A 54,858-nucleotide genomic window follows, 5' to 3' on the forward strand; every position below is an offset into this window, starting at 1 on the left:
ATAGGTGTCTGTATTTAAAAGTTAATCTCACGTTCACCCTATTTCATACCTAACATGAAGTGCTAACCGCCTCAGCCCAAAAATATCTATTGTAGTGAGTATTCTGCCAACATTGCTCAAACGTTCTATAATGCTTCTATTTTTTTCTTTCCACTACCCCATTTCTGAAGGTTTCTGGGTGCAAAAAAAAATTGTGCGATCAATTCCCTTTCTTTACAAAAGTTTCAAAATCTTTCATTTCCTCAAATTCTCCTCCAGATCATTTGTAAGAAGACTAATTTTACACCCTTAATTTCCGTTGAATTCCAAGTCAAAATTTTCGAAATTCCTTCAAATTGATTCACTCTTTATGAAATGAAACTACCCAATGAAATCTTGGAGTAATCATCCACTATAACCAAATCCATTACCTCTTCCTCCTAGACTTACAGTGCCAACGGTCCAAAAAAAAAAAGATCCATGTTATAATATTTCCAAGGTTTAACTAGTCCCTAAGATCCCTTTATTGGACTGAAAAGAGGAATATCCATTTAGCAGGTGTTGTACTATATTCAACTAATCCATAATTATTAAACATTTTAACCATTATATGAAAAGTTATATACTCCCCTTAACAGGGGGGAGGGGTCTTATCTTTAATAATTGATACCAGATTACCCATCTTGTTTTAATCTTCTTCTTATCAAATGATTTTATAATATTTAGCATGGATAATTGAATTTAGAATTTGTATAAAGTTGTATTCTCACTAAAAACTCCTCAGACCTGGTTTCACATAGTTCTTTTCTACGCATGGGTAATTCCTATCCATTACATCAACCCGAGGATGCTTGTATTTTAATATTTAGATAATGTCAACTTTATAAAATGTAATTTATGGTTCCTTCCAAGATTCACGGATTTTTTTGTATTATAAATTTATTACTATATGTTATCTTCTCTCCTTAATTCATCCTATAATTATTTGTTTTTTACAGATATTCTTTATCAAGATTGGGGTGTGGAGCTATAGGATTGATTTTTAAAATCTCTCATCTATTTTATTCAATTCATTCCTTTCACTATTTTCATCAAGTAAACTAGTTCATGTGGTTGTCATCTATTTAAAAGGCATATCTCTTTCCTATAAGTTGATTTTCCATATTCTTTCATTACTAATGTTCTATTCCCAATTCTTTTAGACTAAGAATTTCATGCTTCGATACACAGCATGATCTATTTCAATTTTCCTATATGCATATGCATGTTTTGTTTCAGAAATTAAACAACTAATTATTAATTCATAACGTAATACATACCTCTTCTGTTATCTTGATTGGATCAAAGATCTACTCTTGCCATTGCAAAACATGAATGTTGTTGACTTCTTCTTCCTTTTCAGTCTCTGTGCTCTCTGAAATGAATCTAAGCTTGAGTCTCCCAAAAAACTCTTTGAAACTCTTTTGCCCTTCTTATAATGTTTTCCTATACCTTCTCCTTGCTAGAGTGCTTTTATTTGCACAATCAGTCTTGATATGACTGTTCCTTGCATTCATAACAAATCACTCATTTAAAACTGCCATTTCTTTAAATACCTCTATTCCATTGCTTGGTTCTCTCTTCCCTTCAGAAAGCTTTCTGAATTGTCTAATTCATAATCAATATTCTCTTCATCCTTAAGTTGTGAGTTGTTCACTCTAGCTCTTCCACTTTTAGTCCTATATTTTCTCCTTTCATGGTTCACCATTGCATCCAATCCTTTCTTTTGACTAACCCCTTGCTCCTCGTATCCTTAAAATAATGCAATGATGTTGTTGTAACATTAAAATCGTTTTTTTATCTAGTCCAAAATTAGTAAGATAGATAAAATGTTGAAAATTTTTTATAAACCTACAATCTCCAATTCATTTTAATTCATATTTCATTCAATCATATCTCAATAATCACAATTAGAGTTATCAATCAAGCGGTAGCAATTATCTTAAATAAAGCCAATTATTTCTAGCATTACGTAAATAGTTCCCTATACTCACATGTTCGCAATACATTTACATTAGTCTTATGTCTAATTTGTGTTGAGATCTCCTGCTGTATACCATACTTAGGAAACTGAAAATTCATTTGCTTTCGCATAGTCACATTAATTTCTTATCATTCATAATCTATTGCATGTAACACAATAATTAGCAGATTCTTGAATGCTTCCTTAAACCCTAATTTTATTTCCCGTCAGAATGTTATACAACAGTTCCGTATCCCCTTGTTTATAGATTCCTTTCCAACTTTTGCAAGTGGAGAGAAAGGCGAGAAAAGCAGAGAGGAGAGAAAATAAAAAAAACTTAGCACAACAATGTATTATAGTTCTTATGATTCTTTAAAGCAACTAATTCCTAATAAAAAAATGACTATTATCACAACAGGTCTTAGCATCTTATGATTGACTGCTAAGTTCAGACCAATTCTTCAATGTCCATATAGATCCCAAAAATCACAAAAAAGTTTCCTACCCTAACTCCATTATAACACTCATATCGAATATCAAAGATTTTGGTGTAGAATTACTTAAAACCTTCCTTAGACTACGATTCTCACTATCACCTGTGATTTTCAATCTTCTGAAGTGAATGATATTGTAATGACAGTAAAGTAGACAGCATGGGCAGGTTCGTTTCTATACACACAAAACTCTATATGATAACAACTAATGTTCTATGAACCCTTACTTATTAAACAAGTTGGTATGTCTCCTCTAGTATAAACCTCGTTTACTACCCTCTGTCATAGGTGAGTGTGGAAACTCTTGATGTTGTTCCCAAAATTCCCAGTCTATGACACGTTATTAAACCTGTTTTTCTCAGATAGCACTAGTTCTAATAACTAATATGATTTTGAAAACCATAACTCTGATCATCCATCATTTAGATTGAAACCTCTACCTTTCTGTGTTAGAATAGTTCTTACCTTCTTGATCCATTGCTAACGCGTATCTCTTGATCGTTCAAATTCTCAAACTGTCTATCCAAGAAAGGCTTCTGACATGTTAGGCTAATCGGACTGTCCCGAAAATTGCAATAATCGTGCTTCAGTACCTTAAGTTGAAAAAATTGTTTCTACTCTCAAGACTCTTCTTTCCTACTTGTATGTGCATAATCTTAATCGAAATTTTTAAACTCTCCATTCAGATGAGTTTTCTTCACCTGTATAAACAAATGTCTCTACATACTCCTACTATTCACAATACCTCACATAAACTACAAAATCAGAGAGGCAGTGAAAAATGCAATTAAAAAGACAGTGTATTATAGTCTAGGATCGAGTGCTAATTAGTCAACTTCAGCCGCAAGTGCACCCTAAAAGTTTAGACTTCGTAAATATCTCTCTGTAACTTAATTACCAATAGTGTTTGCCTAACCCTTGCACCACAGCAAGGCGGGAGAAAGCCGTTTAACATAAATCTTTACTCTTATCACCCCATACTAACAGCCCAGATCACCTGCCCCACCCACACGCACGAATCTTATTAACCATTTCAGATTCGTTTAATCCCAGACGCAACTGCAGTGCAAATATCGTCCTATTTATGTTAGCAGCTTTACTTCTCTTTTAGTTTGTACATAATTGGCAGTAAGAATCAATTAATCGATCATTATTTCAACACTTTTCCTAGTGTGTTCATTGCAGAAGCAAAAACCCTATATCTTATCAATATCAAAATCTCACCATCTACTTGTAGATTGTGACGCAGGAAAACACTACTTCGTACCTTTGGTCTCTAACACTCTCTAACTGCTCAGTTCCATTGAGTTCGCCCTCATGTTATACAAACGACGGTAATATGAACCCCCACCTATCTCCCCTTTCCACACTCATCCTAGTGTGCCGAAGAAGGATGAACACCTTTAGATCACATATGTTTAACGACTCCTTCTTATATTGGTTTAGCCAAAGAGACAACAACACACATTCCCCCTTTCACCTCTCCTATTTTAGATGGGAACAGAAACCTCTGCATCTTTATTTGACAACGTTTCATCTGCCTTTTTATGTACGTAATCAATCTTTGCATTCAGAACCCATTCAGTCATTTCCATACTTCACTACCTAGTCTACAAACGGTGTTATTACCCTAACTGCATAGCGGAGAGTGGCTGGGAGGTTGTGTTGTTTATGTCACGGAACCGTCTAGTCAATCTAGACTACCCGATCATCCTCTATCACAACTTCTATCCTTAGATATTTCAAGACTGTAAGAAGGCAAGAGAACCGGATCTCATGTTGACAACCTCTCACAAGATAGACTCTAGAGGGAAAAGAAGTGATAAGAAAAATACCGTAAAAATCCAAAAGGTAGTAATCTTCAATCACGTAAGTAAGTTAAATCATTACCAATTTCAGAGTGACACAAGTTAAAGCCTTCAACGTTCTTAGTAAGGTCGTAGTAATTATTAAAAGCCTTTCTTTGACCTGCTCACCTTTCTCTCTTCCACTCTCTCCTTACTCTTCTTCCAATATGATCTATCTGTTAATATCAATGAGCCAATACAAGACTAAGATAACCACAACCGTGATTCTGGCTGCTCTTAATATTATATATATAAAAGACAATGAAACTGCCCAAATATAATTATAGTTTTCAATTCCTACGTATGTCATCTGTTCGATTCTGGATCGTCCTGGAAACATTAACCTATTAAGAGTCTAAAATATCACGATAATATAACTAGGTATAACTATGTTCAATACCTCACATCTCATATCGTCACTTACGAACTATGTTAACGTCGACTAAAAGCTCTATCATTATCACACTGCCTATAGGATCCGGTTGCCCTCAAAATATTCGTATCAGTGTAAACCTAGATAAAATTACCATTCCCACTTAATATATAAACTCAGGATTGAGGTTCACCGGGGTGCGAAGTTATGCGATTTACAAAGAATTTGATCCCCCACCTTTGTTATAAGATTTAATCCGGAAATAAACTAATGAGAATAAATTTTATTAAAAAGTTTTCAACCACAAATTTTTAAATACAAATTAAGTGCCAAAAAATAAAAAAAAGGACACTTGATTATAGTTCAGTTTCTCTAAACTCCCCAAAGAGCACCCCTGAGTATTGCACTAAACCAATAGTCTTCCTTTTGCCAACCACAGCAAGGCGGAGAAGCCTTACAAACACTCTTTCACCACTATCCCGCGTACAAGATTGACTTTTGTCCAGAATGAAAGACAAGAAACTCTCGTTCCTTTTCAGCTAACCTATCTCGCTTCATCAAACTAAAGATGGGCATGTCATCCAAGGAGACGAATACATCATCTTTTATATTACCATTCGCCTCCCTATACCAAATCTCTAGCATACAGAGAGCTCATCCCCATATCTGAACCATAATTTTTCGTCTTTGAACCAAAACCAGTGAATGTGAGAAATCCCGAACTTCATCTCGGCAGAGAACCTTCATCATTTCACACTCATCTAATAGTTAAAAATAATTCCTGTGAGCAGGATTAGTAACATCCCAGATCAGATCTTTCTACTCGTGCCACCTGAGCTCTGTCATAGTTCCGATTGTACTCCTATGAGGTTAATTAGAAGTGACTAGACCGTCCCGTACAAACTATTCGTCCCAAAGTCCCACTATCCAATTCACAAATAATTATCCCCTCTAGAGTTTACCGACCTCTAGTGTGGAAAGAGAACCTCTGTGTATTATTTTTCACTACACACACTCATTTATTCTAGATTTCTACTGGCTACTCAGAGTATACCACAATCCACTTCGAATCTTATCCAAATAAATTAATTTTAAGCTTTCCATCCCCGCCTTGGAGTATTTCCTGAAAAATTTATATTAACACTAAAATATATCAAAAACACAATCTTCCAAAAAGTGTTAGGAGATATATAAAACAATAATATCTTGAAATCACAAAATTCTAATACCAAGCTATGTAAGAAAATGAATACGATGTGCGCAAGCAAATCAGCAGACTACTTCTCTATGAAAATTCCAAAGTCTCAACCAATTGTCACCAATAAATACATATCCTAAGTGCTAGGAACCAAGAACAAAGAAGCACACACAAAGAGTTATAGCTGCTCTTTCTGTATCACACTTTTTTAACCCTACGTACATATCTACCCTCGGAAGGGCACCCTCCCTATATGGGTGCACACTACACAACAGTCTCTTCTCCTTTCTCCCAACTCATAGTCGAAGTGTCAGAACACCCTACCTCAAGAGAAATCCTTCTTTTCCTTCCACGGCCAGATAACCGATGCTGGCAACGACAGAAAATGACCAACTCCTATCTATAGGGACCTCCTTCTCCCTTCACAAGAACAGATAAAGAGAACCTCGTAGAAGGAATTTAAAGTGACTGAAAGAACTGAAATACAGCGTACGATTCTCCCAACAAGCTTATATCTCTACAGAATACACAAGAGAACCCATGAGTGAAGAAGCAATTTCTCTAACCACGACACAGATTTAGCATAAAGCGCTTCACACCTTTATAAGTTTATAAATACTCCTCCCACTAAGCGTCCCCCCTCGAACAATGATTCCTCTCTCTCCCTCTCCTCTACTCTTTCTCCCCTTTACCTCTCTCTCCTTCTCTAAATGCATAGAGTGTCTTCTAGGGATATCAAACACAAATCGAAGCAAAAAAAATTAGTTCAAAGGATGTCCGCAAGGATACATACCCTTAAATAGAGCAGCTTCCAACAAATAGCTCAATAAAATTTACCTGCCTTGAACTCGTTAAAGATCACGATTATTTCATCAATCCAAGTAACGAAAATTAAAATACTATCGTACACTTAGTAAAACTGCCCCCATATAGATGTAACATTATATGACCTAATCGTTTATGCCCAATCCGTAAATTCCGTACTAGGGATTCATCCTCTACGATTTGTGGAATCTCCTGACATTTCATATTTAAATGCACACATCAATGATTGTCAAATGATCTAATGTACCCATGATTTCACGAGTCTGAAAATTCTATCTCCAAAATTCTCCCGGTTTCAGCTCCCTATCGTCCCGCCGTCGTCAACCATCTATTGTGACCTCGCATGCACCCACTCACTCAACCAATGTTAACAAACACTCTCACTGACATAGCCCAGGCTTTCCCAAATTCCTTACCAAACCCACTATAGAAGTACGCCTACCCTGCCATTATCCACCTACGCGATTTCAATGACTCTTTTTATGCGGAAAACTCTGATGAATAGAAAAAAGTACCTAGTCTCCTATATAACTCTCCCAAGATCTAATCTGATCGCATCTCTATATGTCAAATCTCAGCTCGCAGGATGAATTTTATAAATTGTCTTGTCTGATTAAGTGTCAAATCATTAGTACCCTATCATCACTCTCACCTAAAAGATCGCACCCTCTAACGAGAAGATTTCTCGTAACGCTAAATCTTCCCAAATAAGACCATTCCATGATTCGTCACCCCGAGTGCAGGTGCTCCTGAAAAACTATCAAATTTCTTCATAATACGCGTATCCTGTTTCCCACGACAATATAAGTTCTCATACAAATCAGAAGAAAACATTGTCTTAAGCTTTCACCTATCCAGGACGAAAATCACGCTCCGTGACGGGTTTGAGCCCTTCCAGTTGATTACCTTAAACCCAGAGTTCTCCAAATGCAAGCATCTCCAAGGAATCTTCATAGTCTGACTCTCCAGGTATTCCTTCTGAGTATCATAACCACCCTACACACACTATCTTTCATGATCCGTCATTGGCACAAAACAGTTCATGACGCTATGTGATCGGAATCCCGACTTATCAATCATCATTAATTCCTTTCCTTAATTACCAAAATCGAATTCAGACTCGGGCCGATAATTGTATCAAATCATCAATTAGGATGATGTAACAAGATCATCTCTAGCGAACGATTTTTGCCAAAATTAAAGGAATGCTATTAAAACAGTATTCATCTACGTTTGCTGATATTTTTATCTCTATTTTATCCTCTCTTCTTCCACCCTCCATCCTCCTAGGCACTTACGAAAGTAATTTTCACCACCCGGCCCATATTGCTCCGACTGGAAATAAAACCTCATGAATAATCACCGCATCCATCATTCTGTTCTAACTCATTCATTGTAGTTCGCATTTGATCAAACGCTTCAACGATCTACTCATTTTATCGATCCTCACACGTGATTGACTCACAACATTATGACCTTCGAGTCCTCATTTTTACGTTAATTAAGGAATAGGAACTTAATGATCGAATCTAATACGGGCGAGATCACATCTCATAATATCACCATACGATCAGTGATAAGTCTCATCGGATGTACAGAATTCTCTGACACGTCCTAAAATTTCTGAGATCACTTGTCCTGCCGATTAGGCATCCATATCTATCGATCTCACAACAATCTCCCGATGCCATCGTTAGACAATTTCTTCTTGATTGAACATAATTTCTGGATACATCATAAGTGAAAAAAATTTGATCCTGACTTCATTCGAATCGCTACTTTTGAGATAGTGACCAAAACTCTTTCCTTTTAGAAGCCATATGTTTAGTACTGTAATGTCCTATGACCTTATGTAAGACCTAATCAGACAGACATCAAACTCACAAATCATAACCATGGTGACTATATGTTAGTAATTCACCTGGAATGATTAAAACAACTTATTCTTATATTTGTCATAACCCACGACAGATACCTAGGACTCTGATATACGAGCATCTATAATTAGCACCTAATTCAGTAACAAACTATGCAACATTATAAGAATCGATCCTCGGACATAATGTCGGCCCAACTTGCAAAATTAATGAGCATAGTTCTCTTAAAACCACATACTATTTACAGCACTGATTCAACATTTGAAAATACTTATAGTGCCCGTGACTTGACAGCTGAAAGCTTAAGGAAGAATAAGAGAGAATAATAATATATTATCAAATGAGGTTATGATATATCTATATATGTGGAGCTGTGAGGGAATATCATTAAGGCTGCTCATAAGCACGTTCCACTTCTCTTCCACTTAGGCTCTTATCCTTGAAAGGGTTGTGAGAGGTAAGCTCATATTGATTAATCGATTCTCTTACCTGCTCGTTTATAATCTATATATATTGTTTCTTCTTGCCGCTATTCAAAAATAAGTTTTATATCTCTACTCTATCTTGTGGTTATCAAAAGAGAGTGACTTTGGTAGTCCAATTACCCAGGTGCCTCCGGGAGTATCTTATAGTGATTCAACTATCTATATATATCTCTCTCTCTGCTTCTCACGCTTATTTTTCTTATGTATCTATGTTTATCTCTTGTATGAGAAGTTGCTATTTTGCATGTTTATCTATCTATCATATATCTTTATTATTTTTTATATAATAATAATAAATATATATATATCCAACACTAATATTTTCTATTATGACAACATTTCTGTAGAAATTTTAATCCTAATCGATGAAGACTTCAAATTATTATTAAATATTATCCAAGGTTTGAAATGAAGTAGTGACTGTTAATTGAGTGAAAAAAATCATCAACATACACGAGCTCTTAGAAATTTTAGAATTGATCGTACGGACGAACCTAGTTCTTACGGTGATTGACTAGTGATTTGGTCAGAGTGATCCTCTATAGATAATGGATGAAAACAAGGGCGTAGGAGTGAAAATTTCTAAGTCCCTAATCGTGTCCTAGGAATAATAATATTTCTCTCTCTATTAATAACGTCCCTCCTATCTATCTCTTCAGGTTGTCCAGAATCTATTATATATATATACTCGGAATAAAGCTCTCTGTAGATTCTATAGAGGAATTAAGTAATTTCTTCCTGCCTGAATGAAAAACTCTCTGTATGAATCGTACAAGTAACATAAAATTAATTCATTCCTGGACAAAATACTCGATACAATGAATTATCCCAGGACAAAACCTGTTCGTCCAGGATGAACTTGAACCGAACTTGTATTTCAGTTGTTACTCCTGAGGAATTTTTGAAAGCGCCGCTATGCAGATATATCTCTTTCTACGAATCTAACAATTCGTTTACGGGAACGATAGCTTGTACGAACATAGTTCATACCAATATACATTAGGATCATTTTTTGACCTCTTTAAGTTAATAATCTCCAGACGATCCACAATCGTACATGATGATCACTACGTACCGGAATGAACTTTAATTTTTGGGCATTTTTCTTGCTTTATATAATATAATTCAAATTAGACAAGCCACCCAATCTTTTTGGCTCATTGATCTTAGCAATGGAAAGAAGAGGTAAGAAGAGTGAAAGAGAAGCAAAGATTCAAAAGAAAAGGATTTCCAATTTACATTGTGTTCAAAGGTAAGATTTCCTTACTTGTATTTGAGTATTCACTCCTTTTTCTTTCTTCCTTCTAGATTTCTTGTGAAAGGTACGTCCATATAATTCCGGTCATCTTGCCTGACTATGAGAGTTGTGAAAGGGATGAGGCTTCTCTGCCCACACTAGAGAGTATGGAAAAGACGAAGGGTCTTTTAGCCATACTAGGAGAGTGTAAAAAATTTGAAGTTCTCGCCCTACCACTAGAGTGTGATAAACAAGTTCTCGCCCCACATCTAAGAGATGTTGAAAATACAAAGGTCTCTTCCCACACTAGAGAGTTGTGAAAAGAAGAAGTTCTCTGCCCACCACTAGCAGATGTGAAAGACGAAGTTCCTCTGCCCACTACTAGTAGGGAGTGTAAATGATGAAGTTTCTCTGCCACACACAGAGATATGTAAAAAGATGATGATCTCTGCCAACACTAGAAAAGGTGTTAAAAGACGACCGTTCTCTCCGCACGGAGTCGTAAAGAGTGTTTGTAAAGCTCTCCGCCTTGCGTGGTGCAAAAGGGAAACAACTATTTGATTCCAATACTCAGAAGGGTTCCTCTGTGAGTTTAAACTAACCACTATAAATCACGTGTCTTTTTTATTTTTTCTGCATCTAATTTTGTATTTTAATTGGGTAAAAACTTTATTTATAAAAATTCCATTAAAGTTTATATTCGAATTAAATTAATCAAAAGTGGGAAAAATTTTTTAAATCCAATTCGCCCCCCCCTCCCCTCTGGTTTAAAATAAAGGTTTGAACCATAATTAGTTTAACAACCATATTCACCTAGAAATTCAACAATGGTATCATAGCTTGTTCAAAATCCAAAGGTTTAAAACTAGTTTCTAATTAAACGTATATGGCTACATTTGAGGGAAAACGAAATATCACCTGAGTTTACTCTATTACTAGATTCCCTCCACTTGTTTATAAATATACTTTTTTATTTTTGTGAAAACACGCATAGATTTTCACTTTCTTACAGTCACTTAATTATCGTATGTGAATCTAGTCTAGAAGTTATACAAAACCCAACTTATTAGTAATGATTAGTTAAAACACCTTTGTAAGATTGACTATAGAAATGTGACTTAGCTCAACTAAATCTAAATGGTTTAAATAGCTCTTTTTGCTTTAAAATCTAAAACTTACATGTAGTTTCCACTTGCAAAATGAAAGACATATGGATAGACTTGTTTAACATATGAGGGACTAAATGAGTTAAGCAATCAAGACTAATATCTGTTACAGATTATGAATATTTTCCTATGAAACCAAATGAAATCCATACTTCTAAATGTACACAAGATTCAACACATATTATCACTATTCGCATAATTGCACTTAGTAAGGAATTTTAACGTAATTCTAAATGTTAATAAGAAATTCTTCGTTGTTTACATATTGCTATGATCTAAAATTTACTTGCAATTACAGAGTTTAAAATTAACATTTATTCTATACAATCTTTCTTACTTCCTCATTGCTTACGAGCAAAAGTTTAGTCAAAAGAAAGATTAATGCATCTGAACCTGAAAGGAGAAGAATATAGCCACTAAAGTGAAAAGAGTCTGAAAGTGAACAACTCACATTAAGATGAAGACATATTGCATTAATATTAGACAAATTACAGAAGCTTCTTAAGAAGAACAAGAAAGGAGACCCAGCAATGGAATAGAGTAAGTTTTAAACAAAATGCAAGGTTTCTAATGAAGTATTTGTTAGAATGCAGGAACAGGTTCATATCAAGACTTGATTGCCCAAAAACCTCAAAAGCCACTCCTAGCAAGGAAAGGTATAGGAAATAAACCAATTATAAGAAGCCAAGAAGAAGTTCAAAGAGCTTTTGGCAACTAGCTTTTAGATCATCAGACTAAAAGGAAAGAATCACCAATCTTGGGTTTGTATTGCAATAGTCTTGATCAATAATATCAAGAAAGATATTTGACTTAACGTATGATTAATTGTTCAAGTTTCTGAACACTGGCATGATGCCATATAAGAAAATAAAAAGAATGCATCTATAATCTAGAATTGGAAAACTTTAAGAAAGAATAGAAATCCTAGAAAAATCATGCTTAATATGATGACCAACCACAATGAAATTACTGATGATATGAGAATCTGAATAAAAATCATGAGATTTTAATTCACCTATAACTAATCCTTGAAAAAATTTAAAAAATTTTAAGGAGATCATAGAGAAACATATTAGAATCAATTAATTAAAAAAAATCGAATCTTGAAAACATAAATTATTATATAACTGACAATTAAAGCTCTCAGAGGATTATAGATACCCCCTAAACTTGAAATTTTACAAATCCTAAATTTATCCTAAATATTATAAATCTCTTAGAAGATAAAAATGTTAGATAGCACAGGAAAACTTTCAGAATGTTAAATGTTAAAATATCGGATTATTATACACTATAGTACACACCTACATGAAATCATTCCTCTTTTTCAGTCCAATAAAGATCTTAGACTAGTTAAAACCTTTTGATATCTATATGATCTTTTGACCATTTGGCACTGTAAGATCTAGAGGAAAAGGTATATGAGATTTGTGTTATAGTGATGATTACTCAATATTCACTTGGGTTAGATTTCCATTCATAAGAGGAATCATTTGAGAATTTAGAAAATTTTCGACTTGATTCAAAAAATTAGCGGTGTAAAATTATTTCTATACAAAATGATCATATAGGAGAATTTGAGAATGAAAATTTGAAAACCTTTTTAAAAGAAAGGAATTATCACAACTTATTTTTGCACCCCAAACCCCTCAACAAAATGGGTTAGTCGGGAAAAGCAAAAAATAGACATTAATAGAAACCTCTCTGATCAAGTTGCAAATACTCAACTACATATATATTTTTGGGCTGAGCTCAGTTAGCACTTCATTTACGTTATGAATAGGTTAACGTGAGTATTCTAATTTAATAAGACACCCTATGAATTGCTAAAAGGGAAACACCTATTGTCAATTTGCATGGTTTTTCTGTCTCAAGATGTTTTATTCATAATAATGAAAATCTGCCTTAGAAAAAAATTTGAATCCAAAATCAGATAAAAATTTTTTTGTGGAATATTCAATGGTGAAGAATCTTATAGGGTATTCAACAAAAAACTTTTCATTGAAGAACCACACATTATATATGTATGAATCTAGAAATTTTAAAAGAGTCCCAAATATTATTGAAGATAGATTTGAGAAACTCCTAAAAATTGATAGATTTAAATTGGAAGGAAAATGTGGAAAAGAATTGGAGATAAAAACTCTTTACTAGAGATTGAGATTTTCTAAAAAATCACCCAAGAATGATTATATGTGAACTAGAGAGTGTTAAACTCTAGCGGATTAATCAAGGAATGTCAATCATCAGCCTGTATTCAACTATAGAACCCGAGAATATTCATCAGACACTTTCTGATGATTTTATTATAATCTATGCAAAAGAGTTAATCAATTTGCTAAAAAATAAGGGTTGAAATTACCTTCAAGGACAAAAGATCAAAGCATGTGGAACTAATTGGTATTAAAAATAAAATATTACTCAAGTGATAGTCATTAGAAATAAGCTCTAATTAGTTGCTAAGGGTATAATCAATTGAAAGTATGATATGATTTTGAAAAGAACTTTTCCCATGTAGCAGCACTTGAACAATTGAGTTGCTAGCCTTAGGCCTATTTTAAAGGTTATTTCAACATTGTTTCAAATGGAATGTGAAAAGTTCCTTTTTAAATGATATTGAAGAAATATTTTTTTGTAGAACAACCTCCAGTTTAAAAAATTCTAAAATAACCAAACTCATGTTTTCAAATGGAAAAGCATATATAGATAAAAGCACACCCTAGGCTTAGTATGAAGTTTAAGCACCTCACTGTGAAAGATCTTAAAAGGAAGTATTGATACCAATTCGTTTTAATAGATAATTTGGAAATATATTACTCACATGTTTAAAATTTATGTGGATGATTATCATTTTTGATTCTTTAAATAAAAATCTTTGTGAGATTTTTCTTAAAACAATGATACTTGTGAATTTTAGAGAGTCTAATGGAGACTTTAAAAATTACTTTCTAGCTTTAGCATTAAGCAACTTGAGAATAATTTCTTAGTCAAACAAATATGTAAGACATCCTCAAAAAATATTGAAATGGATATGCTTAAAACCTTAGTACACCAAATGAAGTTCCTCAGTTCAGTTGGAGATAGAACCTAAGAAAATCCTGTTGATCAAAAGAAATTTAGAGATTTAATTGGAATCTATTACTACTTTTTAGCAGACCAATATCATGTCAGTATTTGCCTTTTGTGGCTAGAGATTTCCAATCTGATCTAAAAGAATCACATTTTGACAGTTAGTGAAAAGGATTTTAAGATACTACTAGAACTTCAAACTTAGGAATTGGTTATCCAAAGTTTAGCTCTCATTTGAAAATTATTGTAATTAGACTCTTATTCAGCTTAGGTGGATAGGAAAAGCACTTCTGAAACAATCAATTCATGAAAATAATTATTTCATGTCTAAGAAACAATAAATCCGGGTGGCCACTATCTACTGCAGCAAGCAGAATAACATGCACTAGGAAGTTTGTGCACAATACTTAGTTAAAACACAATGATGATTTAGATTAAAACTATTAGCACTATATACAAATTATTGTGATTAATTTACTATGCTATTGCATTTCAAAAAATCCTATCAACATTTCAAAACCAAACACATTGACATAAGGCATCATTCATAAGGGATCATTATCCAAGAGAATTGAACTTAACCATGTTTCAATAGAAAATCAACATTGCAGACATTTTTACAAACCTTTAGTCATTGATACTTTCAGTACATAAGAAACTAACTAGGATGATTGATTTAAATGCTTAGATAGAAATGTTTCTACAAAATGATATTTTGTTTTTGTTTTTTTTTGTATATTGTATTTTTTTTTGTTTTTGTTTGTTTTGTATTTATGTTTTTTGGTGTTATTTAAGTGTGACTTGTTTATTTTTATTCATTTTTATTTGTGTGTGAAATGAAAATTTTGTGTCATCATCGTCCGGACAAAATTTTTTTTCTTACGAATGGTGTTAAAATGACAAATCTGCTGATTCGAACCATCTTAAAGCAGTTTTTAATTAGTTCATCTGTACGATTGTCACGATCATCGGGATGAAATATTTTTCAAACAGGACGATTGAATGCAGCATTGAATAGATAAATAACCATTTTTATTATGAACTTTGTCCGTACAAACCTTTGGTTCGATCCAGACGAACATATTGTCGATTCTGGCGGGAAAATTTCACTGCCATTAAAATGAGTTAAATTTCTGATCTCCGTATGAACACTTTTGTTTTCTGTACGATCGTCTTGGTCAAAAGCCATACAAAGGACCTGCTCTAAATTGTGTGTTTACAAAAAGTCATTATTTTTTAAACTCATTCGTCGTCCATATGAAATATTTTCTGTACGGGACAAATGAATTCGTACTGACGAACGAAAATTTCGTCTAGTACAAACAGTCGTCTTCTTAAATTAACGGCAATTTTTATTGAACAGCACTTATTACATCTCTTTCAAAAACTTTCCACTCTTTCAAATCTCTCAATGGCAAGTTCTACAAGCACCAAATGAACTTGGCTAATGGTCCTCAAGAAATAACATCCGGAAAACTTCCTTTCTGAGACCAATGAAGAATCATTACTAGGTTTGTGTCTGCAAAAATCACCCCATCTAGAGTTTCCTACATGATCAATTACATTAAGTAATGCACTTATTTACCTCCACTAATTTGGTTGATCCTCACCAGTACACTTCTACAATAGAGAAACCTTTCACTATTTCTTGGAAACATGTCATTCAACTCCGACCATTCTGTATCAGTTCTATTGTTCAAAAAAAAGTTAAATCACAAGATGATTTGTATTTTTCTAAACTGAGAGCTTAAGACTAAGACCACACTTTAACACCAAGTTTTATTGGACTAAGTTAATGTGTATTAGAGATAGGAGAATTAAAGATCATTTGCCCAAAAAGTTTCAACCTAGTGCGTGATGCCCGTATTCATCGAAGTTGTTAAGAACTTCCATTATACCTAAAGCTGTGATAGAGTCAACATCACTCCTCTTTCTTTCTACTGTTACCTACTATATATGACTAGACAACTTATAGATGAACCCAACCCTAATTGACTACATTTATGGTCTCTCTAAATGGTCATGTTGATCATAAAAAGAAAAGAAGAACATACCTTAGGACAATCTAATTGCTTATATTGTAAAAGAAGTATAATTTAATCATCTTGAAACAAGACTTTTGAAGAACCCTCTACTACACAACGACGCATCTTTTTAGCAATCTATCAATAAGGGAGAGCCCACAGAACTCAATGTAATTCTACAGAAACAAAGAAGAAAGTTGGACCTTCACTGCTGTTAACCAAATATCATGATTTGTTCAAGATTTGAAAATTAGCACGGCTCATTTTGATCAAAGGTATTATCAAAAAATTAAACTCACTACTTAGCAACAAGATTTTCCAGCACAATAGGCATATGATTAGTTGGAACAAATAATAATCCATTAATTCCCAATATGTTCACGATTAGTAGTTCTTCAAACTTCTTGGTGCAGACCACTCCTCCTCCAGATCAAAGATCCATCAGGATATGATAGTTTAGTGTTTGTTCAGTGTTTGTTTAGTGTTTGTTCAGTGTTTGTTCAGTTTTTGTTATGTGTTTCATTGTAGTTCATGTGTTAGTGATTTTCTTTAGTTTGTTGTATTTTGCCTTCTCTTAGTTGTATTATTAGTATTGATATCTTGAAATTCAAATTGTAATAGATTCATTCGATATCAATATATGTTTCAATGTTTTATCATTTAATGTTTTAGAAATGTGTTACACTTTATGACATTCATTTTTTTAAATCCTAATAGTGCTTTATTTAATTTGTAAATTAAAATTAATTTCATTAGAAAATATAATTTTTCTAAATTTAAGAGATGCTTATAACTTGATATTATTAGAGCTTTCAATTCCATGTCTCTTATTTAGACTACATTATTTTTATTATTATTATTATTGAACTTTCAATTAGTATTTATGCACTTAGAAAAATTTGAAATTTTAGATTATTGATTTTGGAAAGAATTCAATTACTCTTGAAAATTGTACAAATGTACAAAAATCAAAAGAAATATGCAAAAAATTTGCAATGACAACAAGAGGCACAAAATAAGCCCAAAGTAAAAGATGCACAAAAAATGTGCCATAAAAATTGGAAAAGATGCACAAAAATGTGCCATAAAAATTGAAAAAGATGCGCAAAGCGCTGCATGTGGTAATTACTTCTTTCCAGACTCTTTTAATCTCTTAATTCAAATTGATCTAATATTCATTTATAATTTATATTGAAATTTGAAATAATAATTTTTTTATTCATGCTTAGTGCAATGATTTTCTTTATCTTCATGTCTAAATTGACACATGGCTTTGATAAATTCTTTTTATTCTCTATGTTATATTACTTCTTAAATTATATGAAATCTTATATTTTTCTAATGTTTTGATTTTATTTGATACTTATTTCAATCACTTTCAAGATTAAAATATCAAATGAATTTCATACTTCTGCTTACATTTCTAACATTCTTTTCTTCTTCACTTTTTGACGTTGTCAAAAAGGGGGAGAAATTGTTTATTTCGTATGTTTTCATAGTGTTTGATTTTCGTATGTGTGTTTGATTTTTTATTGTTTTGTCTTTTGTGTTGTTTTGTGTTGTATAAAAAATTTTTAAAAACAAAATTTTTTTTAAGTAATTCAAATGCCTCCTTATTTTCATGAGTTCATTAATTCAGGGGTAGTTTAGGAGATACTTAGAACTTGAAATCCTACAAACAATAATTATTTTGCCATCATCAAAAAGGGGGAGATTGTAGAGAGAGTTGCTATTTGCATGTTTTACATTCTTGCAACTTGTATTGTTTTGATGATTTCAAATATTATTATTTTATATATCTCCTAACACTTTTTAAAAGATTTGTTTTTGCTCTAGTGTGTACTAACATTTCAGGAAAATCAACTCCAAGCGATGAAGACTTCAAATTATTCATTTATAAATTACAAGTTTTGAAATGAGAGGGAGTGGTTGTAATTGAGTGAAAAATCACAACACACACTCTTAGGGGACAATTTTTGTGAATTGATCGTACGGGACAAACCTGGTTCGTACGGGACGATCATGTCAATTAACCCTCAGAGGAGCAATGGATCGAACAGGAGAGTAGAAAATTTTCTATGTCCTAATCATCCAGGATGAATTTAATATTTATCCCAGGATGAACGTCTCGGGATTCTCACCTTGCACTATTCATCCAGATGAAAATTATGATTCGTACAGGGACGAAGCTCTCTATATGAGATCGTACATGACGAAATTAATTTTCGTCCCTGGATGAAACTCTTTGTATGCGATCGTACAGGACGAAATTAATTTTCGTCCCAGGACGAAACACTCTGTATAAAATCATCCCAGGACTAAATCTGTTCGTCCCAGAATGAACTAAACCAACTTATGTCAGTTAGTTACGTCCTGTAGAATTTTGGGAACCGACCTATGTAATAACCGTTTCGTACTGGACGAACATAGTTCATACGGGATGATGAGCGTGTACGAACATAGTTCGTACCAATATACATTAGGATTTTATCTGATAATTTAAGTAAAATCGTCTAGGATGATCCATGATCGTACGGGATGATCCACAGCGTACATAATTGAAAACTTATAGTTTTGGGGCAGTTTTTCTTATCTTTTGTATATATAGTTCAAATTAGACTGCCACCCAATCTTTTTGCTCATTGATCTTCATGCCTATTAGAAGAAGAGTAAAGGAGAGAGTGAGAGAGAGCAGTCAAAGAAGGATTTCTACCACTGGAGCTTGAAGGCTTTGCATTGTGTTCAAAGGTAAGATTTCCTACTTGTGATTTGAGATTACTTCACTCTTTTTTTTCTTCCTTCTAGAATTCTTGCGAAGAGATCTGTCAAGGAGATCTGGTTCTCTGTCGACACTAGGAGAGTATAAAAGGATGAAGGGTTCTCTTCCCACACTAGGAGAGTGTGAAAAGATGAAGGGTTCTCTGCCCACACTAGTGGAGTGTGAAAAGATGAAGGGTTCTCTGCCCACACTAGGAGAGTGTAAAAGGATGATGATTCTCTGCCAACACTAAGGAAAGTGTAAAAGGACAACGGTTCTCTGCCGCACCGGGTAGTGGTGAAAAGAGTGTTTGTAAAGGCTTCTCCTCCTTGCTATGGGTGCAAAAGGAGAGACACTATTGGTATTAGTGCAATACTCAGAGGGTGCCTCTAGGGAGTGGATATATGTCTGGTTTATACCGAACCACTATAAATCGTGAGTCTTTTTATTTTACTGCTTTTTATTTTTCTACATCTAATTTTGTGTTTTAAAAACTGTGATTGAAAAACTTTTTATAAAAATTCATTAAAGTTTAATTTCGGTTAAATTTATCAAAAGAGGGAAAATTTTTAAATACCAACTCACCCCCCCTCTTGGTAGCTTTGGGACAATAACTTAGGTTTAACAACCTATTCACTAGACTCAACATGTTGGTCTTTGGTTTAAATATTTTTTAAAATACCAATTCACCCCACCTATTGGTTAGCCTTGGGCCAGTTCATAAGGGCCTAACATCCCTAACAAACTTTCACTTGATATTTGTACTAATCATGCTGGACAATGTGAACATCATACCGGACGACATCAAGGTTTTAACATATCGTACTGTATAAAGTGGGTCATATCATACGATGTAAAGTGACAAGTTTTGGTCATCCAAGTGTTTGTCTTATAAGAATGAAAGGAAAATAACACATCATACTAGATGATATTGAATCATAGTGTATGATGTTGTTAAAAGAATTTGCCTGTTCGTAGTCCTTCATACCAGTATGATGGCTATTTTGAACTACTCGTACTGTATGATCTTGGATCATACTGTACGAACATAACGACTATATTAAAAATTTAGGCTTTCTTAAAGCCTATTTTAATTATCAAAACTTTTATTTTTTTAAGGTAATCTGTGAGAGAAGAATGTAATTAGAAGGAGATTTATTGAGAGAGAGAGCTCTTGAGAAGATTTTGGCATTTGTGAGAGGAAGGAGAAGGTGGGCTTTGTAAGGGAGAAGGAGTGTGAGAGAGATCATACAGTTGCTCCTAGCTTGATGCATGTAACTCTTCCTGTGGCCTAAGAAGATCTTATGGGAGTCTCACTATGGGAGAGAATCTTCTATGCCGATATCCTCTAAGATACTTTGCCTTCTTCATGAGGGAGAAAAATGAGAAGGTTCACTGACATCACCAAGAGGGTGACATAGCGCTTGGTACTCTTCCATGCCGGGAAGGTGGAAGTGAGGTTTGTAAAGACTTCTCCTCGTTGTAGGGGAAAAAGGAGAATTACTATTTAGTACTTAAATTCCCTGAGTGGAGGACTCCATGGAGAGGATGTTGGTACAATGATCGAACCACTATAAATTCTCTGGTGTGATTTTTCCCATACTGCATTTTATTCACATTTTGCATTTTACTTTCATTAATATTGCTTGGTGAAAATCATAGTGGATTTCTTTATTAAGTTAAAATTTCACCACCTATTGTTGCAATCATTTTTTAAGCATTCACTCCCGCATCAATTTAATTTTATTCTTTAAAATTTAAAAACACAAAAAAATTAGAATTCTTATTTATGATTGTCATTTTTTTCAACAAATTTCCATTTCACCCCCCACCCTCTCGGCGCATCTCGTACTTTCAATTGGTATCAGGCGAGGTTTCAAAAATAGTGTTTTAGTAAATCTTGAAAAAATAAATCATATCTTATTTTGGTAATCGTAATACTGTAGAGGGTTCTTCTATAACCCATCCACCACTGTTTGATGATATTAAGTTTGATTTCTGAAAAATTAGAATGTCTACTTTTTAACATTTTATATATTATCGTATGTGGATGTTGGTTCAAGAAGGTTATGTTGCACCATTTAAACTTGTGAATGGCATGAAAACTCAAGTACCTTTTAGTGAATGGAGTAATAGGGATCAGGATCTAGCAAAATTAAATGCGAAGTACTTAAACTATTTCTTTTTTGCTTTAAAATCTAAGGACTACAATAGAGTACCTACTTGTGCTACTTGTAAGGGGAATTGGGATAGATAGTGTATTACATATGAAGGAACTAGTAAGGTTAAATAGTTAAAACTTAACATTTTATTGCATGATTACGAACTCTTCCATATGAACCTAATGAAACTATATCTGACATGTACACTAGGTTCACCCAAATAGAGACATCCTTGCATGCATTAGGTAGAGAAACTTCTAATTATGAAAAAGTTAATAAGATTCTTTGATGCTTACCAAATTCCTATGATGCTAAAATTACTGTAATTATCGAATCCAAAGATTTAAATATTTATTCTATTAAAAATTTGCTTAGGTCACTCATTGTGTACAAGCAAGGAGTGACTCAAAGGAAAAGTGATGCAGGAGAAAAGAAGAAGGAGAGGATGGTGGCATTGAAAGTAAACAACTAAAAAAAATGAAAGTTCCATAGCGGAGGAAGAAGATGACATAGACTGGATGACCCGATAGTTTAAGAATTTTCTGAAAAGAAAACAAAGCATCATCAGAATAACTGGAACAATGATAAAAGCTCAAGAACTACTAAAGTTTCATCTGACACGATTTGTTTTAAGTGCAGGAAACCAAGTTACCTCCAAGCTTATTTCCCCAACTTAAAGTGTCATCCAACTAAGGAAAAAGGCAAGGAGAAAGAAAAATATAAGAAAGGGAAGTTGAATACACAAAAGTCATTTTGGGTTGACTCTCCCTCACAATCATCAGGACAAGAAGCAGAGGAGGAGGTAACAAATTTGAGTCTAATGGCTAACGATAATCTTAATCAATCAGATCAAGATGAGGTATATCAATTTTCATATGAAGATTTTTTTTCTAAGAAAATCCATAATTTGTACAGAAAGTTTAAGAAAATGCATACTAGTTTTAATATTGAAATTAGTACTTTAAAAATTGATCTTGCTAACTTAGTCAAAGAAAATTCTAATTTAGAAAGAGATCACATGTCCTTACTTGATGAGTTTGATGAATTAAATAAGAAGCATATTGAATTAACTAATGCACATGAATTCTTAAAACATCGCATGTTGAATTAGAAAAGGAGTTTGACAAACTAAAGAAACTTACATGGGAGATAGATCACAATGAATATCTTTTAAAATGGGAAGTTGCATGAATGGAATATCAAAATAACAAATTTAAAGAAAAAATCATAGCACTTGAAAAAGATAAGACATCATCCACATTAGCCAACCCAGCAAACCTTAGCATTACATGCATCACACAACTTTAGGAAGAGACATTACCACCCACATAGGTTAGTGAACCCATTTCCTTATGCTAAGTGCTTCTCTTATGGCATGCTAGGTCACATAGCCCGCACATACATAATTCACCATAGGACATACCTAGTATGGAGATCAAAATTGCATTCATCACAGTATAGCATGCATACATCTCATTCATGCAAGCATAAGGAGGAACCCAAACTCACTTGGGTTCCCAAATCTAACTCTTGTATGACTTTGTAGGGGTGCCCTCAAAAAAGACCTAGTGAGAGTATGTGGACTTGGACAATAGCTGCTTGAGTCATATGACTAGAGACATGAATAAGTTCATTATACTAAAGATTAGGACCAGAGGCAAAGTGAAGTTGGGAGAAAACACCACCATGAAAGTGTTGGGCTCATATATTATTAGAAATGCTAAGAATTTTTTAATTTAGAATATTTTGTTAGTTGATGGTTTAAAGCATAATTTATTAAGCATTAGTCAATTATATGATAAAAGTTTTGACATAAAATTTCATTCTAGCAAATGCCTGATTAGTTTAAACGATAAAATTGTATTAGAAGGAAAATAAATAAATAATATTTACATATTAGATCTTGATTGCATTGAAATTTCAAATTCACTTTGTTTAAAAATAATGATAGATGACTTGTGGCTATGGCATAGGAGACTGTGCCATGTTATTATGAAAACTCTTAGAAATATCATCTAAAAAAACTTAGTTAGAGGCGTACCTAAGTTAAGCTTCACTAAGGACCATCTATATGATACCTGTCAACTAGGAAAATAAATAAAATCATCTTTTCATTCAATCAACGATGTAAACACATATAGGCCACTAGAAATCCTTCACATGGACATATTTGGATCTGTTAGCACAGCTAGCCTAGGTGGGAAGAATTATATAATTGTAATTATAGATGACTTCACTAGATTCACTTGGGTAAGATTTCTATCATATAAGAATGAGTCGTTTGAGAAATTTAAGATCTTCTCCACATAGATTTAATGAAAATTAGGATGTAAAATCTCAACAGGTCATAATGATCATGTTGGAGTGTTTCAAAATAAAAGATTTGAATCATTCTATCAAGAGTTAGTAATAGAGCATAACTTCTCTTCCCCTAGAACTCCTCACCAAAATGGAATAGTAGAAAGAAAGAATAGATCCTTGGTAGAAGATGCTAAGACAATGTTAGCTGAGTACACTCTTTCTAGATATTTTTGGGTAGAAGTGGTAAATACGGCGTATTGTATTATGTCTTAAATATAGTGAACATTAGATCGAAGCTGAATAAAATGCCTTATGAACTCCTTAAGGGTCGGACACTGAATATTTCACACTTATATGTCTTTGGTTGTAAGTTCTTTATCTTAATTAATGACAAACTTTCTTTAGGAAAATTTTGTCCCAAGTCTGATGAGGGTATCTTCTTAGGTTATTCATTTGTAGATAAGGCCTATAGAATCTTCAATAAGATAATCCTAATAGTATAAGATTCCATTTATCTAGTGTTTGATGAATTGGATAAGCCCTCTAAATCTAAAATTGAAGAAGATGAAGTAGAGGCAATTCAAGAAGTAGAAACTATGACCATATGAGAAAGGGAAGAACCTCAGAACGACATGCCTAGAGAATGGAGATACTCTTCTAGTCATCCTAAAGAGTTAATTTTAATAGACCCATCAGAAGGTGTGAGGACTAGGCACGAAATTAGGAAGGAGGTTAGTCATTCTACATGCATCTCTATGATAGAACCCAAAAATATAGATCAAGCTTTAGGAGATGAACTATATATCCTTGCAATACAAGAAGAATTGAACTAATTCACCAGGAATAATGTTTGGGAGTTAGTCAAAAGACCTAAAGATTAGAGTGTAGTTGGAACAAAATGGATCTTGAAAAATAAGGTGAATTACTTAGGAACAATAGTAAGAAATAAGTCCAGACTAGTAGCTAAGGGGTATAATTAAATTGAGGGGATAGACTTCTAAGAAACCTTTGCCCTGGTAGCTAGACTAGAAGCCATAATGGTGCTCTTAGCCTTTGCTTGCTTTAAAAGTTTTAAACTATATCAAATGGATATAAATAGTGCTTTTCTGTATTGGGTAATCAAAGATGATGTTTATATTGAGTAACCCCCCAGATTTGAAGGCTCGCAATTTCCAAATAATATATTCAAATTAAAAAAGACACTGTATGGGTTAATGCAAGAACCTAAAGCCTAGTATGAAAGACTTATCACATTCTTACTAGATAGAGGATTTATAAAGGGGAGTGTGGACACCACTCTCTTTCTACAAAAGGTAAAAGATAAAATTCTCATTGTTCAAATTTATGTCGATGACATTCTGTTTGGATCTTCAGATAAAAATTTATGTGAGGAATTATTAAAAATAAAGAGTAATGAGTTTGAAATAAGCATGATGAGAGAGTTTAATTATATTCTTGGCTTTTGTGTAAAATAAATGAAAAGTAGAATATTTCTTAGACAAACAAAATACATTAAGGAAATTCTTAAAAAAATATGAGATGGATAGTACAAAGCCCATGAACACTCCAATGAGCTCTACGATTCAACTAGACAAAGACCTGAATGGAAAATTAGTAGACCAAAAAAAATTTAGAGGAATGATCGGATCTCTCCTCTACTTGATTGCTAGTAGACTAGACATAATGTTTAGTGTGTGCCTCTATGCCAGTTTTAAAGTTGATCCTAAAGAGTCTCACCTAACTGTAGTCAAGAAAATGCTTAGATATCTACTAGGCACTTCGAACTTAATAATTTTGGTATCTTAGGCACAACACTTGTTTTGAAATCTTAAGGTACTCAGATTCTGATTTTGCAAGATGTATGGTAGATAGAAAAATCAGATTTAGAACCTGCCAGTTCATAGGACAATCTTTAGTTTTTTGGTCCATTTAAAAGCAAAATTCGGTAGCCCTATCCACGAACGATGCAGAAAATATTGCTATAGAAAATTGTGTTGCATAAGAACTTTGGTTGAAATAATAACTTCTTGATCTTGGATTATATGTAGGAACCATCCCAATCATGCACAATATTACGAGTATAATCTGCATTTTTAAAAATCCAATTCAACACTCTATAACAAAACACATGGACCTTAGGAATCACTTTATAAGAGATCATGTAGCTAAAGGAGATATGGAATTATAACATATAGCAATAGGAGATCAATTGGCATATATTTTCATGAAACCACTATCCAACGACACCTTTAGAACTTTGAGGACAAGACTTGGTGTCATAGATATTCATGCGTAATCCAAAAAAATAAAAAAAAAATACCAAAACCAATAAAAACAAAAAATATAAACAAAAGGAAAAAAAATGAAAAAAAAAAAAAATTTGTCTGAGGTGTTTCTTGATCATCACACACTCACCACACAAAACTCAAAATAGATATTTTTTTATCATATTGTACGATCCACATTCGTACTGTATGAACTATCAATTACAGAAATCACAATCCTCTGTCAAACCAATGGCCCAGCTTTAATTTCCTCTCTATATATCATACTATACGATTCTCATCTTCATATATGATATACATGGTTGTGCATTCAAATTATTTATTGCGATATAATTGCACGTCATACTATATGATAACTCTTCTTCATATTATATGATCCACGTAAGCAAAATGGATTGGGATGAATTAAAGTTGGTTGGTACGATTCTTATTGTACTGTACGAACACTTGTTCGTACTGTACGAACTAGTTTTTCAACAATAATACCGACGACCCCTCGGGTCGAATGAAATTCCTTCATATCATACTGTATGATAAGCATCGTACTGTATGATTATTCCAAATTTTCCCAACTGTTTGTCCAGATGACCTAATTACACATCGTACTAAACAATCCTTGATCATACTGAATGATCCTTAATTGTATTATACGATATCCAAACAACACTATAAATTAGAGGGCATATATGGTCACATCCCTCACTCCTTAGCCACCTCACTCGCTCTCACCTATTTTCCCTAAATGGAAAGCTCTTGTAAGCATGGTCGTCTCATCCTTGGAAGCTCATCTTCCTCTCGCCATTCTAATGATCATTTTTTGACTGCCAAAGATTAACAAGCCTACAACAAATTCAAGGCATGCAAAATTACCCCATCTCGAATGTTGAATTAAGCTGCCTTAAATTTTTAGGTAATGAGCTTATTCGTGTCCACCACTTCGCAATTCCTCCTTACCCTAGCCTTCCCGTACACTTCTGAACTTCTATTTGAATTCCTGACCAACCTAACTATGAATGTCAAAAACCTAACCCTCACCTCCTTTGTATGCTGACAATGTGTCGAAATCACTAAGGCAGACCTCACCTAATACATTGGGCTATCTACTGAAGGTTCTAGAGTACCTTATTATCAGAGTGCTGCAAATCTAGTACTTAGGAATGTAACTTTTTACCAACACCAACTACTTGTTCAATCACTAACCCGAAATGCCATAATTATTCAACACGTTCTTTGAACTTCAATCATACCCAAAGCTGGCGATAAAATCTGCATGAGCCCAATCTTATCCGTTGTTACCTACCTTATTATGTCAAACACCAAATTTGATGAGGCTCGTTTAATTATTTATTATATCAGAAACATGACCTTAGTTTGCCTCCCTACCACCCATAAAAATAAAACCTAGCCCTTGGCCACCTCATAGGTTACATTCTTCAAAATAAATATTAATTAACATATCCGAGTGAACCGGACAATCTACTCATTTTCTATACGAATGTCTCCTACCATTTTTTGTTTCATCAGAGACAAGATCAGGATGAACTAGATTTTGATGAAGAAGAGGGAGAGGTTTCTCCAGTACGAGCTCCTATTCAACCAAGATGGCATGCACCACCACGAGGACCTGTGCCGACCTATCCTCACGATGACCTAGTTGAATGATTTGACCAACTACAAAGTTGCCTTGATGCTCAGATTCAAGAACAACATCAACAACATAAGAATGACATGCGATGGTATGGGGAAAAATTCTCTTCAATTGATTAGCAATGCGCATCCATCCACCACTACATTTAGCCACCTCCACCTCCACCTGACTAGGATCCTACTTTTTAACTTGTCTCTGTTTTGTACTATTTTTCTTAGTATTGTTTATTACTCCTCCTTTTGGTGATATGAAAAGGGGGAGAAGTTTGTTATATAATTTAGTTAGTATGTTTTATTTATCATGTTTTTTTTTTTAATTCCAAAGAAATGCATTTTTTTATCCTATTTCTATCCATGATGTTTTACTTAATTAAAAAAGTGAAAAACAAAAAAATGAAATAAAACAAAATCTTTGTTAATTTTCTTATAAATAATAATATTTAACATCATCAAAAGGGAAAGATTATTGCAGTCCATGACCTTTAATCTGAGATTTTAATGATGACAAATAATGTCTACTGAATTATTATTCAATGAATATTTTTTTTCTATTCTTATCTATGAGTCCAGGAGTGTATGAATTTTAGAGGAATTAAGTTAATGTGTCATACTTTGAAACTATGGGAGCGAGTTATGGAGCGTAGGTTGCAGTGTGATACTAATATTTCCCAAAATCAATTTGGATTCAAGCCGGGTAGGTCTACTATGGAAGCCATACATTTATTGAGAGGTTTGACGAAGAAATATAGAGAGAATAAGGAGGATCTACATATGATATTTATTGATTTAGAGAAAGAATATGATAAAGTTCCAACACAAGTGTTATGGAGAGTTCTTGAAAAGAAAAGAGTTAATAATGCTTTTATTCAAATCATTAAAGATATGCATGCATGAGCTATTACTTGTGTTCAAACACAAGGTTGTTTGACCAAGTATTTTCCTATTTCGGTTGGATTACATCAAGGATCAGCCTTAAGTCCATATCTTTTTCTTCAGTCATGGATGTTCTCACTAGACATTTGCAAGAGGATGTACCTTGGTGTATGCTTTTTGCAGATGATATTCTTCTTGTTGAAAAGACCAGAGAGGGAGTTAAAGGTAAACTTGAATTATGGAGGTCAACTTTCGAGTCTAAAGGTTCTCGCTTGAGTAGATCTAAAATATAATATATAGAGTGTAATTTTAGTAGCAATATACCTAGTGAGGGGATTGTGACTTTGGGCAATCAAGTCATTAATAAGAGTACATGTTTTAGATATTTTGGATCTATTATTTAGAGTGATGGTGAAATTGATGGGGATATTATCAGTAGAATTCAAGTTGGATGGTTGAAGTAGAGGAATGCATCGGGCTTATTGTGTGATAGAAAAGTCCCCCTCAAACTTAAGGGAAAAATCTATAACATGGTGGTGAGACCTGTAATGCTTTATGGTGGCCAAATGTTTGCCATTAAAAGAAAAGCATAATACTAAGTTAAGTGTTACAAAGATGAGGATGCTTAGGTGGATGAGTGGCTTGACCCTTAGAGATAGGATACAAAATGAGCATATACGTGAAAAGGTTGGAGTGGCTCCAGTGGAAGATAAGATTAGAGAGAGTCACCTTAGATGGTTTGGTCACATTAAATGAAGGCATCCTGATGACCCGGTTAAGAAAGGTAGAGGTAGACCTTAAAAAACTTGGTTACAAAATATTAGAAATGATCTTTCTTTATTAGATTTAAATGATACTTTGACTTTTAACCATACACAATGGCGAAAAAGGATTCATGTAGCTGACCCCACGCAGTGGGATAAAGGCTTGATATTGTTATTATTATTGTTGTTATATTATTATCTGTGAGTACTAACATTTTAGGGAGATCATAAATTACTCATGATAACAACAAGACTCAAAACTTGGTAGAGTAGGATTCGGAATCTACACCCTATAATTTTCTTTTATTATTATTATTATTTATCTTTTCATGAGTCTGGCCATAAAGCGTAAGCAAAATTGAGCAACCATGCAGACACACAAGGGGAGAGATTTTTGAAAATGAAGTAAATTTTTTTTTTCTATCAATCGTACTATACGAGTTTCAATCGTTCTATATGATCTAATCTAGCTCAACGACTATCTATAAACAAATTATATTATATAATACGTATCGTACTATACTATGTGTTTCTAATTAAAAACCCTAGCCACTAGATTAATTTAAAGAAGTTCTAAATTCTTAAATTTTTAATTGATCGTACTGTACAATCCTATCATGCGGTATGATATTTTGTATACTTACTTAAATTAACCCCCATGATTAGTCAGTAAATCAAGGATTATTGACTAATTGGTTATCATATTATACGACATGGTTTATACTGTACGATATACCAAGGCAATTTTTTATTATCTTAAACATCATAATGGATGATCCCTTAATTTTTATACTAATCATACTGGATGCTATAAACATCGTACTGAAAGATGTGATGGTTTTAACATATCGTATTGTATGAAGTGGGTCATACCATATGACGTGCAGTGATGAGTTTTGGTCGTCCCAGCATTTGTCCTATACGAATAGAAGGAAAATAACACATTGTACTGGATGATTTTAAATCATACTATAAAATGTTGTTAAGAGAATTTGCCTATTCGTACTCCTTCGTACCAGGATGAAGGCTATTTTGAACTACTCGTACTGTATGAACTTGGATTGTATTGTACGAACATAATAGCTATATTGAAAATTTAGGGTTTCTTGCAGCCTATTTTAAATAATGAAACTTCTATTTTTTTTAGGTAATATAAGAGAGAGGACTGTAATTAGAAGGGGATTCCTTGAGAGAGAGCACTTGAGAAGATTTTGGGGTTTGTGAGAGGAAGGAGAAGGTGAGCTTTGTGAGGGAGGAGTGTGAGGGAGATCACATGATTGCTCCTAGCTTGCTGTACACTGCTCCTCCTATGACCCAAGAAGATATTACGGAAGGCTCTCTAAGGGAGAGATTCTTCTACGTCTGTGTCTTTTAAGGTACTCTACCTTCTTCAGGAAGAAGAAAAATAAGAAGGTTTGCTGCCGTCACCGGGAGGGTGACATAGCGCTTGGTACACTGCCACACCGGGAAGGTGGAAGTGTGGTTTGTAAAGGCTTCTCCGCCTTGTTGTGGGGGAAAAGGAGAAATACTTTTTAGTAATGAATTTCCTGGAGTGGATGACTCTAAGGAGTGGGATGTAGGTCAACTATTCGAACCACTATCAATTCTCTAGTGTGATTTTTCCCTTATTGCTTTTTTTTTTTTTTTTTTGCATTTTACTTTCATTAAAATTGCTAGGTAAAAATCATAGTGGAAATTTTAATGCAAGCACCTAGAGCTTGATATGAAATACTTAGCTCATTCTTACTTTATAGAGAATTTGTAAAGGGGAGTGTGGATACCACTCTCTTTTTACAAAAGGTTAAAGATGAAATTCTTATTATTCATATTTATAAGGATGACATTCTATTTGGATCTTCAGATAAAAAAATTATGTGATTAATTCTAAAAAATAATGAGTAATGAGTTTAAAATGAGCATGATGGGAGAGCTTAATTATTTTCTTGACTTTAGTGTAAAACAAATGGAAAGTGGAACATTTCTTAGCTAAATAAAATACATTAAGGATATCCTAATGCAAAGCCCATGAACACTCCAATGAGCTCTACAATTCAACTAAACAAAGACCTGAATGAAAAATTAGTAGACAAAAAACAATATAGAGGAATGATCAGATCTCTCCTCTACTTGACTGCCAGTATATCAGACATAATGTTTAGTGTGTGCCTTTGTGCCCGTTTTCAAGCTATTCCTAAAAAGTCTCACTTAACTAGGGTCAAGAGAATCCTTATATATTTACTAAGCACCCCAAACTTAGAAATTTGGTATCCTAGGAACAATACTTCTTTTGAAACCTTAGGGTACTCAAATTCTAATTTTATAGGATATATGGTAGATAAAAAAACACTTCTGGCGCATGCCAATTGATAGGACAATCTTTAGACTCGTAATCTAGTTAGAAAAAAATTTTGGTAGCTCTCTCCACGGCTGAGGTAGAATATATTGCAATAGGAAATTGTGTTGCACAAGTACTATGGTTGAAACAATAACTTCTTGATCCTAGATTATCCGTAAGAACCATCCTAATCATGTGCGTCAACTCGAGTGCAATCTACATTTCTAGAAATCCAATTCATCACTTTAGAACAAAATACATTTACATTAGACATCACTTCATAAGAGATCATGTAGCTAAAGGAGATATATAATTACAACATATAGCTATAAAAGATCAACTGGCAGACATTTTCATGAAACCACTAGCCTACGATACCTTTAGCACTTTGAGGACAAGACTTGGTGTCATAGATATTCATGTGTAATCAAAAATAAATAAAAATAAAAATAAAAACTAATAAAAAAAAAGACAAACAAAAAAAATTTTGTCTATGGTGTTTCCTAATCATCACACACTCACCACACAAAACTCTAATTTGACATTTTTTATAGTAATATATAATCCATGTTCATACTATATGATCTATTAACTACAGAAATCATAACCCTCAGTCAAACCAATGGCCCAACTTCAATTTCCTCTCTGCATATCATATTGTATGATTCTCATTGTCCTGTATGATATATGTGGTTGTGCATTTAAATTGTTTGGTACGATAGTTTTTCCTATTTCTGTTTATTTGTTTTGCTTATGTGTGTTTATTTTTATTTTTATTTTGGTTTTAATTTTTGATTTTTTAGTTTGGACATATGTCACTTGTCTTATGATGATGGATTTTGAGAAGTTTTCCTAGTTTTCATGCTTTGTTTTCTAAGTGTTTTGTTCATATTGCATGACATATTTTTATACTATACAAATTCTATCGCATGCCTATGATTGGATTTGGATTTGAACACATAAAATTTGGTTTTTCATATGTTTTGTATGGTACGATACGTACAGATTCATCTATACACATGGGGATGATTAACCAGTTAGGATCAGTTATTATTATTGATTGTGTATATGAAATTATATTTTATCTATACAATCCAGTTGTTAGTTTCTATGAGGGATGAACTTAACCACCTTTAAAATGATCTTTAATATTCTGATCGTCCCGGATGAACACCTGTTTGTCTTTACGAATGCTAGTCAAAAAGTTCGTACAAAAGGACGCCTCTTAAATGGCATTTTATGAAAAGTCATTTCATTTTTGTCATTTCCATTCATATGTACAAAAATAATTTTATCTTGTATGGTCTCAAGATCATACGTACAAACTCAAATTTGTATTGTACAATAGGTTGTTTTTCTATATATAGACGTGTTTTAAAAATTATTTTCATTCACTTTCATTTTTACTTTTAAACCTTCTAGAGCCCTCATCATAGGAATGGTTAGTTCAAGCAAGTGTTCTCATGTTTCTAAGGAGTCCTCATCTAGGAGTGGTGGAGATGAAAACTTTCATTCCAAGAATAATGAGGATGCCTTTTTTAGGTATATTACCGCCAAGATCGCACCCTCCACGCTCCTTATTCAGGATGATATTCACTTTTCTATTATGCCTCTCCTTGTGTCAACCCAATTCTATTTAATTCTCACTTTGAACTATGCCTACCACAAAGAGACCTTTCATTATTTCTTAGTGAACATGATGTTCAATGAGAATCAAACTAGGATAACTTCTTTGTTTAAAATCGCAAGTCAAAATCATAAAAGAAGACTTAGGAACTTTTCTTCAATTGAGAACTCACAAGATGAGAGCTCACACTTTGACTTCCAAATCTGATTATTACTGGACTAAAATTAATAAAACTCTTAGAGGTGTCTCTCATGTATGTCATTTAGCAAGAGTCTACTTCTTGAACCAAAATGCCCTTGTCTTCAAGCTTGTCTTAAGGACCTCAATTATTCATAAGGTTGGTGATCATATAAATATGACTCCTTCTCCTGTCCACTGTCACATACCTGATTATGATCAAAAAAACCTATTGATGAGGCTCAACTCATCATTAATTACATTTATAATATTTTTGAAATTGGGTTTCCTCATCATAAGAGGAAAAAAAATATTGATCAAGAATATTTAGTGGCATACATCTTAGATAAGAAGTACCACATACACTATCCTGATCCTTCCATAGAACTTCCTATATTTTTCACTAATGCTTCATTTCTATCTTTGTTTGGGACAAACCAGAGTTCGAGTAGTGACTCTAAAGAAAAAGGGGGAGCTCCTGCACCTACACCTTGATTTGATAAACACTACTTTCAGGAGATAGTTCAGCATTTGGATTGGTTAGATACTCACTTTGATCAACATTTTAATCAAATTGAGACTCATTTAAATTAGCAGGATGCAAGATACCAGGAGGACATGGGGAGGATTTATGGGTTAGTTTGATAAGATAAATATAAATATAGCTATGATAAATAGCTATTTTTTAGTGTTCACTCAGCCTCATCCTCTAGACCAGGGCCCCTTTGAGTTTTAGATATACTACTTTATTGTTGCTTCTACCAATCCTTTTCTAGTGATGTGATGATATTTTCTATTTCTTGTTTGTAGCGGTTATTTTTTGTTGTTATGTTTATGTGATGATTTATGTTTTTGTTTTTAAATTGACATCAATATATTAAATGTATCTCATCTTTTTGATATCAATGAAAAATATCATGTTTTAGGCACTTGTGTTTATTTCTCACTATTTTAAATATTACAATGCCTATAAAAAATAATTTTGTAATTGATCTAAAATATGTTATAAATTAATTTCATTATAAAATTTAATTTTTCAAATATTTTAAATTTAGTTATAATTGGATTGAGATAAAAAGATCAATTTTATGTTCTTTTAAGGAAAATATAATTTGAGTATCATTATTGTAATATTGATGTCTTATTATTTTTTATTTCTTTCTCAATATGCTTATTTTTATTATTAGAGAAGTTTGATTGTATATTACTGATTTTGGAATGACGAAAAAAATGTATATCAAAATAAATGCATTATGTGTGTAAAAATCAAAATTGCTCAATGATTCGCAAAGTGAAAAGAGGTATAAAATTAGCCTAAATAGTAAAAGATGTATAAAGTGTGTCACAAATATTTGAAAAGATTCCCAATGTCACCAATTGAAATTTCTTTTTTATGTTATTTCCACTATCCTTTAATCTCTAATTCAAATTAATCCAATTCACAATTATACTCTATGTTGAAATTGAAGTTAACTAATCTTCATTTTATCATTTTTGTAATAATCATCCTTAATTTAATTTGTCTAGGATGAATCGTGACATTGATTACTTTTTCTTATCTTAATTGTTCTTTGATTTAATATTTTAAATTTTTTCTTTTTAGTCTTATAAAATTAATATTATTATTGCAATTATTATAAAATATGTTTTAAGGTCAATTCTTTTACATATTTTGCTTTTGTTATTTATGTGTAATAACATTTCAGAGAATTCATACTGCAAATTGTTGAAGACTTAAAAACAGATTAGAATAGGGTTTGTTATAAATAGAGTATGTATTTCTCATTTTTTTTAGTTTGAGAGAGTGTGATTGTAATTAGTTAACTACACACACACTAGGGGAATGCTAAAATTTTATAATTTAAAAAAAAAAAACTAATAATACTGTACGATTTTAATTCATACGGGATGATATGTTTAGTTATTTTCTCCAACGAGTACTTGAACTAACAAAAGAGAAGAAAATTTTCCCAATACTATTTGAATTGTACGAAGAGTCTTTCATACATACGATGTCTAGAATACGAAAAGAACGAGTCCATTTTTGTCCCGACGATCTCTAAATTTTTTTGAACTGATTGTACAATACAAAGGGACCAACATAAATACGACATCTAGAGTATGAAAAGAATGAGTCTCTTTTCATCTCGACTATCTCCAAAATTTCCTGAACTGATCAAATTATACGAAGTGACCATGGTACAGATGACATCCAGAGTATGAAAATATTTGGTCCCTTTTCATCCAGATGAACCAAAAAAAATTTCTTAATTATTTGTATGGTACAATCCCTTGTTCGTATAGATGACGTTTAGAGTACAAATGTGGGGTATCTTTTCGTACCGACGAATCAAAAACTTTTCTCAATTATTCATACAGTATGATTATTATTTGTACAGGATGATTTGCATGTATAAAAATAGTTCATAAATTTTCTTATGTAGCAGTTTTTAAATTGTTCGTATGTACGAATATCGATCGTATTGTACAATCATATACGCTCAAAATTAAAATTTTCAAATTTCTATACGCTTTTTCATGTATTTCATATAAAAAGTCCTTAGAAACTAACTTGGAAAAATTTGGTCTTTGTGATTTATTTGAGAGCAAGTGAAAGTGTGATTTGGGAGAGTGTTTGAGAGAGCTTTCTTGTAAGTGGAGTGTGAAGGGTTCACATGGTTACTCAAAGGTAAGAGTCTCTTTTGTGTTTGTGTTACTTTCTTCCTTTCTTCTTTCTAGTTGCTTGAGGGAAGATCTTTGAAGAAGATCGATACTTTACAGACACTTGGAGGGTATGAATGGACGACGGTACTCTGCAATACTTGGAGAGTATGAAAGAATGAAAGTACTCTACAAACACTTAGAGTGTGTAAAAGGAAAATGGTACTTCGCTGACACTTGGAGTGTGTGAAAAGATGACGATACTTTATTAAAACTTAGAGGGTGTGAAAGGAGGAACAATAATCTACCGCACAGGGGATTGGTGGAAGAGAGAAAATTTGTAAAGGCTTCTCCACATTGCTGTGAAGGCAAAAGGAAGAGTCACTTTGATAATAGTGCAATACTTGAAGAGGGAGTCTACAGGGAGTGGACGTAGGTCTTATTGGACCGAACCACTATAAATCTTTATGTTCATTTTTGTATTTTTGAATTTTAATTTTTAGCATTTTATTTTCATGGTTTAAAAGTTTATTTTTAAAGAAAATTTAATTATGAAGATTTATCAATGAGATGTTGTGAAATCCCTAGAAAATGATGTTTCCAATTATTTTTAAAATAATTACATACTTATTTATGTATTTAATTAAGTCGATCAGCATACATTGCATTAGAAATCAAGTTAAAAGTGTGACTTAATTTTAATTGCATCACTCTTTAGAATTTTCGGCCCACAAAAGTTAAGAGATCATTAAGGATCCACTCTAGATGTCATTCACAATTTTCAAAAACTTTAATAAAAATATCCCTACCAATCTCTTATAAAATGACTAGACCCATGGATTTAAAATCGAGTAGTTGGTTAGCTGGCTCCTCAATCCAGACCAAGATAAGTCTAGATTTTACATAATATTTGCTAGATTTGGGCCTCCGTCATTCGGTGCTCAACTTAGATTTTGGATCCGGAGCATATTCTAAATCATCAGACCCCAACATCTGGGAATATAATCCCAAATTTCTAAATAACTTATTCAACTCAAATTAAAGTTCTTTTCAACCTAAAACTTAAAGTCCAACACTTAGATTTGACTTGAACACTTCTGAATCATTTTAAAATCCTAATGTCTTCTACATTTCTTCTTTTGATGCTAAAAATAAGTACTCAACCTTGCATTAATCCCACTTGAAATTCTAGTTTTACCTCCCTTGATATCAACACCTTAGAATCTCTAAATAAAATTATGTTGTTGTTTTAATCAAGTGTTTTCATAAGAAACTTTTTTGTTTCTTATAATATAATTAATTATGAGGGCTTGTGCTAGTAGAAGATTTAGAACCCATGAAAATTTTATAAAACTCTATTAATATTTCATTTTAGAAATCAAACTTATAATGATCATTATTATCATATTCAAATAATTGCTAATGGGTGATATTTTCTCCCCTCGGGGAGAAGCACCATTTGTTAACATAAAATCAAATATGAAATTAATTATCACCACTCTTGATTTTCATGGTCTGATATTTGATTGAATTTTATTTTGACCTTCATGAGTCATATATGATTCTCCCCTATATCAGACAACGACATTCAAGAGTAAACCTTCAATTATAGGTCTGAACCCATTATAAGATTTTATTTTTGCCTTCCAAGGTGGTATATTATTCTCAATGGTCTGTTCAACTTTAAATTGAAATTTAAACTTCATTCCCAATTTTCCCAAAAGAAATTTAACTCAAAAATTTTCAAACACCAACAAAGAACTCATGCTGAAGATCCTAATTTACTCTTAGCTAGTTTCTTAAAAATTTTGTGAAATATATAAGTATAATGGTGCTAGTGATAATGGTATTAGACTTAGATTATTCCCATTTTCTGAAAGAGATAAAGCTAAGGTGTGTTTGAATTCTTTTCCCTCGGTCTCTACAACCACTTAGAATGAGTTAGCTCTTAAGTTTCTATCTAAGTATTTCACTCCTTTAAAGACTATTAAACTTAGAAATGATATCACTTTTAAACCCAGTTTGAAGGAGAATTGATTTATGACAGTTCGAAGAATTTTAATGAAATGCTGAGAAAAATCCCTCACCATGGTTTCTCTAATTGGTTGGTTCTTCAAACATTTTATAATGGATTACTAAGATCTCTTAGATTAATCATAATTGCTGCAACTGTAGGATATTTAATTTTTAAGATATTTAAGGAAGTATATGAATTAATAAAGGAAAAGATTGCTAATAATTTTCAATGGCTTGTTGATATGTTAAATCCTAAGAGCATAGAAAGTATGTATATATATGATGATTTGTCAATTTTAAATGTATAAGTTGAATTCATTTATAAGAAATTGAGCACAATTAGATAAAATTTAGAATTTGAAACAGAATTTGATATGCACGTGGAGGATCAAAAGTTAATTGAAATTAATAATATTCAAGGGATTATGAATATTAAATTGATTAGAGGAAGAAAAAATCCTACTCCAATACATACAATATATCCAGGTTGGAGGAACCATCAAAATTTTAATTGGTCAAATAACATTGTCGAGAAAAATAATGAAATTCTAATCAAAATAATTAAGAAGTAAATTGGGACAATCCTCAATAACATGCTATTAATTTTAAACCTACATATAATACAAGATTTAATCAAAGCAACCAGTTTGAAAGTAGAAAATCAAAATTGGAAGATATAGTGATGTAGTTAGGAACTCAATTGTAAAATCAAACTGCATTTATTAAAAAAAATTAAAACCTAATTAAGAGAGCTTACATTTTTAATTAGTAGTAAACCTCTTGGGTCATTATCATGCAATAGTGAAGTTAACTCAAACAAAAAGGAAAACAATCCAAGTGATAATCATTTGAGGATTGATAGAAATGTACCCCAGCTAAGTTTATAATTAATCTAAGCAAATATAGCTGAAGAATATAAACATAGTGCTTATGATAAGCAAGCCACTTGTTTCTTTAGTGAGCTTATTGTGATGGTTAGAGTGGTGCTTTATATACTAGTTAGCTTGTACCTTATATTATAATAAATTATTTTATATTACATATTTTATACCTTTCTATCATTCATATGAGAATATGTGTATTTATTAATATTTATGTTTGTTATTATTTGCATTTGATTAAATTCCTCTTATTCTTAAATTTTTATATTATTATCTATAAATATATTTGCATTTTAATTATTTAATTAAATCTAATAAAAATGATAATAAAAAGTTATCTTAGATTAGGATAATAATAAAACCCTACATCAAAGTTCAAATAAACATTACTTTATAATTACTAGTTTGGAAAAATTAATAATTTACTAACTTAGATCATTTAAATTATTAACTTCACTTGAATTTTTAAGTTATATATTTATACATTGAACTTTGAATTGAAAATGAATAATTAAGGTTAAAGAATAGATATGAGTAGATAAAAATTGAAAATCATAAGTGACCTCGAATTAGCAATCTTATTAAATTCTTATATTAAACTCACTAAAACTATAAGAAGATTTTAAGAAAATTTGATATTTAAAATAATTAACTAGGTACTCCACAAAATTAATTGTTAAAAGAGTTTAAAAAAGAAAAGTAAAAATAAGAAAAAGAAAGTTGGTACAATAAAAAATTGGTATCAAATAAAAGCTTAGAGTCTAACTACAATCACATACTTAAATTCATAAAGGATAAGATAAGAAAACTAATATTAATATTGGTGAACTTATGAAATTTTAATTTTAACTACAAACATATATAATCTTTAAGCTATAATTTAGAATTCAAAAGCTAATGATTATATTTATAACATGTGAATTCAAATTAAGTAATGATAAATATGACTAGTTAGGATAATTGTTAGTATTTTCCCAACTAGAATTATAGATTTGTTAATTTCCACTAATTCTAGATTGTGATATATTGTCCTATATTTTAGTAATTTTAAATTTTTAATTCTTATTTTGGTAATTTGATTAATGAAAATTATATATTTCTTAAATTGCTTGAGGATAAACAAAAGTTTAAGCTAGGAAGAAATTGATATGTGAAAATTGCATAATATTTTATATATTTTATTTTCACTGAAAATATATTATTTTAGTTATTTTGTGTTGAAAAAACTCAAAAAATGGCAAAAATTCAAAGAAACCTACAACGTCGCAGCATCCTACAAAACAACATCGCTGAGCTACCTTCAATACTGCCGAGGCACCCAAATTTTGATATTGTGGTGCCAAGAACTCTATTTACAAGCACTATAGTGGCAACATAAACTAAACGTAGCATTGAGAAGTAAAAAATTTATCTTGGCAATGCCATATTTTCTATTTTTAAATGCACGATGCCATAACTTTTCACACCTTAGCCCATTTTTGTACTTGGGCGCTGCAGTGCTCAAATGGCAATAGCACTATGGAATTGTAGTTGTAACTTCCTAGGGCCATATTTTATCAATGAAGATATGTGATTGTTCATGAAGTAACTGATCTAGGTCACCAAGCACAACAGTGGTGCAAATGCTTCAGTGCCAAGCCACTAGTTTACTTTAGGGGCGCCACGATTCCATTCTTTCAAGCGCCACAATGTTATATGCCTTTTTTATATTTTTTTATAATAGTTATAATGTTATATTTGTAAGAGAGGTCAATCACTTGTGTAAAATCTTGTACTTTCTAGACTACTTCTCTTGTTTCCTCCTAGAATAAAATCTAAGGGAGGCTAAGGAAGTATAAGATAGAATCATCTGGAATATTTAGTTTGTGTTTCTTGAATAAATTTATAAGTTAAAGGGAGGAGTATAGAGGGGCCGATTTGATTCTTTTTGGTGATATCACTCTCTAATATTTTTATTCTTCCATGAGTTTAATGAAAATGAGTTTGTTCATTATTCATTCTATAATTGGCTAATTTTCTTATTTTAGATTGATCAAGTAAAATTCATGTTGAATACTAATAAAGTCTCTTATTTCATAATTGTTAAAAGTTGTTTTCAATATTTTCTTTCTCTTTATTTAATGCACATAGTGACTATATGTATTTATAATTTAGTATGATATATAACCTCAACAGAGAAATGCAAAAATAATCAGGAGGATTGAGATAAGATGTTTGCATGCCTAGACATAGAATGTAAAATGTTCTAGGTTCATTAGGAGAGATTTTAACTGTAGAAGGTCACCATATATTTTTTTCACCCTTACAAGCTCGATAAAAATTTAGTGATGAATGTGATCTTAATCACATTACCTTGAAGAGTCTCATTAGAAATAATATAAAATTTAAATTCATCAATGCAAAATACATTAATTAAATATTGTATCCAAAATTTTTACTAATTTATTTAGTGATGGAATCTTCAAAACTATCATTTCTATTTTAGTAAAATAATTATTGTAATTAGAGTAAATTATAGTAGTTTTTTGCAAGCATATTTTCTTGTGTGTTAGAAACTCTACTCTATCACTTTATTACTTGATTCAGCACGTATACTTGAGTATATTAAGTATATTTTGTTATTATTTATATCAAAGAAAATATAAGCATTATTTAGGGTGATAGAGCCATAAATTTTTATACAATTCAAATGATCACTTCATAGCCACCATCTACTATGACAAGCAAATTTGAAGATCTCATTTTGAAAAATATTTTGGAATTTTTCTTCTAATTTAAACACTAAAATAAAGTATACATTACAAAGCTACTAACCAAAAATTTTTATACAATTCAAATGTTCACTTCATAGCCACCATCTACTATGACAAGCAAATTTCAAGATCTCATTTTGAAAAATATTTTGGAATTTTTCTTCTAATTTAAACACTAAAATAAACTATACATTACAAAGCTACTAATAACTTTCAAAGCACTACAAATAAACTCATCAATAAAATCACTTTTTATTTTATCAAAATGTATCTGCACTATAATATATAATACATGGCTACAAATATAAGCTCTAAAACTAAATAATAAATTATCCATGATTATACAAAAATCAACAAAATAAATACATAATAACTCCGATCATATCATAAACTGCTAATCAATAGACTCCTTCCCTTTCCTAGTTCCTAAAAATTAGAAGCAAAACCACAATGAGCTTAATTATCTGGGCATACCACAGAAACCAATCTAAATTTTTATGTTCCTTTATTAAACAATTTTTAGAGTATATAAAATTAGTTAAATATAGTATATTAAATCATCATACCAAGAAAGGTATAAAGAGCAATGCAGTCATCCAATGATTAAAATACTAATACTAAGTAGTTAACTAAACAGAAAATCATATCATAAAATGGTTCATGTCACAAAATAGTTCATATCACATTTTCTGATCTCAAATAGATTCTCAGAGTATTTTAGTCCATTATGACTCCCTTTTATACTTATAGCACAAGAACATGCCTATAGGCAACATAATATAGCTCATAGCAACAATAATTTGACTTTTTAGCCACCAAAATATGCATATAGGGACCAAAATATTCTCAAATGCAAATATAATCTCAAAGAATTCTAGCTCCTTATATCGCCCAGCAGTCATCTTCTAATCACATAATCACATATTTATCGTACAGTAACAGTTTAACCAAAATTGAACACATTCGATAATTAAATAATTTTATATAATGGTTTGTAACAAGAATACCTACTTAGTATAATTTCACAGTTTCAATACAAAATAAAATTATGAAGGATTGTATAAAACTCATTTCAATACTTTAATTGTGCTACGACATTATTTTTCAATATAAAAAAAATTCTATTAAATTTTAAAAAATTCGATATACAATTTCTAAAGAATCCTGAAAAATATTTATAATCTCAGTTTTTATAGAACATAAAAAGTTACATGGTAAAAGTTTTACTAATACAAAGTTATCGACATTTTTCGACAAAAGAAATAAAAATTTAATAAAAGAATATTAGAAAACTTCATATTTTTAAAAATGAGATAGGTATAATGTGACGTATCTCAATCTGGACAACTTTTTCATTTGGACCAATGGCTAAAACCAGCTCAAAATTCTGATTTTTCTCACCCAAACTCTCTCTTTCTCTCTTCTTCTTGACGACTACAATCAAACAAAATTAATTTAATAGTGGATTTCTATATTTTTAATATTAAAATTTGGATTAGTGTCGCGACATAATATAACACTATTGATGACACTCCCTTAGAACTTTCCAATGCCGCCGCACATCAGAGCGTTGAAATACCTAAGACTTCAACGATGATTCATCAAATCATAGTGCTAGAGTGCAAAGAACATAGTGTTGAATTGATGAAACATACAGTGTCGAGGTGCTATAGAGGAAATTTCACATTTAAAAAGTATCCTTTAAAATAATGAAATCTAATATAGAATACATGCAACCCTTTCTCATGCACACAAATCTTGCTCAAATATATGCTAGAAAATTTAAATGCAGAAATTTAATAGGTCACAGAGATCTCATAATTCAGGTCATATAATACATCGCTTATAAGGTACACCCTTGCATTAACACAATATTTTAAATGATTCAGGTCATAATTATTCAATAAGTTTTATGCTGATTGTTGACAATCTAACGCAACCCTCCATTTTCTTTCAGCCAGGGCTCAAGACCTAGCAATGGCAATGAATTATATGAGAAAATAATTTAATGCTCACTCGTTGATTGTGTCTATTGAGACTAACTAATGTTAAGCTTAGAAAAGGTTTTGCCTTAAGGATGGCTAATGGCAAACTCATTGAAAGGAAGTTGAAGAAAATTTGATGTTCTAAAATAAAATTAAAATTTTCACTTACCATCCATTCTTCATCTAATAAAATAATATTGTCATTATAAGATCATTTCCTATCTAACAAATACTAAAGCTAAGATAAGTTTCTCTAACTAGGATGAATTAAGAAAGATTATATCTAGGACTTAGAAATTGAATTTGATATGATTGAGGTGTACTAGGCTATTACTAGAGTTATCTAGAGTTTTAAGTAAAAAAGGTAAAATTTTAAGTTATGAATTTGAGCAAGATTATTTAGAACTCATCTTGAAATAATACTTGAACATCATTGGGATGAAATATTTATGCCAATAAATCATTTTGATTCGAAATGAACTTTAAAATATGTTTCTCGAAGAAATTAAAAATCCATGGTATTTCTTCTTTTATTCTGATGTTAAATTTTCATTATATATACCACACACGTTTTGATATTTTTATTTATAATTTACAAAATGAGATATTAAAAGATATTTGCCATCCAAACTGTGCAAGAATAAAAATAAAAGAAGCAGAAACAGACATGGGATCTAAGGTTTCCTTTGGAATTTTCCTTTGGAAAATTTTCTTGCTGTTTTTTTAAAATTAATGCCCTTTAGAAGACTTAATTATCTTTTATTCCAACCAATCGCCGAAGCAGCCCATTAATACTCACATTTTCCGAATTTGAACGCAAAATTCACCATTACCGTTACAGTTGCCGGCCTAAGCGTACCCCACCATCGCCATGTGGCAAAATACCTTATTATGCTTAACTTAATTAATAACTACTTTTAGTAATTTTCTTTAGAAAAACGGAATTTAGCAACACTACCAGTCCCAGAGCGTTAAATATAAGACGGTTTCCGTTCAAAAACGCAAACAGAGAAAACTGTCAACGTGTTTTGACTAAACGCCTAACTAAACAAATCCTTGAGGACAAAAATGTCATTGCAATGCCGCCTGCCCATTGTGCTCCGGTGCCCCCCATTTCGTCTTCCTACCTTTGTCGGATCAACTATTTAAGAGGGGAGGGTCATCTCACTGGACCGTAGGAGGCATCGCTAATTTAGAAGATCGATCTATGCACACACGAAGCGGACTCAAGCTCTCGAAGTCGCCGCTGGCGAGACATGATGGCCAAACCGCCGGAGCTAGCCGGAAGCGTGTTTGTGCTTCAGTGAAAGCAGTCGATTTCTTTGACGGTCTTCCGGACGATCTCGTTCTCCTCATCTTGTCCAAACTTTCGTCCACTGCCTCTTCTCCCTCCGATCTCATCAACCTTCTCCTCACGTAAGCTTTTAGCTCTGTTTTTTAAAAGCTCCAATCTTTAACCCATATTCTAAACAAGATTTGAACATGATTTGTCAGATGCAGGAGATTCAATGGATTAGGAACGCATCCGATGGTTTTGTCTATAATTTCAGCAAAAGGGCTTTCTGTGAGAGCCACCACTTGGTCTGAATCGGCACACCAATTTTTAAAGAGATGCGCCGACGCCGGGAGCCTGGAAGCCTGTTACACGCTTGGGATGATCCGCTTCTACTGCTTAGAAAACCGGGGAAGTGGTGCGGCGATGATGGCAAAAGCGGCCTTGGGTTCCCACTCCGCAGCGCTTTACTCGCTCGCCGTCATCCAGTTTAACGGCAGCGGCGGATCTAAAAACGAGAAAGATCTCCGTGCCGGCGTCGCGCTTTGCGCACGGGCGGCGTATTTTGGCCATATCGACGCGCTAAGAGAGCTCGGCCACTGTCTTCAAGACGGCTACGGCGTTAAACAAAACATTGGCGAAGGGCGTAGATTTCTGCTTCTGGCCAACGCACGGGAACTTACTTCGGTTTTTTCGAATCAAAAGGCGGGGTCTTTGGCCGTTGCGGCGAGTTCTTTGCTTAGTGATTTTGGGTGTACCGTGCCGGCGGTGCAAGAACATGATGTGAATAGGTTTATGGTGGAGTGGTTTGAGGGGAAAGGAGAGGGAAGGGATAGGGAAGGATTGAGGATGTGTTCGCATGGTGCGTGCGGGAGGCCGGAGACGAGGAGGCATGAGTTTCGGCGATGTTCTGTTTGCGGTGTTGTGAATTATTGTTCGAGAGCGTGTCAAGCGATGCACTGGAAAGTTGCGCATAAGTTGGATTGTGCGCCGATGGAGAGATGGCTAGATGGTGGTGAGGGGATTCCGGCGGCGGGGGAAGGTGGTGGGGATGTGAATTTTGAGGGTCAGTGAAAGAGTTGGTGGAGTTTTCCGGCTCTGTTTTTTTTTTTTTTTAATTTAGATCATTTTTATTTCATTTTGATGTTTTTGGAGAGATTTAGTTTAATCATCTGATGTACAGTCTCTAGATCGTATCTTTAAAATATTTTAGGCTTCGAGCATATCGCGAAAGTTTCATTTTTTATAATTTTATTAGTTTTTTTTTTTTTGATGAATTTTATTTTGATTTGTTTTGAATATAAATTAGATGTTTAAATGAATTAAATATCAAATAAATATGATTAAGTTAGAGGATATGAATTTTGTTTAACAGTACGATGGAAGGAGAATAGAGTTCGCAAACTGTTCGGCAATTTTAATTAAGTTTTGTCTGAAATTTATGTACTTTTTCTTTATTTTATGCGAAATTTCATTACAATTTTTAAAGCTTGAATAGAAATTCTTAAAATCAGGCAATATTGAAAATGAAAAAAAAAATATTTAAAACAATTTCGAAATTGATTTTAAATAATGAAAGTAAGCCGAAATTTATCAGAATTGATACGTCATTACAAATTTATCTTGATCGGGCACGAATCTCGAGGCAAAAAGCTAGTTGGAAACTTCGAAAATTAATTCCGGGAGCACCCGAACTCCGATTTCTGCGAGCTTATAGTCAAACTGAGCGTCTCGGAAGTAAGAACCCAACGACACCAAATTCAACCTAATCCGAGCCCAAATGGGTCCAAATCAAGGACTTGAAGCTCTGTTGGAAGGTTCAAACCGTCATTTGAGTTCCCAAACGGTCTCCAATTTTAACGAGCTTATACTCGAATCGAGCGGCTCGACGAGAAGAATACAACGAGCCCAAGATCGCCGAATTCCGACATCACTAAGGCCTCCAAATGTCCAACGAACGGTACACAATCGAAGGGTTCAATATCAGCCGTCCATTCAAATCACTCCCTATTCGCCCATGATCTCAAACCTATTTATAAGTTATGCCACTCCAGAAAAACTATAAATAGAGCCCTCATTCTACACAAAGGGGACTCAAGTGAAGAGAGAAGAAGAAGAAGGAAAGAAGATGAAAAAGGGGAAAGGGAGAATCCTCTCCTCCTCGACCACCGCCGGAGTTTGCCCTGCCGCCCGAACACACCGGGATTCTGAGTGATATTCGGGAGAACACAGGAATTCTGCCCAACTTTCACGTGATGCTGAAATTCTTCCCAATTTGCAAAAAAGTTCCGTCCTGACGCCGAAACTCCGCCCAAGTGAAGCCGGAGTTCTCCTCTGCCACCAACAGACGTTGGACTTCTACCCGACGTCGAAACTTTACTCTTCGCCAAGTTTCTACCCGACGCCAGACTTCTACCGGTTATCGGACTTCGCTCGACATCTACGTGAAGATGGATTTTTTTCCTTATTGGACTTCTACCTGACGTTGTCCTTCTTATCTTCGTCGTTAGACTACAATCTTTCTGACCTTTATCGCCCGCCGACTACGGTCCACCTGACTTACGTCGCCCGCCGACTACAGTCCTTTCGACCTCCATCGCCAGTCGACTATGGTCCTCCTGACTTACGTCGCCCACCGACTACAAGCCTTCCGACCTCCGTTGCCAGCCGATTACGGTCCTTCCGACCAAACGAACATGTCAATAGTGATTCTTTGTATTCATATCATGTAATGTTCTCTATAAAATGTACATCAAGCTAAGGCCTTCTCCCAAGGAAGGGCCTCATTTGTAATCGACTACAATACTAGTGGATTCATTCAAACTAGGCTAGGCCCCGTGGTTTTCCCCTTTTCAGGGGTTTTTCACGTAAAAGTCTTGGTGTCTCATAAATGCTAGACCCTCTCTCTTATCTGATTGCATGCCGAATTTTCGTACAACGTTAAGACGATAAACTTTATATTTCTCTACCGCTGCGTATACTCTTGGACACAATAGTTTGGCCCCGTCTGTGGGAACATGGTTCCCGACTGGGGGGGCAACTTTTGCTCCAATCTCAAAAGATCGCTCTTATCAAATTCCTGACATCAGTCATTGTTGCATCAGATGTGGGCTGGGGGCAACTTTGACCCCAATTCTGGTCAAAAAGGTCCTCTGATGCTTTCTATATCAAGATGATATTTCAAGAAAATTCCAGCGATAGCAAGGATACTTCCAATCAATTACAAGTTTTATATAGTCCCTTGCTGGATCTCTACTCCTTGGGCAAGGTCTTGATCTAGACCTCAAAAAGATAGTAACGGTCTAAAGATAGACCCTTTTTTATCTTTTATTCGGGATAAACGCGGCGTTCGCCCCCTCCCAATCAAGGCAAAATCAATCCCAAAGGGATTCGATTCGACATCTTCCATACTGGTTAATGTCATCGAGCAGGGCTCCGACATTTAACCTCGGATAGGTCTCACATCCTTGGTGGATTCTCCTAACCTCTTCCACACAGGTTAATGTCGTCGAGCAAAGGCTCCGACATACAACCTCGGATAGGTCTTACATTCTTGGAGGATTCTCTCGACCTCTTTCACACAGGTTAACGTTGTCGAGCAAAGGCTCCGACATACAATCTCGGAAAGGTCTTTCATCCTTGGTGGATTCTCTCGACTTCTTCCACACAGGTTAACGTCGTCGAGCAAAGGCTCCGACATACAACCTCGGAAAGGTCTTACATCCTTGGTGGATTCTCCCGACCTCTTCCACACAGGTTAACGTCATCGAGCAAGGCTCTAACTTACAACCTCGGATAGGTCTAACATCCTTGGTGGATTCTCCCAACCTCTTCCACATAGGTTAACGTCATCGAGTAGGGCTCTGACATACAATCTCGGAAAGGTCTCATATTCTTGGTGGATTCTCCAGACCTCTTCCACACAGGTTAACGTCATCGAGCAAGGCTCTTACATATAACCTCGGATAGGTCTAACGTCATTGGTGGATTCTCCTGACCTCTTCCACACAAGTTAACTTCATCGAGTAGGGCTCTTACATACAACCTCAAAAATGTCTCATATTCTTGGTGGATTATCTCGACCTCTTCCAAACATGTTAACGTCGTTGAGAAAAAGCTCCGACATACAACCTCGGATAGGTCTCACATCTTTGGTGAATCCAATATATGTTAAAAACATTAAGCAAAGGCTCTAACATACAACCTCGGATAGGTCTTACATCCTTGGTTAATGTCGTCATAATGCCGTCAAAGGACTTCCATCAGACTTCTCCACAAAGTTAAATTTCTACCCGATGTTGAATCTCTTTCTATTACTGAACTTTTACCTTGCAAGACTTTCATCGGAATTCTACCTGACGTCGAACTTCTGCAAGCCGTCAGTCTACTACCTGTCGATGGGCTATTATCAGTCTTCTACCCAACACAGTACTTCTACCCAACGTCGGAATTCTCCCTGTCATCGAGCTTCTACTCGTCAACGAACTTCTACTCGTCGTCGGAATTTTGCCCGTCGATGGACTTTCGGCGGTCTTCTGCTCGACGCCGTACTTCTAGACAACGTTGGACTTCTGTTTTTCGTCGTACTTCTACTCATCGTCAGAATTCTAACCGTCGATGGAATTTCGTCCGTCTTCTGCCCAACACTGTACTTATACCCAAAGTCGTACTTCTACCGGACGTCGAACTTCTACCCGTCGTCGGACTTCTATCCGTTGATGAACTTTCGTTGGTCTTCTGGCCGACGCCATACTTCTACCTGTCGTCGGACTTTTGCCCGTCGATGTTCTTTCGTCGGTCTTCTGCCTGACGCCGTACTTCTACCCGACGTCATACTTCTCCCTCTCATCGAACTTCTGCTCATTAGCGGACTTCTACCCGTCGTTGGACTTCTGCCTGTTTATGGACTTTCGTCGGTCTTCTACCCGACACAGTACTTCTACCTGATGTCGGACTTCTCCCTATCATCGCGCTTCTGCTCGTCAGCGGACTTCTACTCGTCATCAGAATTTTTCCCGTCAATGGACTTTCGTCGGTCTTCTGCCCGACGCTGTACTTCTACCCGACGTCAGACTTCTCCCTGTAATCGAACTTCTGCTCTTTAGCAGACTTTTACTCATCGTCGGATTTTTGTTAGTCGATGGACTTTCGTCGACCCTCTACCCGACATCGTACTTCTACCCGACGCTGTACTTCTATCGGATGTCGAACTTCTACATGTCATCTGACTTCTACCCGTCGATGGATATTCGTCGGTCTTCTGCCCGACGCCGTACTTCTACCGGACGTCAGACTTCTACCCGTCGTCAGACTTCTGTCCGTCGATAGACTTTCGTCGGTCTTCTGCCCAACGTCGTACTTCTACCGGACGTCGAAATTTTACTCGTCGTCGGAAATCTATCCGTAAATGGACTTTCATCGATCTTCTGCCTGACGCCGTATTTCTACCCGACCCCGAATTTCTGCAGTTCCACAGTCTTTTCAACCTTCCTCCTTACAACGGTCTCTCCGTCCTCCATCTCCAACCAACTGACATTAGAACTTCGTAGTATCTCTCAAAGAAAAGAGATAGGCGGAAGAAATCCTCGAACTTCAGCAAGAGAGAAAGGGTATTAAGTTGATTATGGGAAATTTCTCACTCGCAAATAGCGGAAGCCTCAACCGTCAGAAAGTCAGGGGAAAGAACAAGAAAAATTCCCTAACTCCTGCACGAGAGGAGGGGTACTAATTCGAGCAGGAAAAATTTCCCAATTGCAAATAGCGGAAGCCTCAACCGTTAGAAAGCCGTGGGGGAGGAGAAGAAAAATCCCGTAACTCCTGCACAAGAGGAGGGGCACTAATTCGAGCAAGGGAAATTTCCCACGCAAAAATAGCGGAAGCCTCAACCGTCAGAAAGCCGGGTGAAAGAAGAAGAAAAATCCCCTAACTTCTACATGAGAGGAGGGGCGCTAATTCAAGCAGGGAAAATTTCCCACTCGTAAATAGCGGAGGCCTCAACTGTTAGAAAGTCGGGGGGAGGAGAAGAAAAATTCCGTAACTCCTGCATAAGAGGAGGGGCGCTAATTTGAGCAAGGGAAATTTTCCACTAGAAAATGGCGGAAGCATCAACTGTTAGAGAGCCAGAGGGAGAAGAAAGAGAAGGTGTAAGTTTTCTAAAGGCCTTGGGGGCCTATTTATAGGTTTTGGAGTGAATGAGGGGGAGTTGCTATGATTTTCGAAATTCCTAATTTTTCTAAATTTTTTCTAAATTTTTCGTAATTTTTTGGGATTTTTTCAGAATTGTTTGGGCTTAAAAAAAGCAAAAATGCTATTTTTTAGCGTATATGGGGCCCACATAAGGAAGTGGGCCGAACTGACTCCCAAAACGGTGTGGACAGCGCACTAATCCGCGGGCAAACCGCGTAGATCGTGCGCGACACGCGGAGGAAGGAATAAAAGAAGAAAAAAAGGAAGAGAAATCTTAGATCTCTCTAACCACCAAGCTCCTCATCGACCACCGTCTGCCACCAACTGTCGTTGGAAATTTGTTCAGCCACCAATTGTCGTTGGACTTACGTCCGGCCACCGATTATGGACAAATTTTTGCTCGGCCACCAATTGATGTTGGATTTATGCCTGACCACCAACGGTTAAGTTTTTGGATTAGAACATTTTGATAGAAACATGTTAAGTTTTTTTTTTTTTTTTTGGGGGGTGTGTTTTTTTTTTTTTTGTTTGGGGGGGGGGGGGGGGGGGGGGGGGGACAATTAGGGTATTCGAACATGACCCCATGGGAGGAAAAGCTTCGCTCAGCTAGTGATCTAAGTATAACTTGAAAGTTATTATATTTGTTTTTTCTGACACCGTTTAATGTATAGATATTCAAAAAGTAAATCTTATAGAATTTAATCCCATCTTGATTAAATCTTACAGAGCGGTATTTCTCATTTTTGCAAAGCAATACCTAGCAAATACCAAGCAAATACCGAGCAATACCAAGAAAATCGCGAACATAGCATTCCCAGGTTCCGCTCCGAGTCAAGTCGTCGGGCCGCGCGGTAAAGAGTAAGAGCACGTGGCGACATGTTATTGGCGGCCGAACGTAGCTCTACGTCCGGTCAGAGGACGTAATAATTGTTCGGTGACGGAATAAAGCATTTGAGGCTTAATTTTTAGCTGCCCTTTCTTTTTCGTTCCTTTGAGTTGCCTATATACATAAGTTATGCTCTGAAGATTGCGAACCGCGAGGCTTGATGAATTCCATGGGCGGATCCACCACATGCTTAGGGTGGGCAAATGCCCCCTCAAAGTTTTTTTTTTTATATATTTAGAGGAAAAATGTTGGATATTTTGGGCATTTTGCCCCACCTCAAAAAATTTTTTTGCCCTACTTATATCAATATTAAGCATCTTTTCCCATCCCGCCAAAAAAATTTTTTTTGCCCACCCTAAAAAAAGAAGCTGGACCCGCCCCTGATTGAATTCTGTGCTTCAGGAGTGAATTTTCTCAGATAAGCGAGATAATAAAAGTTTAAGTTATTACGTAAGATTATTTTATATTGAGTTTTATTTGAAGTTGTAGCCTAATATTTTTTGTTAGAACAATTATACAGGGTAGTTTAGGTAGTTGCTGATTTCAGTTAAAGATTTTTTTTAGATTTGTAATTTTAAATTTGTTAAGTACATCATTTTGGGTGAAATTCAAATTTTGGAATTTTTTTAGGATTATTTTTACTCATTATTGTGAATTCGCTATCAATTTGAGATCTTTATTTTCTTGAGCATTTTAGAACATCTCTAAGCTCTCCCAACTCTCTCCATTCTCATAGGTCAATCTCACTTGTAAGATCTTGTATCTTCCATAGATTAATTTGGATCTGAGTCATGAAATTGCTCAAAATTGCATGAATTTACTATGGATTATATTGCATTAGGAAATTTGAATTTGCTTAGAGTTATTTAATTATATAAGTGCTATGATTTAGGTACATTTTTATTGCCAAACTTTTATAGAGGAAAGAAGGATAATGATTAGGTAAAAATGGAGCATTTTTTTTTTCATGGATTCTCTTTTTCTTATGTAGTTTTCTTTATATTCAAAACAATTAATATGAGTTTTTTTTAAGGCTTTTAAAACCGGACCGGACTGGCCGATTCAACCAGTTGAAACTCAAACCGGCCAGCCGGCCGGTTACAGTTCAAAAGAGAACCTGTCTCACTGAAAACTGGGATAAACCCGCTCGAACCTGCGGTCCGACAGACGAACCTTCAAACTGCCGAACCGGTTCCGGTTTCTATTAACCGGCCGATTTGGATACCTCATTGATTAGCTAGATCCGACGGCGGATATTTGAGGAGGGAAAACTTATACGATGGAGAGGAAAAAAAAACTCTCATTCGCATCGGACGCCCGCTCTCAACTCTTCGGCTTCGAGCAACAAAGGAAAAAAAAATTCTCATTTGAAGCTCTCAATTCTCCGTCTCCATTCTTCTCGTTTGCGAAGCAAGAAGCCAAACCCATCTCCTCCAACAGGCGTACTCGTTCGGGAAACCACAAGCCAACCGCCGAACGTCCTTGTTTGTTTTAGAATCTGAAGTCTTTAATATGTATAGATTTCTTGTATGTATGCTTTTTTAAGCATTTAGGTGTTTCTGTTTTCTCTAGTTTGGAATGTGAGGTGAAAGGTCTATTTTATGTAATGTAACTTTTTTGTATATCCGAGCCTTCTATGAGTGCTATCCGAGTATTCTTCTTCACTGTTTTGTAAACAAAAAAATGTTAATTCATGAAATATTAATTCTTGTATGTAGGGCTGTCAATATTGGACTCGAACCGAAAACCCGACCTGATCCCGACCAAAAAATTGCGAGTTCATTTCGGGTCCTGAAAATCGACCCGTTTGAAAAATTGGGCCGTGTTCGGGTTGACCCGAGAACCTGGAATGACCCAAAATGCACACAAACTATCTGCCCGGAATGACCCTGCCCCGCTTGCCCCGGCTACCGCGCTTGCCCAATTGCCTCGAGCCCGCCTGCCCCGACTGCCCCGAATGCCCGATCGCTTCGCGTCCCAACACCAGGTCATGTCACAGTCGTTGCTAGGGCCTAGGGGTGTCATGCATCGCTTCACGTCCCGAGGCGAGGCGGCCAGTGCCGCGTTTCCCGGCCACGTCGGCCGTTTCGCCCAGCGTCTAGAGGAGGTGAGGCTAACGCCGGCTGCGCCGCCTTGCCGGGTGTTCCGTGCCTCGTCTCGAGGCTAGCTTCGTTGCTGGTCACTTTAATTTTGCGTCACGCTCATCCCGCGTCCCTCGCTGGCCGCTTCCTCCAGCTTCCGCTGCCACCACCATCGGCCCACTTCCGTGTCCACGGGTCGGGTCGGGTTGACTCTAACTTGAAGCGAGTCGGGTTCGGGTCCATAAAATCGACCCGTTTGAAAAACGAGTCGGGTCGTCCCAAACCCGAATAGTGTCAGATCAGTTTCGGGTTCGTCCCAGACCCGACCCGTAACCCGAAATTGACACCCTTACTTGTATGTAAGCTTTTGGTGATGAGGAATCCTTCACCCATTTCATTTGATATTGATTCTTGATACGTCATCACAAAATTAGCCTGATTAGGCATGAATCTCGAGGCAAAAACTAGTTGGAGACTTAAAAAATTAAATCCGGGAGCATCCGAACTCCGATTTCAACGAGCTTACAGTCAAACTGAGCGTCTCAGAAATACGAACCCAACAACACCAAGATCGACCCAATCCGAGCCCAAATAAGTCCGAATCAAGAGTTCAAAGCACTGTCGGAAGGTT

The 54,858-nt window shown here is 34.4% G+C and overlaps 1 protein-coding gene across 1 annotated transcript; it reads left to right on the forward strand.

Annotated features, from left to right (window-relative positions):
* Window positions 1-44,933: 44,933 nt before the first annotated feature.
* LOC110098340 (F-box protein At1g67340) lies at window positions 44,934-46,297 on the forward strand. Its single transcript, XM_020825156.2, has 2 exons — window positions 44,934-45,217; window positions 45,296-46,297. Exons 1-2 carry the CDS (start codon window positions 45,009-45,011, stop codon window positions 46,146-46,148), a joined length of 1,062 nt encoding a protein of 353 aa, XP_020680815.1. The 5' UTR covers window positions 44,934-45,008; the 3' UTR covers window positions 46,149-46,297.
* Window positions 46,298-54,858: the final 8,561 nt, after the last annotated feature.

The sequence above is a fragment of the Dendrobium catenatum genome, unplaced genomic scaffold (assembly GCF_001605985.2).
Source record: "Dendrobium catenatum unplaced genomic scaffold, ASM160598v2 fragScaff_scaffold_1339, whole genome shotgun sequence".
NCBI classification, from domain to species: Eukaryota; Viridiplantae; Streptophyta; class Magnoliopsida; order Asparagales; family Orchidaceae; genus Dendrobium; species Dendrobium catenatum.

What these genes read in the sequence shown, in the direction of transcription:
- LOC110098340 (XM_020825156.2), top strand. Translation starts at nt 45,009, where the DNA reads ATGCACACACGAAGCGGACTCAAGCTCTCGAAGTCGCCGCTGGCGAGA. An exon ending in CTCATCAACCTTCTCCTCAC is followed by an intron (nt 45,218 to 45,295) that starts GTAAGCTTTTAG and finishes ATGATTTGTCAG; the next exon opens with ATGCAGGAGATTCAATGGAT.